The following is a 72,089-nucleotide window of genomic DNA, read 5'->3' as shown; positions in this document are numbered from 1 at the left end:
CTTGTCTATCATACATATCTTCCGTGGCTAGAGCCTAAGCACTCCATAAAACTAGGGGTAGTGGTACAGTGTCTGTAATTCCAGAAGATGGAAAGGAGAGAATCTGGAGTTAATGTCATCACTACATAGGCAGTCTGGCTTCCATGAAATATCATTTCAAACCAACAAAGATGAAAATCAAAAAACCTTTTAAGGAGCCTAGGATGGTTCTCAGTGGTAGAACACTTGCTTAGTGAGTGTAAAGTCCTGGGTCCAATCCATGAAAATAAACAAATAAAACAAACAAACAAAGGAAAATCTAAACCTAAACCAAATCAAACCAAACCAAAATTAGTATCAAAAATCTCATCCTGCAAGTTCTAGACCACTTTCTGTCAAACTCACTTGTTCCAGTCAGAAGGAAGTATTTCATCTCTGCACCACAGAATGGAGACTGTGCTTAAAATTGTAACCTATTCCTTCACAAAATAATGTTCCCAGAATTCCCTCTATGTGTGTGTGTGTGTGTGTGTGTGTGTGTGTGTGTGAGAGAGAGAGAGAGAGAGAGAGAGAGAGAGAGAGAGAGAGAGAGAGAAAGGGTGAGAGCACATACTTATTAGCTTCAAGGAGGTTGAGTGAAGGTGTCATCAGGTGTCCTGCTCTTACTTTCCAAATTCCTCACTTGAGATAGGGCCTCTTACAGTACTTCGAGCTAAGTCACAGCTAGTCAGATCCTATCTCCATTCTAACAACACTGGGATTACAGATGTACCCTTGACCAAGACCAAGCTCTGCTTTTTGTATGGGTTCCAGGTCTTCATTATTCTTCTGCATGTGCTCTTACCCTGCAGGCAATTTTCCTGTTCAACCACTGTCTAACACCAGATGCCTATATAATACCTTAAAATGCCCTATCCCATTCCCACTCTCCCTCCCTCTATGAGGGTGCTCTTCTACCCACCTGAGCACTCCCTTCTTCCTGCTCTGGCATTTCCTTACACCAGAGCAATGAACACCCTCAGGCCCAAAGACCTCTCATCCTTCTCTGCCTCATATGTGACCAGCAACATGGGTTCCTCCATGTGTATTCTTTGCTTGGTGGTCTACTTCCCGTTAGCTATGGGGGTGGGGGTGGTGGAGTCTGGCCTGTTGACACTGTTACTCCCTCCATGGGGCTGCAAAACCCCCTCAGCTCCTTGAATCACTTCTCCAACTCCTCCATCATGGAACCCCAAACTCAGACCAATGGCTGGCTGTGAGCATCTACCCTACCTCTGTATCTGTCAGGCGCTGGCACAGCCTTTCTGGAGACAGCCATTTCAAGTTAACATCAGCAAACACTTCCCAGCATCCAAGCTGCCTTGGATGCAAGCTGCTTTTCCAGGTGGTTGGCTGTGCTGAGGATAAAACTCAGTACTTTGTGCATGCTCATCAAGCACTCTGCAAACTAAGCTGCACCCTACTTCTGAACAAACACAGTTTACAAATGCAGGCCTTTGACTGTTCTCCTGTTTTTATTTTATTTTATTTTTATTATTCCTTTTATGCATTTACGTTTCAAATAACATCCCCTTCCCTGTTACCCCTCCACAAACTCCACCTCCCCATTCTCCCCACTCTCCTTTGACTTGATGAGTGTGCTCCTCCACATACTCACCCACTCCCACCTCACAGATCTAGCTTCCCACTACACTGGGACATCAAGCCTCCACAGGACCAATGGCCTCCCTTCCCATTGATATCAGATAAGCCCACCCTCTGCTACATATGTACCTAGTGTCATGGATCCTACAACTGCTGTCCCCAAATCACCATAGCCACAGCATCCAAAGGAGCACAGATTAGGATTGGCAAAATGTTTTACAAGCAATACTACGGTCATTTAAAAAGAAAATCAAAAGCAAAACCAAAGAACCCTGTTTTTTAAAATGTATGTTTTGCACATCGTTGAGACCAGGTATCACTTTGCGGTTCAGATTTTACTCAAAATTATATAAACCTGTTTCACCTGCCCCAGTCTTCTGACAGGGTGAGCCTCCACGTCCAGTCTTTTATGAAGAGCCTGAAAACAATCTGTCTGTGGACCTGGAGTAGGAAACTGAGGGTCTTGTGAATACAACATTCAGATCTACATCCACTATGCTCCATTACTGGAGGGGGATTATAAGCATGTACCATTATATTGAATGCAGGTATTTATCTGTGTTAGGCATGTAAAGTACAAGGTTAACTACATTTCCAGGTGTGTGCTCTCCATTTTTATACAGGAATGATCCCATACAACATTTATTAAAAACTCAAGCAAAGAAATTTTAGACTGAGGACCCTCGTTACCTTGTAAATTCTATTAATACTTTTATCTGGAGCATTAATTTTGTGAGAGCATTATTCAATAATTACAAAATATTAATACAAGACAAGTTTTCTACACACTGAATCACAACTGAGAAAGTACTTCATACAGTGGACACTCTAAAGAATGTGACAGAGGAGATGGGGGAAAATTCATGAGTCTCTGCTCCAGTACATGGGAGACCCTGGGTTTCATCACCTATGATGGGTGGAGACAAGTTAAGTGACAGGTTTCTCTCACTCTCTGAGATTCATGCTATACTTATTTCCAGAAGCCTGAAAAATGGGGATTGTACAGATTTCCTTAGTGGCTTTCTTAACTAGATAATTGGAAATTTAAGAAGAGAGCATTGCTCATTGCTCACATATTAGAGTGCCAAGTGTTAAATTAATAGTGTACACTCCATAAATATTTTTGTGACTATAGTTGAGGACATCTGTTATACTGTCTTGTTAATGCAAGAGAATACCACAGAACTCTGAAACAGGACTTTTTTGTTTTACTGTTCAAAAGATACACTTGGTAAACAGAGAGCCACAATTTTAGGCATTTGTTTGCCTTTAAATCCAATTCTGGTATATTTAACACCTTTTACCTTAAGTAACATTTATAATGTACTTTGGGATATTACTAATAATGGCAAGTATAAGAATGACATCTTGGACCTTTTATATATTTATTTTGTAAGTATTTGTATGTGCATATCTATGTGGCCATGTACTTGCATGTGTGTTCTGGAAAGCATTGTATGGATTTTGATACCAGGGACCTGTAGTTAAATAGCCATGTTTTGGATCTCATGACCCCAGAACCCAGTAGCAGAAAAAAAAAGGGGAAACTGGGGTTGAAGAGTGCTCAATAGGCAGTCTGAAAGGAAAGATATTTTCTAAACGAAAAAAAAAAAAACACACACACACAAAAAAACAAAAAAACAAAACAACAACAACAAAAAAAAACAGTTACTACCTCTTCGTCTATCCATACCCTCCCAAAGGCCCAACTTTAGACTCTCATATTGGCTTGGTACACCGCAAAGAATATAAGACTGAAAGTTCTGCCATTAGTTAAGGAAATTAATACGCTAATATGGCAGACCAGAAAGTGACCCTTTATTCTCTTCCTCCTCAAACAACTTCTAATAATGTTTCCTAAGAACAATCAAGGAAACCAAGGAAATTAATGCTCACTTCTTCTGTCACTTGAAATATAAATATTTAAAATTTTACTTTTAGGCACATGGCTTTAGAGACAAGATTACTCTGCTCCCAGGGGGCATTTTCACAAAGTTCAAACGCTGGGCTGGAAAACCTGGAAGAACTTCATCATGCCACAAGCTTTTCTACTAGCTCCTTAAATGTATTCTCTGTTGTATACTAGGGAAATCCTGATCATTACTAACGGGCTCTAAATAATTCTGTTCACACTAATTTCAATTTGTTTTATTTCTTTTCATTTTGATTTCTCAGTTCATCTTTTTGGTTATTTTGCCTCCATTTTGCCTGTGACACAAGTGTGTACCTGATGCCTGTGCAGTCCAGAAGACGGCCATATGAGGGGAATCAATCCATGTTGTTTGAGGAAACAGTCCACCCAATGTTCTTAACTATATGGTGTCAGAGGTGAGAAAAAAATAGGATTGAAAGAAAGATGAAATTTCAAGACCTGTAAGTCATAAAATGTACTCAGAAATTGTTGGTTGTTTGTGAGCCTAGAGGCTGCCTGGGGCTGAGAAAAAGGAAAAACAAACCCAGGTATGCCCTGTAGTTAAAACATTACTGGGAATAGCTTAACCTTAAAGATAAAGAGGAATGTGAGGACATACAGATCTATCTAAACTGAGTCAACAACTCACAGAACTCTGACACCCTGCACATACATGTAATTTTTCTGCTGATGTTTGAATAAGACAATAGTGTGTCACTATGCTCAATTCCACACCCCTAAGCCCCTTACTCCATAAAAACTCCTAGCTTTCGAGCCTCGTGGCTGACATCCTTATCTCCTGTGTGGGATGCATGTGAGTTTGGAGCTCCATAATTAAACTACCTCGTCTAATTACATCAAGATGGCCCTTCGTGATTTTTTGGGTGCACACCATATAGGGTATTGAGTAGGGGATTCCCCACTATGTTCTATCATTTGAAGGTCCCACCGAGATCTGCGTGACACCAAGGAACCCTGAAAGACCCCTTGGAGGTACGTTTGTTTGTGTGCGTCTTGTATGTTGTCTGTTGTCTAAGTGTCTAAGTGTGGCACCACTGAATTTGTGTCTTGGTTTATCAGTTCTGAGATTGTGGGTTTGAGTCCCACCTTGTGTCTTGGTTTTTCAGTTCTGGTATTCTGTATTCTGGCAGCTGCCACTGTGGACTGTGAGGGCCTAGTGGCTGCAGGAGGAAGACATTCTAAGGCTCCTTAGGCTGCATCCTTGGAAGACATTCCAAGGGTGACCCTGGAGGAAGTGCCCAGGGTGAGGGACAGTTAGAAAGGTCTGACTGTCATCTGGCAGAGTAAGAAAAATAAGGTGCTTTTTCTGCCAGAAATGGAGTCGATGTGGAATCTGACCCCCGTCAGGAAGTCAGGTTTGGCTGGTTGTACAAGTCCAGGCATGGACAAGTGTGCTTAGATATATTGGTGTTTTTTCTTTGTTGCTGTTTTGTTTTTGTTTGTGGTTTTTGTCATGGGACATGGACACTGTACATAGGAGGTAAAGTGGAATCCCTTCCTGCCGGTCTGTTTGTATGTTTGTGTTTGTATGTCTGTCTGATTTGTTCACTTGTGTGTCCTCCATTATACCACCTTCTGATTCTGTTTTGCTTTTGTTTTGTCTGGTTTCAAGTCTGGTTTTGGTCCCAAGGGGTTGACTAATTATCTTGGTTTTCTTTTAGGCCAGTCTCAGGTTCTGGGGGCCTTCCCATGGAGAGAGGCCCATTTGGGTTGGTTGCAGTGACAGTGAGACATGCCAAAACGCTGGTGGATGCTCTGGTGTCAAGCTGGGAAGTTGGATCTGAAACAGTCCTTCTCAACCCAGCAGCAGCTAGGGTTCAGTATATGCCTGGAACAGATAGTGTCAGGCTATCTCTGGAAACTGAGTGTGAGACGCCCTGTATTGGTCTTGCTTGTGTTTGTCATTTCTGTGGTACTGTGATTCTATGGTGGTTGCTTGAAAACGGTTTCTGTGTGTGTCTTGTGTGTCTCTTTGTGTTCGGACTTGGACTAACAACTGACGACTCTTTTTGAGTTATGCCCTCTGAAATAAGCCTAAGAATTCTGTCAGATACCTATGCTGACCACTTCCTTTCAGATCCTCAGCTGCCCTGCCTCCCACTCCAACTCCAGGGAGCAGCCAGCAGGTCACTGTGGTCCTGCCCATGGACCTGGAGCCTAGGGAGAAATAAGATCAGGAAACTCGGAGAAAAAGAGGGGTGGTCTCTGAGAAGTCAGTGGCCCTGGATATTGTGGCTGCTGAAGGGGAGATAGAGGAGGCTGTGGGAGTGGCCGGCCAAGTGCGCCACGGGTTCCCTGGCTGCTTCTCATTCCCCTGTCCCCTGTATCCAGTCTCTTGTTAAAAGAAAAAGTGCTTTCACTTTGAGATATTGGTGGCCCGGTACAGCCAGCTGTGAGAGCTGTGCTCCCTTCCCTGCCCTACATGTTTTCTCTTCTAGGGAAGCCCTGAGCTGCTGGCAGTGAGTCTGTTCCAAGCTCCAGTGAGGGAGGAATTTGCCCACTTGGGGTTTCTGTTCAAGGTAAGGAGCACCTGCGAATCTAACTGCCAGGCTCTGATGGGGGTCTCATCTCTATAGGACTAAAACGTGACCCAACAATCTGACCAAACTAATAGGAAGTTACAGAAGTTAAGAGAAGGACAGGGTAAGTCGATAAGAAAGTGCAGAGGAGGAGAAACGAAGGAAGGATAGAGGTCTGCAAAGAAGTGAGCTAAGAGCAAAGCTTCAGCATACTCAGGAGAGATGGATGACAGTGGTAAATAGAGATCTTAACAGTGAAGAAAAGTAAAAATAGAGATGAAGGAGATTAGAGAAGTCTGAGATGAGAGAGAGAGAGATACTCTAAATGAATAAATATTTAGAGGAAGAACCAGTAAATAAGAGTCAGACAGGAAGAAGAGTTAAGGAAACATGAGGCTGACAAAGACAGAGACCAGAGACAGAATCAGAGATGTGCTGTGAGACAGAAAGATTAACCAGGGTAGAAGAGAACTATGAAAGAAGATAAGTGACAGGATAAAGATGTGATAATTAGATAACATCCAAAGGAAACAAAGACAAAGAGGAGGAACAAAAGATATATATATATATATATATATATATATATATATATATATATATATATATAGAGAGAGAGAGAGAGAGAGAGAGAGAGAGAGAAAACATTACATGAGATCTCCGTTACAGTTAGGAAACAGGAGCAAAGAGAGGTAAATGACAAAGACTAGAACCTAGCAAAGTGGCACATGCTAATAATGCTAGCACTTAGAAATGATCTGTAAGAAACAGGAAGCCAGAGAATTAAAAAGAGAAAAGAGAAATGAAATTCTGGCCACAAAAGTCAGGGAAAATAGAAAACTTAGATAGTACCTGGCAAAAAAAGAAAGCTTTTGGCTAAAGATCAATGTGTTTACTGTAAAGAAAATGGCACTGGGTGAGAGACTGCCCCAACAAAAAGAAGAGGAGCCCCCCTCATGTCCAAACCCTTCACCTGTTCGTGGCTAAAAGTAAAGAGATAGCAAAAGGGGTGCTAACACAGAAGCTGAGTCCTTAGAAGAGGCCGGTGGCCTACCTGTGGAAGCAGCTAGAATACAGACTGTGTTTCCTATTCCCCCACCGACCAGTGCAAAACAAGTTAGAAAAGTTCCTGGGCACTGCAGGCTTTTGCAGATTGTGGATTTCAGGTTTTGCTGAATTAAAGAGATAAACAGCCCTTCATATAGAGAAACAAGGAACAACAGGCCTTGGATGCCATTAAGACTGACTTAAAGTTGTTCCCAGCTTTGGGACATCTCAGATGTGACTGAGAACAAAGGTATTGCTAAAGAGGTTCTTACTCAGAGATTGGAACACTGGAAAAGACCTGTGGCATACTTGTAAGAAATTAGACCCGGTGGCTGTAGAATGACCTGCTTGTCTGCACATAGTGGCTTCTGGTCAAAGATGCAGATAAATTGACTCTGAGACAAAACTTGGCACATGCCCTAGAAAGTGTGGTTCAGCCCCCCTGACCGATGGCTGACTAACGCTCTTGAAAACATTATCCAACCGTTCTCCTGAATGACGGACACATTATCAGTGCTTTTTGTTGACTGAACGAGTGACCTTCACTACCCTACTGGCTGAGACTTCACCTACTCATCACTGTGATGACATTCTGGCAAAAGAAACTGATACTCGAAATGATCTGAAGGATCAGATCAGCCTTGGCCTGAGAGTTTGAGCTGGTACATGGATGGCAGTAGCCTCGAGGTTGAAGGTAAGCAGAAGGCGGGGACAACAGCTCAGTGGTAGACAGAAAGCTGAACTTGTGGCTTTGATACAAGCTCTATAAATGGTAAAGGAGGAGTCTACACTGACAGCAGGTATGCTTTTGCCACTGTACAGAGCAATATACAGACAAAGAGGGCTGTTGACATCTGCAGAGAAAGGCCTAAGTTGCTGTGGCTAAAAGAAATCAGATGGCAGATCAAACCACCAAACAGGTATGCCAAAGAGCAATGATCCTGGCAGTCTGAAGACTATCAAGTTATAGACAAATTAAGACTGGTAAAAGAAACCCTGTATAGAATAGTAGAAACTGGAGAAAGAAAACTAGTCCTACCATGGGAAGACAGACCCGACATCTACTGAGAGGTAGACTTTACTGAGAAAAATATGTGTATGAATACCTTCTGGTTTTGTGAACATTCTCAAGATGGAAAGAAGATTTTCCCTGTAAAAATGAGACTGTTCAGATAGTCATCAAGAAGATTATTAAAGAAAAATTTTCCAAGGTTCGGAGTGCCAAAAGCAATAGTGTCAGATAATGGCCCTGTCTTTGTTGCCCAGGTAAGTCAGGATGTGGCCAAGTATTTAGAGGTCAAATAAAAATTACATTGTGTGTGCAGACCTCAGAGCTCAGGACAGATAGAAAGAATAAATAGAACTCTAAAAGAGTTCTTGACAAAATTAATCATGGAGACTGGCACAGACATGGTGCTCCTTCCCCTTGCCCTATTTGGAACTCGAAATACTCCATCTTGATTCAGCCTTACTCTTTTTGAGATCCTTTATGGGACTTCCATGCCCATCACTGTCTTAAATGATGTGTTTAAACCCATGTTGTTATAATAATTATCTGTATGATAACTTAAAAGGTGGTGCAGAAAGTAGTCTGGTCACAACTGGCTACAGCATGTGAGCAGGGTTCCCCAAAGACATCTCACTAGTTCTAGCCAGAGATCTGATCTATGTATATCTACATCATGCACAGACCCTCAAGCCTCGCTAGAAGGGCCCCTGCCAAGTCCTCTTTACTATTCCTTCATATTCTATTTTTGTTACAACTTATGGTCCTCCAGCATCAGTACCAAGCTATAGTTAAGATAGAAAAAGAATATGATTTCTATTCTCCACATAGAGAAATAGACTTCTGAAATTCTAAGATTAGAATTACTTACTAGAAGAAGAGGGGAATGAAAGAAAGATGAAATTTCAAGACCTGTAAGTCATATAAAGTACTCAGAAATTGCTGGTTGTTTGTGAGCCTGGGGCTGAGAAAAAGAAAAAGAAAAACAAACCATACATGTAATTTTTTTGCTGATGTTTGAATAAGGCAATAGTGTGTCCTATGCTGAATTCCACACCCCTAAGCACCTTACCCCATAAAAACCCCTAGCTTTCGAGCCTCATGGCCGACATCCATTATCTCCTGTGTGGGATGCATGTTGGTCCAGAGCTCCATAATTAAACTACCTCATGTAATTACATCAGGTCAGTCTATTCATGATTCTTTGGGTGCACGCCTAATCGGGAATTGTGGGGTTTCCCCACAAGCTTCTATCAGAATATGACTCAGGGGTTCCTAGAGGAGGATAGAATGCAGACTATGGTTTTATAATTGGAAAGGGCAACTAAGCCCAAATCCGAAAGAATTTTTAAACGTATGTACTTCCCATTCAAATTGGAAGGAAATTATACATTTGAAGTACATGTTGTATCTACATTTTTGAAGTATTCCTGTCTGGTCATGAACTTATGCTGTAGCTTAAGAGGCCATGTAAATAACTCTTATCATCTTGACCTACCCTCATTACATTTTCTTACCTACACATATTCGAGGATATTATTAGGTTTCCAGTACATTATCCCGGGCATCAAACTCAGATTCTCATGCTTGCACGCATGCACTATGTCCCAGAACTCAGCCTAGCCAGCAGACATTTAATGTTCCAGTGGATTACATGAGCCTGGTATTGTAGTTTTAAAAAATCAGATTGTCTATTTTGAAGAGTACTCCAGGTAGGACTGTGTATATGTAAAATCCCAGCACTGTTAAAAGCAGAAGTAGGGGGCATTTCCTGTCATCCTCAACCACAATGGGTGTTTCCAGCCAGCAGGCTTTAAAGGAAACATGTTCCTAAAAACCAATCCAAACAAATGAAAATATCACATCCATGAATGAGCATCACCTGCAGATTATATCTACAATTTCATGTCTAAAACTGCAGAAACAGAAGGATTGCATTGGAGGCCAGGCTCAGTAAATACTGGATTTTAGGACAGCCTTTTGACTACAGTATTGTTTCAGGACAGGTTGGCCCTACACTATGAAGTTTCACATAAAAAATCAAGAGGTGAATAAACAAAGTAATGAATACACAAACACATGAACAAATGCAGCACAATTTCAACTGAAAGGTCATTACATTGTAATAGGATAAGTTTTCTTTGCTCTCAAACTCTCACTTTGCCCCTTCTTAGAATTGGGAACAAAACACCCATGATAGGAGTTACAGAGACAAAGTTTGGAGCTGTGATGAAAGGAAAGACCATCTAGACACTGCCACATCTGGGTATCCACCACATAATCAGCCTCCAAACGCTGACACCACTGCATACAGTAGCAAGATTTTGCCGAAAGGACCCAGATATAGCTGTCTCTTGTGAGACTATGCCGCGGCCTAGCAAACACAAAAGTGGATGCTCACAGTCAGCTATTGGATGGATCACAGGGCCCACAATGGTGGAGCTAGAGAAAGTACCCAAGGAGCTAAAGGGATCTGCAACCCTCTAGGTGGAACAACATTATGAACTAACCAGTACCCTGGAACTCTTGACTCTAGCTGCATATGTATCAAAAGATGGCCTAGTTAGCCATCACCGGAAAGAGAGGCTTATTGGACTTGCAAACTTTATATGCCCCAGTACAGGGGAAGGCCAGGGCCAAAAAGTGGGAGTGGGTGAGAAGGGTAGTGGGGGGGGGGCGGGGAGGGTATGGGGGACTTTTGGGACTGCATTGGAAATGTAAATGATTAAAATACCCAATAAAAATATTAAAAAAAGAAAATATCTAATAAAAAATAAATAAATAAAAATCAAAAAATAAAAAAAAATAAAAAAGAGAGACTTTTCCTGAAAGCTCTAGAATAAAAAGAAGCAAAAACATGCAATAGGTTTAGATGGCAAAAAATAGTCAAACTCAGGGTTGAAATAATCAATCAGACACAAAGAGAACAAAACAAAAACTCAGGAAAATCAAGAGCTGGGTTATTTGTTTTTTGTTTGTAATTAATTTATTTTTTTATAAAATCAACATGATAGATAAATCCTTAATCAAACTCACTAAAAGGCACTGAAGCAGTATCCAAATTAACAAAATCAGAAATGAAATGGGAGGCATAACAACAGAAAATGAGGAAATTAAAAATTCATTCAAAAGCATGTACTTGACAAAACTGGAAAATCTGAATGAAATGGCTGGTTTTCTAGACAGATACCATGTACCAAAGTTAAATCAAGATTCAAGATTAGGTAACCCGACTAAGCTACCAAACACAGAAACACATGGAGGGACCCATAGCTCCAGCTGCATATGTAGCAGAGGATGGCCTTCTCAGGCACCAGTGGGAGGAGAGGACCTTGGTCCTGTGAATAGATCCTCCATTATAGGGTAATTTTAGGTCAGGGAGTTAGGAGTGGGTGTAGGAACACCCTCAGAAGTAGGGACAGGGAGGATGGGATAGGGGGTTTCCGGAAAGGGGGGGCACTGAAAGGGGATAACATTTGAAATGTAAATAAAGAAAATATTCTATAATAAAAAGGGTTAGTTAAACCATCTAAACAGTTCCATAATTCCCCAAGGAAATAGAAGCAGTCATTAATAACCTCCCAACCAATAAAAGCCCAGGGCCAGATGGTTTTAGTAGAGAATTCTATAAGACTTTAGCGAAGAGCTCAATGAAATCTTGTTTCTTTTGATTTGCATTTCCCTGATGCTTAATTATGTTGACCATTTTTTCAGGTGCTCTCAGTCCTTCGGTATTCCTCAGTTGAGAATTCTTTGTTTAGCTCTGTACCCCATTTTTAAATGGGGTTATGTGATTTTCTGGAGTCCAGCTTCACAAAAGAGGTCACTTGATATGCACTCAGGAATTGTACAGACTAGTGATTGTTACTCTGTTCTGGGTCTCTGCAGTGGAGTTGGAATGTTCCAGAGAACATCCACTCCTTCATCATGGGTTGTAGAGGGAGAATATATGTGCAGCTCAGTTGAGCAGTGTCCAACTGAGCTGTAGAGTGTGAGCAGTGGAGAAACTTATTGATGTACATGGTACCACTTGTCATTGAAGCTACTCTCTATTGCTCTAAATGGGAAGTCAGGCAGGTCCACTCTTGACGCCTACCACAGACTGAGACTGACACTGGAAAAAACAGTATCTTCATAGTTTGGCTCAAATTTAGGGAGTAAAGATTATCTCAATTTTCTTTTGTCTCTAGCACCTTTAGGGTGTATAGAAAAGACAACAAGATTTGGGGAAATGGCTCAGTTGGCCAAGTACTTGCCAGTAAGTGTAAGGATCCAAGTTGCACCCAGGGCCCCATTAAGATAAGCCATGATGTGTGGCTGTAAGCCTGAAGAGCCCAGGTCCTTTATGGCAGAGGGGTTTTCCATCTTATCTTTTTCCTCCACCCCAACACCTGCCTTGGAAATATGTTTTTTGTTTGTTTGTTTGTTTGTTTGTTTGTTTTTGTTTTTTCTTGATCAGTCATTCTAGCTTTTTCTGCAATTTGAAGTCTGTAATCGATTACTTGAGGACAGAAGATCCTCAAAATCCTCTGGACGTTCTTCTGAACGTTGCTATCATCTAATATCAGTAGTGTCTAATTTCAAATGCTTAATGTGTGTGTGGAGAGATGGCTGACAAACCTGAAGCTTGGTGGTAGATGGGAGAACTTACCTATGTATGATGTGTGAGTCATGTGTTCAGTCACCAGCACCTTTGGTGGGACACACAGGTGTAGCTTTAAAATGTTTGTGGAGTTTCCACTCCACAGGGAGCAGACAGCTAAGCTCAGTAAGAAGATGACATTTCCAAATACAGTTGTATTGCAGATGACACTGCTCCTTCACAGGACGACTTATAATATTCACCTGGTATGTCATTTGATGTAGCTTGCCTTCAGTAAAGGCAATGTAGTCTTTGGAAGAGCAAAGTGGGCCCAGATAAACAATATTGAGGTTCAAAAACAAGTTTTCAAGTACATGTGTTTTTCTTCAGAGCTGGGACCGAATCGAAGACCTCACTGATGGGTAGCAAGCACTCTGCCATCTTACAATATTAGTAACAACAAAAATCAAGCAACATGCACCGCCCCCAGACTCTATTATAATTATCTTAAAAAGCAGTTCATCTAAGTTAGGGCCAGGCTAATTTTTTTTTTTTTGGACGTTGAATGCTGCCTTCTGCTGGCTGTCATGGAGGAGGGCAACCTTTCAGACACAACGAAACCAAACACCCACACAGCCTCAGAGGTGAAAGCCAGATTCAACATAATTTTACCCATAAAATGATTGCTCCTTTTACAATGTAAGTAAAATATGATTCTTTTAAAATGTGTAAAATATAGAAAAAGTGAATATGGAAAAGTATAAATTTCCTATCACCTTAGCCCAACACTTTGGTGATTTTTGTGTTTGCCCATTCCCCTCTTTCATGTTCCCTTTTCCCCTGTGTGTGTGTGTGTGTGTGTGTGTGTGTGTGTGAGTGTGTGTGTGTATGTATTGTTAGCTTATTTGTTTATTTTGATTTAGAGCTTTGTATATAGCTGAGGCTGACCTTGAAACTGACCTTTCCCTGTCTCTGCTTCAGAGTACTGGGTTAACAGGGGGACATTACCACTACCAGCCACCCAGTCTGTAATTTGTATATTGATTCATGTATTGGATTGAAACATGTTTTCCTTTATCCAAGGCTGCCTTAGACCTTTCTAGTTAGCCTTGAACTTCTGACCCTAGAGGTTCTACTTTGAGAATGCTGGGATTTCAGGGGTGTGCCACCATATCCAGTTTACCCAGGCTCACCCATGTGGGCATCCAAGCAATTTAACTCAAATTTGAATCTCCAAACTTTACCTGTTACTCCCATTTTGAGGTGCTGTGCATGAAATTCAGTGGCACAGCATGCTGAGCAAGCACCTTGCCATTGAGCTCCAGCCTCTCTCTCTTGTTTCTATCATACAATATTTGGATTTGTATTCCAAACTCTGTTTTTATGCGAGCATTAGTTGCATTTAACAAACAGTTATTGAAAATTTTCTATATGCTAAGCATTTTATTATGCAACAGGTATAAAACAATGGAAGGCTGGAGATGTGACTCATTTGGTGATGTTAGAGCCCTTTGCCTAGAGGGCACTGGACCCCTTATTAGATTTCCAACCATAAAAATCAAAAATAAGGATGCAGGGATGGTTCAACAGAGGAAAATTTATCAAAGTAACCCACTATATAAACAAACTTAAAAAATCGCATGATCATCTCAGTAGATGCTTACAAGGTACTTCATTCTTAAGCCCAGCATTTTTTCTAGATTTTAGGACCAAACCCCTAACTTTTCTTGCTGATCATGGTATCACATAGCTGTAAGCACTCATGAGGTAGAGGAAGGTGGATTGCCCCAAGTTTCTGATCTCATAGCACGTTTGAAGCCCAGCAGACACACATAGGGAAAAAATGCCTATCAAAGCAAAAGCAAACTCCACTGTGAATGTAGAAATGAGCAGAAGAGCACTTGACACCTTAGCTCACAACTTCCTGCAACTCCAGCTCGAAGGAACTCAACACTCCTCCGTGGCCTCTGTGGCTTTCTGTACCCACATTCTCATATCCACATGCACAAACATAATTCCAAATAAAACCATTCTTTTTCATAGGAATTCAAAGCATTGAGAGAGAGGAAGGACACAGAGCCCCACATAGACTATAACTTCAACCATCTCAGTCAGAAATCTCAGTTGCTAATCATAATCATTACAGTGTATCACCTGAGAGATTAGGGTTTTTTTTTTTAAATGTGGGTTTCTGGGTCCTGTAATTGGAGTCTCTTATTCAAGAGTTATTAAGTGATGCCTGGGATTTTGCAAGTTCCCAGTTGATGCTGCTCTGAGGATCAACCTTGAAACATTAGGTCCAGGTGAGAGAAGCATAGTGAATCAAGTCACTGTTTCTTTGTTCACATTCTAACAAATGGAAGAAAGCTTGGCTCTTTGAAGTGCTTAACACTATAATTTATATTCCCTTGCTTCTGTTATTCAAGGCAAATAAGGAGTGACTTGTGAGTGATGTGGCTGAGGTTTAATCACTCATGGCAAGCAATTCTGCATTCTCAGTCTGTTTACATATGAGAAAATATACACTTTTTAGAAGTAGAGCAGTTTGTTAAACAGTTCAGTCTTCCAGTGCTGCAATTTATTATACTATATAGCATTCTACAGGTGTACCATTTGGTCTAGTTCTCTTCTAGAAAATTACCATATAGAATGAGCTAAGCATATATTGTAAATATATACTACATGGAACTTCTCTATGAACATAATTTAGCAAAATCTCTCTGGAAACTGCTTAGCAGTCCAGCAATGGGAAAGTGCATACATACAATGGAGAAATTGATTGTGACCAGAAAAGAAGGGTGAAAGTAGAGACATCAAGTAAGAGGTATTGTTCTTCTCATCCTTCCTCACTGCTCCCACATCCTGTGTGGCCACAAGGCTCACAAGTTGTGCACTGTACATGGGCGTGTCATTGGGAACAGATTGTAAATTTGTGGCACCCATTTTCTTGCTCAGTGATGCCACTCATGTTTGATGCTCTCTTGCCCCAGGAACAGATTTTATTTGTGGGAAATAGATGCATTGTAATGTGGATCCAAGTACTCTAGGGACCAAAATATAAGAGAACATTATGCCACAAAACTGGAAGAGCTGTACAGATTGCAGATACCAACTATAACCTTACTAGAGAAAATGGAGTCAGTACCAGGCTGGTGTCTGCCAAACTGCTGGAACATAGACATAGGGCAATAGCTATGACATAGTTAAGGAAAAGTTCCCATTACTTCTGGGTTTGCTTAAACACTTAGTTTTATTATCTTTGAATTATGGTTTAAATTCCAAATATGTTAATCCCCTCCCTTTCATAACAGAGCAAACATTTTTGTTTTATAAGTCAGAATGGTAAAGGACAGCTTTTGAAGATGTGTTTTGTGGATGGCTGTTGGATGTCATGATGCAGGTCAACAAGCTTGAGCCATAGCTCCTCCATCTGTAAGCCAGAAATTGCCCAGAAAGGACTCTTTGCCTGCATCCCAAAGATACTATCTTGTCTGAATCCTGGTCTAAAATTTTGATGTTTCCCAGATATGATACTCAAGGTGAGAGAGGATGGAGATTTGAGGCACTTGGTAGATTGTTTTCCTATCACACATAAACCCTGGTTGGATCCCCAGAGTTGCAAAACTGGGTGTGATCTTGTGGACCTGTAATCACAACTCGAGTGGGAGGTAGATGCAAGAGCATCAGAAGGCTCGGTGGGTAAAAGTAATTGGCAGTACAAACTGACATTCTGAGAAGCTGTATTTGATCCCCAAGAGCCTACATTGAAAGGAGAGAACCTGAGCCAGGCATGCCCATGCACCCTCACTCACACTCATCATCTACAACATACAAAAGTATGACAGTATTTTTGAACAGTGAGACGGTGCCAGTGAGATGGCTCGGACTTAAAAGAACTTGCCATGCAAACCTGAAGACTTGAAATCAGTCTTCCAGAGGTCCTGTGCTCAATTCCCAGAGTTCAATTCCCAGCAAACACATGGTGGCTCACAACCATCTGTAATGGAATCCAATGCACTCTTCTGTTGTGTCTGAAGACAACAATAGTGTACTCATATACATAAAGTAAATAACCTTTAAAAAAACTCAATCTTCAGATACCAACTATGGTGGTAGATTAACTGGGTCAGCCAAGCTGTCTTTTGATTTCCACATGTGAGTCCCAGTGGCATTTATACTCTTGAGAATATGTAATCACACACACAAATAATACAATTTTAACAATTTTATAATTGAAAAAAAACCCTTCAGTTTGAAATCTTTGTATTTTGCAGGAGAATGTCCGAAGGACTACATGCATTATTCAATTATCAGTATTAATACAGAAAAGTACCTTATTTCTATTATTCATAATTTAGCAGGCACATGAAGAATAGTTTCCATTATTTAAAAAAGGGCCACTATAAATGTAAGATAGATGCCATACTCTGCATTTTATTTCTTTTTCTTGTTCCTCTTGAATATGAAGGCACTATCAACATTTTTTCCCAGATAATTCCTTGTCATGAAAGATTCTCCTGCACTCAATCATGTTTTAGTATCAGCTCTACAGTCATATTTTAAGCACAACATCATATACCAAATTAGAACAAGGTGCAATATCAATATTGGACTGCTATGATTTATATATTGCCTTTTGGTAGCTTTCTTATTGTGGTCTAGCGAGTTTTTGATTTATTAATTTATTATTAATTTTCTAATTAATATTAATATCGACATAAACAGTAAAGGCAGCTGGTTTCTTTGCCACTTTCACTTAGCATAGAAGTTTCAATTAATCTTAGAGAGTGAGAACATTTTTCAACTCTTAGGAATGTATTGGTAAGTGAAGTTTGCCAATAAGTCACACTATGAGTGGAACGTCTCACTACAGTTGTTGTAGCACTGTGCAGAATTATCTTAAGATTTTTTTAATAGGAACAAATTTGTACTTTTTCTATCATGAGGTTCAACAATGCAATGGCCATATGTGGGTATGTATATTTTTGCATTTTATGCCTTTTCAAATTTCTCCAATGACGATGTATTAATTTTGTACCAGAAGAAATATTTTTGGGCTGAAGATGCAGCTCATTTGGTAGAGGGCTTATTTGGCATACACAAAGACTGTAGCACCTATAACCTCAGCACTTGGAAGATGGAGGCAGGAAGCCCAAAAGTTCAAAGTTATCCTTGGTGTCATAGCAAGCAGGAGGCCAGCCTGGAATACATGAGCCCCACGAAAGGATGGACTATCCAGAGAGTGCCACACCCGGGTATCCATCTCATAATCAGCCACCAGACCCAGACACTATTACATATGCCAGCAAGATTTTGCTGAAGGGTCCCTGATATAGCTGTCTCCTATGAGGCTATGCAATTGCCTGGCAAATATACAGAAGTGGATGCTCACAGTCATCTATAGGATGGAACACAGGGTCCCCAAAGGAGGAGATAGAGAAGGTACACACTGAACTGAAGGGGTCTGCAAACCTATAGGTGTAAGAACAGTATGAACTTAACAGTACCCCAGAGCTCGTGTCTCTAGCTGCATATGTAGCAGATGGCCTAGTAGGCCATCATTGGGAAGAGAGGCCCCTAGGTCTTGGAAACTTTATATACCCCAGTACAGGGGAACACCAGGGTCAAGATGTGGGAGTTGGTGGGTAGGGAAGCAGGGTGGGGGAGGGTGTAGGGAACTGTCTGGATAGCATTTGAAATGTAAATAAAGAAAATATTTAATAAAATAAAACAGAAAGAAAGAAAGAAAGAAAGAAAGAAAGAAAGAAAGAAAGAAAGAAAGAAAGAAAGAAAGAAGGAAGGAAGGAAGGAAGGAAGGAAGGAAGGAAGGAAGGAAGGAAGGAAGAAAGAAAGAAAGAAAGAAAGAAAGAAAGAAAGAAAGAAAGAAAGAAAGAAAGAAAGAAAGAAAGAAAGAAAGGCAATAACCCTATGTTACTCCCTTTTTCAAGAGCTGAACAAATAAAAGGGAACACAATGACAGCAAAAAAAAATTAGAAAATACATACAAATCTTTCACAATTCATAATATTTTTTAAAGGGAGAATACACATTTGCTCTCAAAGTAATTGGCCATATAAATGATATTAGGGCAGGGCAGGGCAAGCCAGAGCCAAGCACATCTACATTCCGTGGATCTTGGAGGCTGAGGCAGGATAACCAAAAACTTGAGGACTGCCTCAATGATCGCTACATTTTTCAGTCCAATAATATAAATAATTTTAAGCCATTGTTAATTTTGTTAAGGAAACAGTGCGAAAGTATAGACTTGAATTGTTCTCATGTCACTACACTGTATCTAATTATCCTCAGAGAAGCCACTCAATGTGAGGATGAGACTTCCTTTGTTATTCTTAAAAGTACTGGCTCCTTATTTATATTCATGTCACTGTGCTAAAAAAAAAAAAAGAAAAAGAAAAAGAAAAAAAAAAAAAACAGAAAAAGCTGCACTTGGTGCTGCATGCCCTTAATCCCAGCACTTGGGAGGCAGAGGCAGGTGGATTTCTGAGTTCGAGACCAGCCTGGTCTATAGAGTGAGTTTCAGGACAGCCACAGCCATTCAGAGAAACTCTGTCTCGAAACAAACAAACAAACAAACAAACAAAAACAAACAAACAAACAACCGGATAAAAGCAACTTATGGAAGAAAGAAAGGGGTATTGTAGTTCACTTTTAAGGTTACAGAGTGTCAGGGTTATGAAATCAGAGCAATGGGAACTTGGGACAGGCATGAAAGCTTGTATTCATGCACTTTATCCTTTTCACACAGTAAAATCACAGCCCAGGGAATGATGTCACCCATACTGAGTGGCTCTTCCTACCTTAATGGACATACACAAGACCATCCTCGAGAAGCACATATGCTCTCCTAATTTACTCTAGAGCTCATCAATAACTGAAATGAACCATCATACACACCTTCAAAAGAAATAAAATTACAGTGTCACTATTTGGAATGTATAGCTGGGAGCTGAGGTCCAAAACTTATTTTGATGATTCATCCATGGCAAGATTATTATTACTTACTCCAAATATTCATAGTCAGGAAAAAAATGGCATTTGTATTTAAATGTTATTTGAGCTGGAGAGAGAGCACAATAGTAAAGAATTACCTGCCATGCTTAAGGCCCTGGTTCTTTATAAATTTTATTTATTTTTTTTTAATTTTTTAATTATATATTTTCTTCATTTACATTTCAAATGCTATTAGCTCATTGGTAGAGTGCTTTTCTAGCAAGAGCAAGGTCCTGGGTTCAGTCCTCAGCTCTGGGGAAAAAAAGACAAAATAACAAAAAGATCCCCCAAAAAAGGTAAATTACATTTTCTTTAGTGTTTATGTTGTGTGCACATATGTGTGTGTGTGTGTGTGTGTGTGTGTGTGTGTGTCTGTGTGTGTGTGTGTGTGTGTACATGAAGGATGTTAGAGGAAAATTTGTAGGAAAGAGTTCTAAGATTTGGGCAGGCTTGGTGTCAGCAGTGTTATCTCACTGACCCTAAGGGCTGCCTGGGCTCCAGTCATAGAACTGAAACAAACAAACAAACAAACAAACAAACAAACAAACACAAAAAAGAAATAACAATGTTCACAACTCTTTATTGAATTTCATGTGTTTGCAAATCCAACAATAAAAAAGTTACATGTAGAATTCTGACAAAAGTAAGAAAAAATTAAGTTGCCTTTCATGTTACAGTAAAATGGAAAAGAAAAAAAAAAGCTTACTAGTGTAATACTCATACAGTTGAAGTCATTCACATGGATTGCTTTTGTGCATAAAACCTTCTTATCACTTGTATGGGTTCCAGAGCTTAAGGATTATGGTAAATTACACAGTTTCTCTAACATTGAAAAAAAAAATCCCATGTATTCTGAAAATAGCTGATTTCTTAAAACAACCCCATTGAAACCAGCATTCATCTTGCTCATCTCCTTGTTCTTTTATGCAAACAGTACTAAACACTTTTTCTTCAAATAGCTTAGTATGAACAGAATCCTGACATTTAATCCTAAGAAAGTACATTAACAAGAACAGTCCAAACTCGAACATTATATGAATGTACGTATGCTCTCAAGTGTGGTTCAGTGCAATTAGCTAGCTGCCAACGCCCGAAGGAAAAGGCAGTTTAGTCTTCAGGTCTTCTCATTCTATTATTGCTCATCCTGGCTTCTCGAAGATTCCTTAGTATAGTGTATCTAGCATGGAGCGACAGGTTAGTCTGTGAAAGAGAGAAAAATTCTTTAAGTTGGGGAGCTTAACAATTTAGCAAAAACTCCTGAAATTTGATTATTAAATATAGACTAGAGAGCACAGTGTAGCCCACAATGAAATCCAGTACTTGGAGTTGGAGGCAGGAGGGCCAGGTATTCAGTCATCCTTGCTACAATACTGAATTAGATAGAGGTCAGCCTGGGCTACCTGTGACTCAAAATTCTAAAAAAGAAAAGAAAAGAAAAAAGAACAATGAACAAAGGAAGCAATTGAGCAGGCAAGGAGGCAGGCAGGCCTGTTGTTATTCACCTATAAATGCAGGTAATGGAAGTTTGAAATCTGATTGGGCTAAAAAGGGTGTTCAAGGTACCAGAAAAAGACAAAAGGAGCATACTGAGATGGTTTGAGAAGATTCTGAGCGGGGCTGATGCCTGTTTAAGTTTGGAGAATGTACACCAGCTCTCCTTGAGACTCCAGAATCACCGGTGGTTTGCCTGGTCCTTGGTCTACCCCTGAGGTCACTATGTACTTCACCCACAATAAACAGCAAAATCCTAGACCTTTAATGGAAGAACATATTACTACAAAGACCAAGCAGTGGTATCTTTCACTGTAGAACAAATGGCAGGCTTAATTCTACATGCTCAAATTAAAATGACTGCCCTATATTCAGGATTTACAATCTATTATGTGAGAGCAATCCTAGATACCAATGTCTTCCTATTGGTCTTACTGTACAGCTGAGGAGAGTACCTCTAAGGCTGCCTTTAGTCATACTTCATTCCAGCTTCATCTTATATACATGACCACAAAGCCAAGGTTTTTCCTCATCATTCAGACATTCCCTTTTCATCTTAAAACCCAAGTTAGAAAGGGTTAGCATTGTTGTGAGATTGAGGTAGTTTGTATGTTTTCTGTTTTCCACTTATGAAACACACACACACACACACACACACACACACACACACTCACACACGTACACACACTTTATTTTTTTCTGTTTTTATAAGAAAGAGCATTTATATAAGAGTTTATGATGTCCTTGGTCTCATGATTCTCTGCACTAGTCTGCCTTACTTATGTGTTACGTACGTCTTCCCCTAATATAATCAGAATCCTGATCGATTAGTATACTTTTCTTATGTCAGCTCATTGCTCAATGAAGAATGTTAGAAAGTTCTTTTAATTTCAATCCCTTTTAAAAGTCTTTTGCCATGTATTAATTTGCTTCTTTGCTCTAGTACATAGTCTACTAAACATGCTTGCTTTCTTTTGTGAGAATCACTCTAAGCCTGTATGCGGCTGAGCATTTAAGTATAAAGGATTATGGGCTAAATTTGTGTTTCAACAGAGGTTTGTTTGAAAATCAGTCTGGAGAGGGGGCTCAGCAGGTAGTTACCTGAGGTTATTTCCAGGCGCTTACATTAGGTAGCTCACATGTGGCTGCAGCTGCAGTTCCAGGGATCAGGAAGACATGTGGACATGCACATGCACACATCCATGCTCACAGTGTGAGAGGGAGGATGATAGTGTAGACAGATGGATAGACGGGTAGCTGGATATATAGACAGACATACTGACTGACTGAGAAAGAAACAGAAACAGACTCAGAGACAGATGCACAAAGACAGAGAGGCAGACAAAGATAATTATAAACACACGTAAAAGAGGTTGGCTTATTTTCCTAACATTTTTGTCCCTCACAAAGGCAGAGAATGGGAAAAGATTCCATGTGTATTAAGGGGGTCTCATGTTTCCTATATGTAAAAGATAACATTATTGATTTCAAGTTGACCTAAAATGAACATGGCTTCTTTAATATCTAATGAGTAAGCAATTCTGCCATTTCATCATAAGTACCCGGTCAGTCTGCACTACAACATCGAAGTTTAGTCTCACTCTTTTTGGGTGACATGTTAGAGTCTTAATTGTGGTGTATGTACCATCAACAAATTCAGCATCAACTTCAGGTCTCCAGCAACTGTCAATTAAGGCACAATAATTAGTAAGTCGCTATAGTGGCCTCCTATCAGATAAGCAACTTTGGGGCCTTCAACTTTGTGTCTGAAGGTCTCAGACACAAAGAGGTCTAAAAGGAGAAGGTGCAGTCAATTAATATCTATGCTCCCTGTAGAACCCATATTCTGAGTCATGGAGTATGTCTTCAGGCTTTTCCCTGCTGTTGAGAAAACTCAGGCCTCTAATGCATTGTGTGCTTTACCACTGAATTATACTCCTATCGCTAGGTATTGTAATCAATTTACTTTACATCTTTAGGTGAGTTTTCACCTGTTAGACAGGAATCCAGTTCTACTCCTTTTTAAGTGTAGTATATTTTGGAACAAAAGTAATCTAAACTTCCATAGGATGAAAATGGATTTGTGAGTGTCTTGGACTAGGATGCAGAGAACATGGGGCAAGAAAGGTCTGCATGAAGAGTGTCTCAGTAGGAGCATGGCAATTTGGAGGCAAACAGTGAAAATGTTCAAAAATTACATCAGGATGAAGACTGCACACCTCATAATCTACTAAAAGCCACAGAACTGTGTAGTCTAACTACATAATATAAAAATTGTAGCTTAGTAAAATTCATCAAAGCTGTGCCTTATAATTTTACTTCTTGGTAGGTAGAGGCAGTGTCTTAGTCAGAGTTTCTATTCCTGCATAAACATCATGAACAAGAAGCAAGCTGAAGTGAAAAAGGTTTATTTGGCTTACACTTCCATACTGCTGTTCATCACCAAGGAAGTCAGGACTGGATCTCAAGCAGGTCAGGAAGCAGAATCTGATGCAGAGGCCATGGAGAAATATTCTTTACTGGCTTGCCTCCTCTGGCTTGCTTAGGCTGCTCTCTTATAGAACCCAAGACTACCAGCCCATAAATTGTCCCACCCAAAATGGGCCTTTCCCCCTTGATCACTAATTGAGAAAATGCCTTACAGTTGGATCTCATGGAGGCATTTCCTCAACTGAAGCTCCTTTCTCTGTGATAACTCCAGCTGTGTCAACTTAACACAACACTAGCCAGTACAGTCAGATTGATCAGGAGCTCATGAATATCCTTGGAAACAGTGTTTGAGGACAGCCTTGTCTATGAAACCCTCTCAAAAAAAAGAACAAAAATAACAACAACAACAACAACAACAACAAAACACCAACCAACCAACCAACCAACCAACCAACCAAACAAACAAACCAAACAACAAAGCAGTTGCTTGCTGTTATGTACAACTATACCTAACTACTTTTCTGAGTCCTAACTTCAAAACTGTTAACGTTTCCTTTCCTCATTTATATTACTTTTTAAATAGTGCTTAAACTCCTAAGCCTGTTCAGACAGTCTGGCCACTCTTATTCTTTCTCCGCATACTTCCCCACACAGCTGATGAGTATGTAGGCTTTCTTGGACCCTATGTTAAAAGTCAGGAGGACTTCCTTTCTTTTGCTTCTCCATCTCCCTCCTCCTGGCAGCTGCTGATTTTTGCAACTCATCTGCCCTGTCTCTATGTCATTTTTCTAACTCATAAAATGATTCTCAAAGTTAAGCAAAAAGGAAGAAAATTACAAAAATGTTAGCTGGAGTGTTGAGAGTGCAGAGAAGTGGTAGAGCACTTGCTAGCTTGAGTGAAACCGGAGTCCCATTCTTAGCATCATAAATACTCCAATGAACATGGGACCAAAAATTGAAAGTAGGATCACATATCTAGAATCCCCTAAACCTGGAGATTGATGCAGAAGGATTTGCATTTAAGGGCAGTCTGATTAGATAGAAGGTTGAAGCCATCCTATAATATCACGACCTTGAGGTCTCTCACCCAATAAAAAGACAATGGAAAAAAATGTGGTAGCACATACCAAGAATCCCTCAAACCAAGATTTGGGGCAGGAGGATCTTGACTTTAAAGGTAGCCTGGTTATACAGGAATTAGTACAAAAGCCAGTCCGGCTTCCTTTGATATTTGTTGCAAAAGGCCTCAGGTATGGCTGCTAATGGGTCTGGTTTATGCTTTGTTGTAATAGGGCTTCATGTCAGTAATCAGTATAGAAAAAAATTGAGACATTGTCTCATGTATCCAAGGCTGGAATTAATATCACTATATACATGAAGATGGCTTTGAACTTTGGATACTATTGCCTCTACCTCCTGAGTCTTGTGGTTGCAGACATAGACCAGTAAACCTGCTATTATGCATTTCTGGGTAACGAACCAAGGGAAACATACATGTTAGACATTAAAAAACTGGACTATTTCCCAGTCTAAGAAGGAAGATTTTACTGGGGAGGTAAATTAATCCCGGGGAAAAGTTTTATCATATACAGTCTCACTTTGCCATAAAACAACAAATGTCCAAAGGCTGTGTTGCTTTTGGGATAGTTATTTTAGTTGTTATAGTCAGTAGTTCTGCATGACCAAGTTACTTTCTGTATTGTTATAAATACTGTTACTTTTAGGCCTTGAGTGGACTAAACAGTGTTTGAGGAGAGGATGAAAGTTCGATGTTAGTTCAATGTTAGTAATATTTATAAATTAGATCAATATTACATTCCTTCCTCCCCTTCCTTTACCTCTCCCTCCATCCTTGCCTCCCTCCCTTCCTTTTGCAGTGCTAGTCATGGAACTCAGCACTAAAAGATTCTACACAGGCACTCTACTGACTACTTTCATATTAGTTTCCTTATAAAAAATTTCCCTCCCTCCCTCCCTCCCTCCCTCCCTCCCTCCCTCCCTCCCTCCTTCCTTCCTTCCTTCCTTCCTCAATATACCACCAAGCTGTAGTGGTAGTACATGCCTTTAACCCAAGCACATGGGAGGTAGAGACAGGCATATCTTTGAATTCATAGCCAGGCTGGCCTACAGAGTGAATTCTAGGACAGTCAAGCCTACATAGAGAAACCCTGCCTCAAAACTAAATAAAAGAAAACAAAACAACAAACCAAAGAAAAAACCCACCGAACCCTTCCCCCAAATCAAAAGCCAAAGGAAAACAATACAACAATATATTCCTGGGTTAGCCTAATGCAATCTATAGGACAAAGATAGAAGTGGAAGCCAGGAAGGACAGTAAGAAGGTTGCAATTTCAGAAGAAATATGTCTTAGTTTTGTTGAAGACAGAACTGGTCTCTTACAGGAGGGAGAGAGAGGTAGTTCAGGTTTTGGTTTTAAAAGAATGGACTCTGACAAGCAGCAAGATTCTGCCAAGAGCTAGAATGATCTAGGAAGTAGATACTTCCCCATAACCTTCTAGCAAGAGGGAACTCAGGGCAAAACTACAATTTCAGGCATGTGTGTCTCTAGCAGACAGCAGCCAACAAACCTGGACATGCAACCTACCAAGCTGGGAGATGATGGATGGGTCCTGTACTAAAGTGTTAAGTGAGGTAATGGTAGATGCCAGGCAGGCATGTTTTGCGGCATACTCCTCATGTGTGGGGGTGGTGAGAGGGCTACTAATGTTTTATCTCGTTAAATAACTCGAGCTTTCAAATCTGGTTGTTGAGCTACTGGTTGAGCTTAAGCCTTTAGAGAAATTTTTAGTCTGTGACTCATTTACTTCAGTTGACCCTGGGAACATTTTTTTTATATTGTACTAAATTCTCCACCTAGCGACATTTTGACAGCATTTTCATTTTGTGTTTTAACATATGATACATCATGATCTTTGATTGAGCATGTTTTCTAATATGCTAGGCTCTTAAAACCGCAGGTCTGAGAATGTTTTTTCTGGAGACCAAGAACATCAGAAGAGATTTATATTTCCTGGTTTCTTAGTATCTCTTAGTCCTGCCTAGAAGCTCTGCAGGAAGAAGTGACTTGAGACTGTGAGGATGTGCCAGACACCTTATATTGGGTGCCCTACTGGACTTACAGGTGTATTTCCCTACTTATACCTCACACCATCTTTTGTCCTAAGTTCTTAAACTAGTCCCCAGACTACCATTTCAATGGTCCTGTGTCGCTGGATGCACACCCTTCCTCTATAGGAACCATGCATTCTTCTAAGCTGGCCACAATAAAATGCTTCATCCTAACCCTCCCCTGCCACCCCAAGGCCCAGGAATTTCATTTTTCAAATCTGCAAGACAAGATCTAGAAATCACCTGTCTTTGGAGGATACTGAGTTTTCTTACCTGTCTAAAGCTGAGTTCACCAAGAACTGAGAAAGGCTGCACTCCCAAAGACACGACAAACATTTCCTCTATAACTTACCTGTCTGAAAAATCAACCCCTTTCCACTCTTTCTCCCTGGTTGTGATTATCCTTTTCCTACTCACCAAGACTAAATCCACTGTCTACAGCTATAGAAACTGTTTAAGCAACAAAATGTACTGAGCATTCTAGTACTGTAAGAATCATACCTTCTCTGTAATTGTAGGTGTGGAAAGGCAATATGGACAGTAAAATACCCATATATATTTGTAGAAACACAAACTGTGTTTGAATATATCTTCAAGCTTTTATTGATTGTATGATTTGGGTGAAGTTAAAAGCCAAAACAACACAAAAGAAAACACCCCCTTCCTCGGCTGGAGTAGAGTTCATGCACAGTTCCGTGATATATCTTTTCACTCAGTGTGTGCACGTGATGCTACAATTCGTTCCCAGTAGTGCCAGAAACAAGCAACAACCAGCACTAGTTCCTCAGTTTCAATGTATCCTTCTGTAATATGGAAATGGTAGTATCTACCCACAAAGGCCATGTGCTGATTTAATATTCAAGGCCCTTTTTAAATATTTTTTCCTCTAAGCACTATACAAAGTCTGTGTAAAGTTACCTGTCAAAACTTTCATCACTCTCTTCAGCACTGCTGTAGCCGTCTTCTAGCTAAATGGAAAACATTGAGATAAACGATTGAAAATACATCCTTACTCAGTACGAGGTGATTTTTAAAAAATTCTCAATAGCAAGTCTTAGCATTTAAACAATATTCCCTTCTTTCCTTGGTTCTTAATATTCTTAACTATGGGCTTGGCCATTTTGTAAAGCTTCTGTATCTTGGTTAACCACAACAATACCCAAATTTCACCCCTATAACTAAAGTAAGTTGCTTTTCTATATTCCTGTCTCTCTTATTATTTCTACTCCCCAGTAATGGCTAGTCAAGTCATAATGATCCTCTGGCATTCTGTAACTTAACATTGACTGGCTAGTCTTGCAATGGCCAAGATCCCATCAAAAGGGAAAATTTTCTGTCCCCTTCTCCCTTTCCCACCCTCTAACTATTCTTGTGTCTAAGAGGGCTTCTGGCTCTCTAATGTCTTGAACTAGAAATCTCCTCACTACACATCCTTTCCCAAACAAAGCCTGTGCTATTATAGAGTCCCTTGCTCCTGTATTTCACTTTTATTCTTACTGATCTTACAAGTGTAACATTCAATTTCTGATATTGTACACACATGCAAGAACATCCAAGGCAGTGTGCCCTTAGAGATAAATCAGTCTAAGACTGCTTAACATGTCAGAAAAATGTAGCCCAGAAGGTGACATCCCCAAGTCACAATCATGAATACAAATAAATACTAAAATTTTGAAGAAGGAAAGAAGATTCAAAAGAAGAGCCTAGTTGAAAGAAAATAATACATGGAACCTCATAGAATTTCGAGGTAGAAAATAGAAAGTATTGTACTTACCGCTACATTCAGTTCAACTGTCTCATTTCTTCGATGTTCCTGTACCCATAAATAGTCAGTCCTTTCTCTTATTGCAGACGATCTGGTATATGTCATAAAGGGTGAAAAATTAGAAAAAAAATTAAAAACGCCTATTACCAACAGATTTCACATATGCAAATGATTTATTTAATTTCATGTATACATCATATCTGTGCTGATGGATATTCCTCTAGATACATGCAGAGTCAAGAAGAGGGCAGCATGTTTCCTCCATTATCACTTTCCAACTTGTAGGTGGGTTTCTCCTTGACAGTATACCTTGCATTTTCTTGGCTAGTTCGGAAGCTAGGAAGGCCCAGTGACTATCCTGTCTTCCCCATTTCAGCAATTGGGCTAGAGGTTTGTGTAGCATCACTGATTCATGGTGTGGATGATGGGACTTGAACTCTAGTCTCCATGCTAGTACATCAAGTGCTCTAACTCCTAAGTTGCCTCTCTAGACCCCTATTTAAAACTTCTGCATTACAAATTATTTATCTTTAGAGTATTAATATGTAATCAGTTAGAGCTGTATGCTACATTTATGAATTGTGCAAGCAAATGGATGAATACACTAAGAAATATTAGTTTGTGGATTATCTGAATCTGTAGATGTGATTGTATAACCTCAGAAACCATGAAAGTACAAGGGAACATAGTGGGAGTAGGAACTCTAGAGAGCAGTGAAATAGGACAAGGGTGCTATGAAGGGATAATAAGAAAACAGGGTTGAGATTTAACTGAAAAGGAGGAAGGAAACACAGATCAAGAAGAAAGGAACCCTAAATAACACCAAGAATGGTTAATAAAAACATCAATTTTGTTTACTTCACATACATATGTTGTGTCTGAACCTGTGCTCTGAGCAGAACATGGACACTAACTCCATACCGAGTCACACAACATCCAAAAGAAGGTCAATTCCCAGGTGTTTTAACACACATAGGATCATAGGAATTCAGGAGCTAGGTCACACCAGGATTTCAGGATCCCAAAGGCAGCTTGACTCCCAGGAGCTCTAACACACGCACAATCAAAGGAACTCAGGAGCTTGGTCACGCCAGGATTTCAGGATCCCTGAAGCACCTTGATTCCTAGGATCTATGACATCCCCAGGATCTCAGGATCTCAGGATCTCAGGATCTCAGGGTCTCAGGGTCTCAGGGTCTCAGGATACAAGGATACCAGGATACTAGAGACAGCAAGAATCTGAGGAGTTCTGACACAACCGGGAACACAGAAGGGACAGGCTCCTGTCCCAGAGAGAGCAAGGGCAGGTAGCACTAGAGATAACCAGAGGCAAGCATAAGATCATAAGCAATAGAAACCAAGGTTACTTGACATCATCAGAACCCAACTCTCCCAACACAGCAAGTCCTGGAAACACTATCATACCAGAAAAGCAAGATTCAGATCTAAAAATCACTTCTCATGATGATGAAAAAGGACTTTAAGAAGGATATAAATTAACAGCCTTAAAGAAACACAGGAGAACACAGGTAATCAGGTAGAAGCCCTTAAAGAGGAAAGACAAAAATCCCATACAGAATTACAGGAAAACACAACCAAACAGGAGAAGGAATTGAACAAGGCCATCCAGGATCTAAAAATGAAAACAGAAACAATAAAGAAACCACAAAGGGAGGAAATGCTGGAGATAGAACACCTAGGAAAGACATTAGGAGTCATAAACACAAGTGTCAGCAAGAGATAGAAGAGAGAATGTCAGTTGCATTAAATACCATAGAAAACATTAACACTGTCAAAGAAAATGCAAAATGCAAAAATCTCCTAACTCCAAACATACAGGAAATCCAGAACACAATGAGAAGACCAAACCTAAGGATAATAGGTATAGAAGAGAGCAAAGATTCCCATCATTGTAAATACCTTCTACAAAACTATAGAAGAAAACTACCCTAACCTAAAGAAAGAGATGGCCATGAACATAAAAGTTGCCTACAGAACTCCAAATAGATTGGACCAGAAAAGAAATTCCTCTGGTCACATAATAATCAAAATACCAAATGCACAAAACAAAGAAAGAATATTACAAGCAGTAAGGGAAAATATCAAGTAACATAAAAGGCAGATGTAATAAGAATTACACCAGACTTCTCGCCAGAGACTATGAAAGCCAGAAGATCCTGGGCAGATGTCATATAGAACCTAAGAGATCACAATGTCAGTCCAGGCTACTATACCCTGCAAAACTCTCAATTACCATAGATGAGGAAATCAAATTATTTAAATGGCAAAAACAAATTTACACAGTATCTTTCCACAAATCTAGCCTTACAAAGGATAATATATGGAAAACTCCAACACAAGGAGGGAAACTACACTCTTAGCCACATAAGCATAATTCCAATTCTAACTACTAAAATGACAGGAAGCAACAATCACTTTTCCTTACTAACTCCTTACATCAATGTACCTAATTCCTCATTAAAAACATAGACTAAGAGACTCCATAAGTAAATAGGTCCCACCATTTTGCTTCATAAAGAAATCACAACTCAGTGACAAAGAAAAACTCTACTCAGAGTTAAAGGCTGAAAAGAAATTTCCAACTAAATGGTCCCAAGAAAAAAGCTGGAGTAGCCATTCTAATACTGAATACAATTGACTTTCAACAAAAAGTTATCAAAAAAGATAAGGACACTTCATACTCATCAAAGGAAAAATCTACCAAGATGAACTCTCAATTCTGAACATCTATGCTTCAAATTCAAGGGCTTCCACATTCATTAAGAAATTTTAGGATCTTGGTTATGGGATTCCACAGAAAGTAGTCTGCACAGGTTAGAGTGTGGAATACAGAAGCTAACAGCTTCTGAGACAGATGAGAGCCACAGAGCTTCTGAGGCAGCACCATTTTCAGGCTCCAGACATCCGGCCAATTCCTGGCCAGAGGACAGGTGTCCGCCAGGCCTGGGAGGCCTTTCCCTCAGGATCCGTGGAAGCCATCTTGGTTCCGGGACTCTGAAGAAAGTAGTCTGTACAGGTGAGAGTGTGGACTACTGAAACTAACAGCTTCTGTGACAGGCCAAAGCAACACAGCTTCTGGGAAAGGTCCTGTTTTGGGCCTTCATCTTCAGCCAAGAGGAGGTCCAAACACCAGATAACAGTGGATTTTCCCTGTAAGAGGAGAGCTTCCCTGCAAAGACTGCTCTGACCACTGAAACTCAGAGGAGAGAGCTAGTCTCCCAGGTCTGCTGATAGAGGGTAACAAAATCACCAGAGGAACAATCTCTAAATGGCAAAAGGTAAACATAAGAATCTTACTAAAAGAAACCAAGACCACTCACCATCATCAGAACCCAGCACTCCCACTTTGCCCAGTCCAGGGCACCCCAACACACCAGAAAAGCTAGACCAAGATTAAAAGCATATCTCATGATGATGGTAGAGGACATCAAGAAGGACTTTAATAACTCACTTAAAGAAATACAGGAGAACACTGCTAAACAGGTAGAAAGACATAAAAGAAGAAGCACAAAAATCCCTTAAAGAATTTCATGAAAACACAACCAAACAGGTGATGGAATTGAATAAAACCAACCAAGACCTAAAAAGGGAAGTAGACACAATAAAGAAAACCCAAAGTGAGGTAACACTGGAGATAGAAACCCTAGGAAAGAAATCTGGAACCATAGATGCGAGCATCAGCAACAGAATACAAGAGTTGGAAGAGAGAATCTCAGGTGCAGAAGATTCCATAGAGAACATCGTCACAACAATCAAAGAAAATGGAAAATGCAAAAAGATCCTAACTCAAAACATCCAGGAAATCCAGGACACAATGAGAAGACCAAACCTACAGATAATAGGAGTGGATGAGAATGAAGATTTTCAACTTAAAGGACCGGCAAATATCTTCAACAAAATTATAGAAGAAAACTTCCCAAATTTAAAGAAATAGATGCCCATGAACATACATGAAGCTTGCAGAACTCCAAATAGACTGGACCAGAAAAGAAATTCCTCCTGACACATAATAATCAGAACAACAAATGCACTAAATAAAGATAGAATACTAAAAGCAGTAAGGGAAAAGGTCAAGTAAAATATAAAGATGGGCCTATCAAAATTAAACCAGATTTTTCACCAGAGACTATGAAAGCCAGAAGAGCCTGGACAGATGTTATACAGACACTAAGAGAACACAAATTCCAGCCCAGGCTACTATGCCCATCCAAATTCTCAATTACCATAGATGGAGAAACCAAAGTATTCCACGACAAAACAAAATTCACACATTACCTTTCCACAAATCCATCCCTTCATTGGATAATAACAGAAAAAAAAAACAATACAAGGAAGGAAACCATGCCCTAGAAAAAGCAAGAAGGTCAACAAACCTAAAAGAAGACAGCCACAAGAACAGAATGCTAACTTTAACAACAAAAATAATAGGAAGCAACAATTACTTTTCCTTAATATCTCTTAATATCAATGGACTCAACTCCCCAATAAAAAGACATAGATTAACAAACTGGCTACACAAACAAAACCCAACATTTTGGTGCTTAGAGGAAAGTCATCTCAGGGAAAAAGATAGACACTACCTCAGAACGAAAGGCTGGAAAAGAATTTTCCAAGCAAAAGGTATGAAGAAACAAGCTGGAGTAGTCATTCTAATATCTAATAAAATCGACTTCCAACAGAAAGTCATCAAAAAAGACAAGGAGGGGCACTTCATTGTCATCAAAGGAAAAATCCTCCAAGAGGAACTATCAATTCTGCATATCTATGCTCCAAATAAAAGGGCAGCCACATTTATTAAAGAAACTTTAGTAAAGCTCAAAGCACACATTGCACCTCACACAGTAATAGTGGGAGATTTCAACACACCACTTTCACCAATGGACAGATCATGGAAACAGAAACTGAACAGGGACACAGTGAAACTAACAGAAGTTATGAAACAAATGGATCTGACAAATATCTACCGAACATTTCATCGTAAAACAAAAGGATATACCTTCTTCTCATCACCTCATGTGACCTTCTCCAAAATTGAACACACAATTGGTCACAAAACAAGTCTCAACATGTACAAAAACATTGAAATTGCCCCATGCATCCTATCAGATCACCATGGACTAAGGCTGATCTTCAATAAAAAAATAAATAATAGAAAGCCAACTTTCACGTGGAAACTGAACAACACTCTTCTCAATGATACCTTGGTCAAGGAAGGAATAAAGAAAGTAATTATGGACTTTTTGGAGTATAATGAAAATGAAGTCACAACATACCCAAACTTATGGAACACAATGAAAGCATTTCTAAGAGGAAAACTTATAGCTCTCCCACAATACCTCTCCTCGGCATATATGCAGAAGATGTTCCAACCGGTAAGAAGGACACATGGTCCACTATGTTGATAGCAGCCTTACTTATAATAGACAGAAGCTGGAAAGAACCTAGATGCCCCTCAACAGAGGAATGGATACAGAAAATGTGGTACATTAACACAATGGAGTAGTACTCCGCTATTAAAAAGAACGAATTTATGAAATTCCTAGGGAAATGGATGGACCTGGAGGGAATCATTGTGAGTGAGGTAACTCAATCGCAAAAGAACTCACATGATATATACTCACTGATAAGTGGATATTAGCCCAGAAACTTAGAATACCCAAGATATAAGATACAATTTGCAAAACACATGAAGCTTGGGGAGAACGAAGACCAAGGTGTGAATACTTTGCCCCTTCTTGGAATTGGGAGCAAGGCACCCATAGAAGTAGCTACAGAGAAAGATTTTGGAGCTGAGACAAAAGGATGCACCATCTAGAGGCTGCCATACCCGGGGATCCATCCCATAATCAGCCTCCAAACGCTGACACCATTGCATACAATAGCAAGATTTTGCTGAAAGGACCCTGATATAGCTGTCTCTTGTGAGAATATTCTGGGGCCTATAAAAACACAGAAGTGGATGCTCACAGTCACCTACTGGATGGATCACAGGGCCCCCAAAGGAGGAGCTGGAGGAAGTACCCAGGAAGCTGGGGGATCTGCAACACTATAGGTGGAACAACATATGAACTAACCAGAACCCCTCAGAGCTCGTGTCTCTAGCTGCATATGTATCAGAAGATGGCCTGGTTGGCCATCCGTGGAAAGAGAGGCCCATTGGTCCTGCAGACTTTATATGCCTCAGTACAGGGGAGTGCCAGGGCCAAGAGGCGGGAGTGTGTGTGTGTGGGAGGGTGTGGGGGACTTTTGGGATAGCATTGGAAATGTAAATGAAATAAATACCCAATAATAAAAAATAAATAAAATAAAATATTATGTATACTGATGAGCTGGAAAAAAATAAATTCCAAAAGTGAAAGTATGACTCTACACAGTGCATGCCAATAGCCATAATATTCCTTATATTTTGAAAGTTTGAAGAAGTATGTAAATACTAGAAACTAACAATTGAAAGTATACTACTCAGTCAGCTTTAAAAATGTGCAACATTAAGGAGGTGAGAGAAAAATCAATAAGGAAGTTGTCTCAGCCCCTAATTCATTCATTGTGTCATTGTAGATAGTCCCTATTTAGACTTCTATGTAAACAAACCATGAAAATATTTTGCTGTTTGTATCAGACACTATCCTCTTATCAAAATGTTTTGAAGATATTTTAATGCTGGTATTCCATGATACCATTATTTAAATAGATTGATATCCATGTTAGTAAAATTTGATAGTACTTTCTTAGGGTCATGGTATATTAGGTTTTGAGTCCTTATTCTAGAGGTAACTGTGAAATTACCATGTGAAAAAGAAAGAAAGAAAGGAAGAAAGAAAGAAAGAAAGAAAGAAAGAAAGAAAGAAAGAAAGAAAGAAAGAAGGAAGGAAGGAAGGAAGGAAGGAAGGAAGGAAGGAAGGAAGGAAGGAAGGAAGGAAAGAAAGAGAGAGAGAAAGAAAGAAAGAAAGAAAAAGAGTCTTAACAACAGAAACTGTAAAAATTGAAAAAATAATCAGATCCTACTACAAAAGCCTATATACAACTAAATTGGAAAATCTGGATGAAATGGAAAATATTCTAAGCAGATACAATTTGACAAATCTAACCCATCTACACAGCCCCATAACCCCTTAAGAAACAGAAGCAGTCATTAAAAGGATGTGGAGAAAGAGGAACTCTCCTCCATTTTTGGTGGGATTGCAAGCTGAGACAACCACGGTGAAAACCAGTCTGGCAGTTCCTTAGAAAAATGGGACATAGTAGTTACTACCTGAGGATCCAGCTATACCACTCCTGGGAATATACCGAAAAGGTGTTCTAACATATAACAAGGACACTTGCTCCACCATATTCTGAGAAGCCATATTTATAATAGCCAGAAGCTGAAAAGAACCCACATGTCCTTCAACAGAGGAATGAATACAGAAATTGTGGCACATTTACACAATACTACTCAGGGTATTAAAAGCAATGACTTCATGAAATTCTTAGGCAAATGTTTGGAACTAGAAAAAAAAATAATCCTGAGTGAGTTAATAACACAACCACTAAAAGAACATATATGGTATACACTTACTGATAATACCCAAGATATAATTCATGTTCTTATTACCCAAGATGTAATTCACAGACTACATGAACCTCAAGAAGCAGGAAGACAAAAGTGTGGATACTTCGCTCCTTAGAAGGTGGAACAAAATACCCATCGGAGGAGTTACATACACAAAGTGTGGAGCTGATGGAAAGGCTATCCAGTGACTGCCCCACCTGGGGATCCATCCCAAATACAGTTACCAAATCTAGACACTATTTCAGGATGCCAAGAAGTGCTTGCTGACAGGATCCAGATATAGCTGTCTCCTGAGAGGCTCTGCCAATGCCTGACAAATACAGAGGGGGATGCTCACAGCCAACCATGGAACTGAGCATAGGTTCCCCAATGGAGGAGATAGATAAAGTACTGAAGGAGTTGAATGGGGTTGCAGCCCCATAGGAGGAACAACAATATGAACCAACCAGATCCTCCAGAGTTCCCGGGGACTAAACCACCAAACAAAGAGTACACATGGTGGGAAGCATGGCTCTAGCTGCATATGTAGCCAAGGATGGCCTTGTTGGACATCAGTGGTAGTCCTTTGGTCCTGTGAAGTCTCGATGCCCCAGTGTAGGGTAATTGGAGGGCAGGTAAGTGGGAGTGGGTGGATGGGTGGGGGAATACTATCATAGAAGCAGGGGAGGGTGGATAGGATGGGGGTTCTGGGGGTGACTGAGAATGGGGACATTTAAAATGTAAATAAAGAAAATATCCAGTAAGAAATTAAAAATATTAATAAAATACTTATGTCATATATGTGCATATTTAAACATATGTATGTATGTAGTTTAAATGAAGTTTTACAATTCTAAGTGCCAGCTCTCAGCACAAGGATTATAGACTACATAACATAAACCCTGTGCTAGGTACAGGAAACCTGCTCTTCAAGTGTTAGACACAGCAATAGAAGAGACTCCCAAAATAATATTGGCTACTGCTGTTGCCCTGTTTGCTTCACATAATTTGAAGGCAAGTTTCTACAGCTAAAGACAGCATACACTTTGGAGAGTGGATTTGGAGAAACTGCTGTAAGATATACTTGTTGGGCTTAGACATAAATCACTTGACTAATGTGTACAGGCTCTATCACAATTTGCACAACAACATACAACCTCACACACATACAAACATGTACTCTCTCTCACACAGATACATACACACACATACATGAAAACACACAAAGAAGGAGAGATAATTTGTCTGATGAAGCCTTTAAGGCTCCTAAGGAAGGAAATAAAGGAAAGAAACAGGTTGATTACCATTAGTTATATCCTATCATATCAATTTCGTACAATTTGTTGGTATATTTTCTTGCTTACTAGCTTGAAAGATGCAAAAGGAGTAGCTACTCTGAGTCGTGCATAGGCCTAGTAAGAAAGGCCAGAAACTGGGAAACAATCTTAGGCCATCGCATATGCATGTGAGTTGATATCATGAGCCACAAAATTGTTCCCATACACTCCTGAATTGTACCAGTGTCTGAAAGACTATCCTTTCAGGGATCATTTCTATAGTTTGTTACCAGACAAGTTTCTCCTACTGTGTGCAGCAGTGTCTGAATTGGGAAAATACTAATTTAGTTATTAAGACACAGAAATTCTTATACTTTTCTATATCATTCCAAACATTGTACTAACATTGATAAAGTACTGATTTTGTTTCTACCTGTCAATTTCTGGCTCAGATCCTGGTGGTGATGCATCCCTTGGTCCATTTCTTCCTCTTGGACCATGGTATCTTTCTCTTTCATGAAGCATCCATGACTGGATGCTACTAGATCTCAATGAGGTGTGATAACGATCTCTCCGTGACCGGATGTTATGAGCTCTCCATGACTGATCATTATGACCTCTCTGTGACTGGTTGTCATGACCTCTCTGTGACTGGTTGTCATGACCTCTACGTGACTGGTTGTCATGACCTCTCTGTGACTGGTTGTCATGACCTCTCTGTGACTGGTTGTTCTGACCTCTCCATGACTGGTTAAGATCTCTCCATGACTGGTTGTTATCAGATCTCCATGACTGGTTGTTATGAGCTCTCCTTGCATGGCCGTGATAAGCTCTCCCTGAGTGGTCATGATGAGATCTGCCATCATGGTTGTGATGAGCTAATCCTGATTGGTTATCATGAGCTCTCCCTCTTTGGACTTGATTATCTCTCTCTGTGTGGCCAGGATGAGCTATCCCTGAGTTGTTAGGAAGAACTCTCTCTGTATGGGTAAGATGATATCTATCTGAGTGGCCATGTTGAAGCCTAACTGCATGATTTTGATGTGGTCTACCTGAGTAGTCATGAAGTGGTCTACCTGAGAGGTCAGGATGTGGTCTCACTGAGAGTTGATTGTGTGGTCTATCTGAGAGGTCATGGTGTGGTCTATCTGTATAGTTATTAGTTCTACCTGAGTAGACATGAGATCTCTCTGACTGAACAGGAGCTCTCCTGAATCGATTACGTGATCTTCTGGAATCGTGGCCATGAGATCTGCCAATGTGGTGGTCATGAGATTGGGAGAGGCCATGTAAACTCCTGAAGAACAATTGGATTCTTTCTTGTTGTAGCTGTCTCTCTTCTGATTGGTTTCCATTCCTCCTTGTTAGACTTTCTAGGTTGACTTGTCTTGTCTGCAAAAGATCCCAGTTATATAATATAAATGAGACAGTCTATGATTAGATTAAGCCATAAGTGTATTTTTAAAGCCCCTCCTTCCTTTCTTCCTTCCTCTATTCCTCCCCTACTTTGCTTTTTGAGAGGTCCTAATTATATTGTTTAGGTTAGCCTGAAACACGTGATTTTCACGAAGTTTGGATTTATAGGCTTGTGCCACCACATCAGCTTCTCAAGACTATTTCTATCAGTGATTTTATCCTAGAATGAATGACAATACTTTTATTTAATAGTTTACGGAGCTATCCTATATACCATGTCACTTTCACAAGGAAAATTACTTGTATGTATCATAAAAATAATGAAAATTAGCTGTCTTGTGTATTTTACCAACTAAACCATTTGACATCGTACTTGAGAGTAAAGAGATATTTTGGGGGGAACTTGCAGAATTTCATGATAGCCAGTAACTTACTACATATACAACTGTGATCTTGAACTTCTAAACTCCTCCATCAACCTCTTCAACACTAGGATTAAAGACACTTGCCACTACAAATGGTACTATATGGCAATGAGGTTTGAACTCAGGGTTTTATGCATGCTAGCTAAGTACCCTACCAACTGAGTTACATCTACATTTAAGAATGTTCTGTAATACAACTCTTTAAGATCAAAGAAAAATATTCCAAATTATTCTACTGAGTATTTCTCTACCCAGTGGTCATTAAAAATTTATATTTGAATGTAAACAAATATTTAATTCTAGGGAGAATAACTAAGTGAGTGGAATACAAATGCTATAAAGCTAGCAAAGAGTTGGCTTGGTACAATTCAAATAAATGGATCTGGTAATAGCTTAGCTTTATTTTCATTCTTTTTATCTCTTTAACCAAAGAGGTATAATAGTGAGTCACTCGAAAGGAGACAGTAAAAACTTTGACAGTGTCTATGATAATCCTTAAGAGTAAGTGAGCAACATTATACAGACAGTACTAAAAAAGGTAGCTTTACACTAGTATATTTTGCTTAGAAAGCAAAAGACCCCTATATTTGGTATTTCCATGTCCTGCTACAACACTTCTGAATGGTCAAAGTAACTGACATTAGGAAGAAGGTGCTACAACAAGGACTATTTAAATGCAAACTTGCATACTATTGTAAAATAATCATTTGTGTAAGGAATATTTTCTGTATTGGGATTGTAGCTCAGTTGTCCAGTACATACTCAGCATGAGCAGGGCTGTGGTTCTCATAAGAAATCATTTACATGAAATTAGGTACTACATGATTTGTAAACTTAAGGAAAGAAATACTAATTTTCTTTTAATAGTGAAAACTATTGTGTATTTTGTCCATGATATGTGTGGGTGTGTATGCTGTGGTGTGCATGCAGAAGTCAGAAGGCAACCTTGCATGAACCTACTTTCTCCATCCACTTCTACAAGCATCCCAGAGATCCAACTTAATTGGCTAGGCTTTTGTGACAAGAATCTCTCAAAATATTTTTATATAGTCAGGGTGTAATATCTCTTGCCTATATTCCCAGTACTTGTCTCAATGCTATCAGAAATTGGTTTGTATGAATGGTCCACTATCCCCACTTTGGTTTTCTTTACTTTTCTCAGTGATTTCTGGTATGAAATTCTTGAATGGTTCAAAACTATTTGCAATGGATAGATGATTTCAATTTCAATATACTTTAAAATATTTTCAGTTGGGAGTATCTTGGACGACAGCAAAAGGGAACATATTTTTTTCATTCTTTCTATATTTATCACTTGTACCCCAAACTTTGGACAGGGGATCTAGTTAAATTGGTAGAGTCCTTGTCTATCATACATATCTCCCTTGACTTAAGCCTATACATTCCATAAAACTAGGTGAAGTGTCTATAATTCCAGAAGATAGAAAGGAGAGAATCTTGAGTTAATGTCATCCCTATATAGGCAACCTGGCTTTCATGAAATATCATTTCAAACAAACAAAGACAAAAATCAAAAACCCTTTAAGGAATCTAGGATATTGCCCTTTGGTTGAATACTTGTTTAGCATGTGCAAACTACTGGGTGCATTCCATGAAAATAAACAAACAAAACAAACAAAGAAAAACCTAAACCTAAACGAAATAAAACCAAACCAGAAGTAGTATCACAAATATCATCCTGCAAGATCTAGACCTCTTTCGGTCAAATTCAATTCTTCAAAACAGAAGGAAGTATTTCATCTCTGCAACACAGAATGGAGACTATGCTAAAAAATGTAACCTATTCCTTCACAAAATAATGTTCCCTGAATTGCCACTGTGTGTGTGAGTGTGTGTGAGTGTGTGTGTGTGTGTGTGACAGAGAGAGAGAGAGAGAGAGAGAGAGAGAGAGAGAGAGAGAGAGAGAGAGAGAGAGAGAGAGAGAAAGTGTGAGTACACATAATTTTGAGCTTCAAGGAGCTTGAGTGAAGTTGTCATCAGGTGTCCTGCTCTTACTTTCCAAATTACTACCTTGAGATAGGGCCTCTTACAGTACTTGGAGCTAAGTCACAGCTAGTCAGATCCTATATCCATTCCAACAACACTGGGATTACAGGTGTACCCTTGACCAAGACCAAGTTCTGCTTTTTGTGTGGGTTCCATGTCCCCATTCTCCTTTGCAAGTGCTCTTACCCTGCAGACAATTTTCCTGTTCAACCACTGTTTAACACCAGATGCTTATGTAACAGCTAAAGAATAACTAGTTCTTACTGTTAAGCTGAACTACTGATACATATCAAAATTCTTGTCCCATGACCCAGTTACCTATGCCAGTTTAGAAGTACAGGGAAGTATAAATTTTTCCTCTGGAAAGTTCCAGAATGTGTTTCATATCCCATTTCACTTAATTTCTATCTTCACATGATTTTTTAATGTGTATAGGTTTGTGTGTGTGTGTGTGTGTGTGTGTGTGTGTGTGTGTGTGTGTGTGTGTTTATGTGTGTGTTTTATGTGAGATTATGCCCCATGTGTGTGGTGCTTACGGAAGCCAGAGGAGGGGTTAAAGCCCTTGAAACTGCATTTAAGTTATAGGACCACTGATGTGGGTGTTGAGAGCTGACCTTGGGTCATCTGGAACACTAGCAAGCACTTTTAAATACTAGGGTATCTCTCTACTCCAGATTTCTGGTTCATACCATTAGTTTTTGAGGGTAGTAAACTATTTTTACACTATAGCTTAAGATAAAAATTTATAAGAGGACAAAATGAGAATAATATTTACAATTAATGACAATCACAAACTATCTATTTTTGTACCTTATAAATTCAAAATTCCCAATGATTAAAATAAAAAATAAAATGTTTCCTGAAATAGTTGAAGGGGCCTTCCTCCTGCTGCAATACACTGCCCACCCCATGATGATCAAGGTTTCTGACCCTCTTCCTTTTGTACACTGCCTTGATCATAGTGTTTTTTTTACAAAGAAAAGTAATTATGATACCTAACATATAACACCTTCTCTTAGTTTCATCACTGGAAGATTGAGACAGGATGAACATCAGAAATTCTTTACCAACCTAGACTACATAGTAAGTAATATAATACCTTGTACTATGGAACTTGTAAGACCTTGTCTTCAAAGAAACAAACACACTCATCTCTAAAAGAACTATGTTACATCTCAGACTCTTGATTTCTGTTAACCCTTAGTGTTCACTTACCAGATGAAGTAGAGGATGATTTGCTGAAAATCTTTGTCTGAAAAAATGGCCATTTCTTCCCCTACTGTCACGTCTGTGTCCTGTGTATTATTTTGAGAAAATTTATTTTCCATATTTTCAGCAGTGAATTCAGTATCTTTTAGAAACAGTTTTTAAAAGATAGGCCTTGTTTTGAAAAATGACTTAGTATTTCAACACTCTAACGTTGTCTGCTTGTCTCACTGAATGCTATACAAGAGTGATTGTCCATTCTATCTATACTCAGCATTTCAAAGTGGCAGTCTTCAGTTTATGTGGAATTCAACATTTGGTTGTATATGGTACCAAACTGGAAACCTATCTAGAAATAATATAAAGACTACGACAACATAAAAATTCTGTTACAATATGTTCCCTACTCCAAACAATACTGTTAGCTTTAAAGAAGACATTCTTCCCATTCAACCTTATTCCATTCACTCAGTGACATTGTTTTCTAACAAAATGTCTTTGTTATGGTGATTAGGCTATTGATCATGCACTTAACACTCCTGTATTGCCTCCCAGTAGTGGATCAACCTGGCAAATTTAAAACAATTACCTCCATTGTTAATTTCTACCCCTGCTCTCCATTAGAAAAGCAGCTCTTATAAATGAAACATATATTTTTTTCATCTGAACTGGAATTAAACTCTTACCAACCTTGTACAAGTCCATGTCTGAAAAATATGAAGCATGTAACATAATATAACATTAGAACAGTGCAAGTTCAAAAATCTGCCTGCTCGTTTTTACCACCTGTGCTGTTCAGTGTACTTTACCTCTCCCTCGCAGATGTCCAGGGAAAAATGCTTGCCCTCTGGAGCTTTCTGACTGTATGTCATTCTCCTCATTGTATTCTTCTTCAGAATTAGCAGCTTCTAGATATCTCAGCTGTCTAATTTCGTCTGTACAAGATATTACAGAAAAATTAAAGAAATGAGAAGTCAAATGACAATAACGTCTTCTTAGCCAGAAATTGACATTATATTTCATCATATTATGGAATATATAGAACTGTTAATCCTTTAAAAATCCTAACACTATAGTAAAAGAAAGAATAATTTGTAACAAACTTGCACAACGATAGCAAGATTAAGAGGTTTTATTGTTTCTCTTTACACCACACACACACACACACACACACACACACACACACACACACACACACACACACATTAGCAGGTGTGTTAGAAAGAAATGTTACGTCTCTTCTCCTGGAGCTGGAGCTAGAGTTAGAGTTGCAGGCAGGCATGAAGCAACCAGCTTATATGTAGGAATTGAACTCTGATCCTCTGAAAGAAAAAATACTCTTGAAAAAAAAGTTAAATGTTTTTTAAAAATTAATTCTTGGAGAATTTCATACAATCTATTTTGATCATAATCACCCTACTCATCCCAGATCTAACTCTTCTTCCTTACCCATTCAACTGTGAATCCACCTATTTTTAAAACTCATTAAGTCCAATCTATGTTGCCTATATACTCTTGGATATGCAGCTATCCACTTGAGTGTGGGTAACATGCTAGCATCACAACGTTAAAGAATACAGACTATCCCCATCTAAGCAGCTAACAGTTGCCAGGAGAAATTTCCCAACTCTCCTCAACATGCCAGGAGCTTGTTTGACTTGAGGTACTGGTTGTTCTAGTACTACAATTTCTCCATCTCCATGAGAGTCAACAAGCTATTTCAAAGTATTTATCAGTTTCCACACTAATCTTAAATTTGAATAAGAGCTGATATTTTATTTGGTCAATTGACAATGATCCTGTGAAAGGCATCCCTACAACACAGAAACCTTTGAGAAACATCAAACATATTTAGCAATAATCAGCAATTCTACATGTTACTGAATCAACTAGGGCAATTCAGTAGCTTTTCTATATACCATCAATAAACATACAGATAATAAATATGTGTTATATGTACATTATGCAATATTATTCAGTTGTAAAGAAAAATGATATCATGGAAACTTTGCAGGCAAATAGATGAAGGTAAAAGAGATCATTGTGAGTAAAGTAACAGACTCAGAAAGATTAATGTTTCATATTCTCACTTTCTGTCTCTTCTGAGGTTCCTAACTATAAATATGCAGATATGAATATATATCCTAGAGTAACTACAGAGACTTAGGAAGGCAAAAGTCATCCCTCCAATAGTAGGAGCATGGAGAAGCTAAAGAGAGGAGGCTGTTAGTATCATAGAAATGATCTGATCAGGGAAATTCAAAACAGATCTCTAATTACTGAAAATGAGTGAGGTAAATATAGAAGGGGTACAATAACATTAGAGATGTTTAGAAGAAGCACGAGGAATAACTTGAAACTATGTAAAGAAACACTTATGACAATATAATTCTCTGATATATATATATATATATATATATATATATATATATATATATATATATACACAGACATACATATATACATATATATAGACATACATATATAAATATATATATACACAGACATACATATATATGTGTGTATATATATATATACATATATATATATATATATATATATATATATATATATATATATATATAATTTAAATGACACATTTTCATCTAGTTGAAAATGCTACTTGTAAGAGCCAAAGACAAGCAAGCAAATTCACTAACTCCCACTGAGAGAACCCCTTTTTTGAGGTCTTTGTCAGGGTTGTTCAAGAAACTCCCAAAATATTTCAAGCTGTTTCTATTGCCCTTGATTGCGATTGGGAGTGTAAGGAAAGTCCATATTGGAGAAGTGAACATGCACATCAGATGCTGGCCCAGAGACCTCTGAGTTGGAACTGACCTGAAAGCCTCCTCCCTGAGAACTTGCACTCATGATACCATAAGGACATACAGGTTTCCAATGGATGGAAGCAACCAACACTCCTACCCACTTATGATACCTAAATTCCAGACCAATCAGCATTGCATAATAGCACTGGCAGTATAGTTTTAGCACCAATCCTTGCAGTAATCAACTGCTCTTTAACTGGACTTAAAGACTCATTCAACAGGTGGGAAATCACGGTTGGTACGTTAAACTAGCCAAGTACCCAGGTCTAATGAAGCCATGGATTGTGAAGAAGAATGTACAAATACTACATTACTTAACCAGACAAATAATTTCTTTTTCAACGTTTTTTATATACCCCCAGAGAAATAGAGTCTGTTGCAAAGAGAGGACAAAAACTTCTCTTTGTACCAGATTGAAACAATTACAGAAAACTAGAAGTAATCCAAGAATTTCTTGATCCCAGTCTAATGCATTAATACACCAATAAAACAAAGTGCCTACTTGAATATTATGCAACTTCAGGCAAGAGAAGGATGAATTGTTTTTAGAGCCAGAGGTATAATGAGTTTGCTCTCATAATGTATCTCCCCGGAATGCCAGAAGTGAAATTCATAGTCTCACCAACCTGACTTATAGGAGACCTGAACAAGAGTGTCGCCAATGGACATGCTAATGTGGACATTGAACACTCAAGAGAGCTTAACACTACCTAAAGAACTTTAGGCAACTGAAGAACACTGAGAGGAAGACAAAGTCTCCTCCCCAGGGAAGAGCACACCAATTGTTTACCACAAAGCAAATGGTCAGCCCTAAAAACATAAACATAGAAGATATATTAAATAGACTTTTCATGTTTCATTTATATTTTAGGAATACACATTAACACATATACATACCTGTGATGGGGTAGGGAAAGAAGGAGTTTAGTGACAACTATTTAATGAATAAAGAGTACAATATACTTGGAAACAGCAAAGAGGAGTAATATGGTAGGTTTGGTAGGAAGAAAGGGAAGGGAGAAATAGTGTAATTATAATGTCGAAAACTGTTAAAATATATGGAAAATATTAATCTGAAGCAAACAAATGTACAATCTAAACTGATGGATGATCCTGGCATTACCAGTGATAAGCACAATCTCAGCACTTAGAAGGGTAAGGCACATGGGCTTCTACACATCAAATTATCTCAAAAATGTGAAAGAAAAATAAATAAATTCAGCAATATTTCAATTGAAATGAAAGGAAAATGATTATTAAAAATGGTATCTACGTTCCCATATTAGAAATGTCTGATGACTAAAAAGAAATATTTAAAATTGATTCTTGAAAATATATCAAGTATTTTAACAGTGACATCCCTTTAATTTTTATAAAATGGTTTATTTATTTTTTAGATCCTGCTAGCTAGACAATAAAATAGAAGGGGACAGAAATACTTCTGTTTTTTTTCTTATAGCTTCTGTTTGATGGCAGGATCCATATGTCACAGTTGGTAAACACTTGCCATGCAAGTTTTAGGACCTGAACTGGAACCTCACAACCTTCCCTTTTGTGAGGACCTGTGAGATGGTTTAGTGTGTAAATACAGTTCTTGCCATGCCTGACCCTTGTGACCTCCATGTTGAAAGGAGAGGAGCAGCTACTCTAAGTCAAACTCTGACTACCACAGGTACACTGTAACATGACACACAAGCCCTGAACACACACAAAGCAAATTAACAGAAAACTTGAAAATGTTTGAACCAAAGGGTATATAAATTATGAACTTTTAGAAGGAAAAAAGACAGGAGAAGCCCTGGGACTTACTGGACAGTCAATCTAGCCTAATCAATAAATTACAAGTCTCAGGGAGAGACTTCTTTCAAAACAACAACAACAACAAAAACAAAAAACAAAACACACAGGAAGATGGCTCCTGGGGAATAAGACTCAAATTTGACCTCTAGGGTATTTTCAATCTTGTACAAGAATTCCTACACATGTAACAGCTACCGTGTACACACAAACATGCTTACACACATGTATATATACACCTGCAAATGAACTTGTCTACACACACACATACAACAATTTGTTAGGAAAAGTGCAAAAGAAAATTTCTCACATTATGCAGTTTGTATTTGATTACTACAGTAAATGAAATTGATATGAAATTGAAATAGTTTTTTTTAACAGAAAACTTTTTTTCTCAAATGTATCCATGTCGCCTGTGAAAATTACTGTATATTATTTGTGACCCAGGAACAGCACACAACTCATTTCATAGGAGATAAAGGTAACACAAAGCACCAACTTCCTGGTTTGGTGGCTTACAGTAACAAATTCTGACACTAGAGGGCAGAAACGAGAAAAGGAAAACAAGGGGCAGCCGGTGCTATGCAGACAGATCCTGTCTAACTAAAAATAGGAGAAGATACAGGATCAGAGATCAAGTCCAAGTAGATCAAGGACCTTCACATGAAACCAGATACACTGATAGAAGAAAAGTTAGGAAAGAGCCTCTAACACATCTGCACAGGGGAAAATTTCCTGAACAGAACACTGATGGCTCAGGCTCTAAGATCAACAATTGAAAATGTGACTTTATAAAATTGAAAAGCTTCTGAAAGGCAAAGGACACTGTTAAAAGGAGAAAACGGGAACCAACAGATTGGCCAAAGATCTTCACCAACCCTACATTCTATAGAGTGCGAATAACCAAAATATACAAAGAATTCAAGAAGTTAGACTCTAGAGAACCAAATAACCTTATTAAAAATGGGGTACAGATCTTCTGTATTCATTTCTTTGTTGAGGGAAATCTGGGCAGTTTCCAGCTTCTGGCTACTATAAATATAGCTGCAATGAACATAGTGGAGCATGTGTCCTTATGACATGTGGCAGCACCTTCTGTGTATATGGCCAGGAGTGGTATAGCTGGATCTTCATTACTATGTCCAATTTTCTGAGGTCCTGCAAGACTGATTTCCATATGGGTTGTACTAGCTTGCAATCCCACCAGCAATGAAGGAGTGTTCTTCTATCTCCACATCCTCACCCACATCTGCTGTTAGCTTAGCGTTTTTATTATTGGATATTTTCTTCATTTACATTTCAAAAGTTTTCTCTTCTCCTGGTTTCCCCTCCAAAAAACACCATCCCCCTACTCAGCAACCCACCCACTCCCAATTTCTGGTCCTGTCATTCCCCCAAACTGGGGCATAGAGCCTTCAAAGGACAAATGGCCTATCCTCCCATTGATGGACATCCTACTAGCCCATCCTCTGCTGCACATGCAGGTCAGCTGAGTTTTTGATCTTAGCAATTCTGACTGGTGTGAGGTGTAATGTCATGGTCTTTTTGATTTGCATTTCCCTGATATCTAAGAATGTTGAGATTTTCTTTAGGTGTTTCTCAGAGCCATTTGAGATTCCTCAGTTGTAAACTCCTTGTTTAGAGCTGTATCCCATTTTTTATTGGATATTTTCTTTATTTACATTTCAAATATTTTCCCCTTTCTGGGTCTGTCTCCCCTTCTGAAATGCTCTATCCCATCTCCACTCTCCCTGCATCTATGAGGGTGCTCACCCACCCACCTGACCACTCCTTTCTTCCTGATCTGGCATTTCCTTACACAAGGGCAATGAACAGCCTCAGGCCCAAAGACCTCTCATCCTTCTCTGCCTCATATGTGACCAGCAACATGGGTTCCTCCATGTGTATTCTTTGCTTGGTGGTCTACTTCCGGGGAGCTTCAGGGGCGGGGGGGGGGAGTCTGGTCTGTTCACACTGTTATTCCCTCTATGGGGCTGAAAACCCCTCAGCTCCTTGAATCACTTCTCCAATTCCTCCATCAGGAAACCCCAAACTTGTCCAATGGCTGGCTGTGAGCATCTACCTCTGTATCAGTCAGGTTCAGGAACAGTCTTTCTGGAGACAGCCATATCAAGTTAACATCAGCAAGCACTTCCCAGCATCCAAGCTGTCTTGGATGCAAGCTGCTTTTCATGGTGGTTGGTTGTGCTGAGGATCAAACTCAGTACTTTGTGCATGCTGGTCAAGCACTCTGCCAACTAAGCTGGACCCTACTTCTTAACAAACACAGTTTACAAATACAGGCCTTTGACAGTTCTCCTGTTTTTATTTTATTTTGTTTCATTTTATTTCATTTTTATTGTCCCTTTCATGCATCCCCCTTCCCTGTTACCCCTCCACAAACTCCACCTCCCCCCTCTCCCCACTCTCCTTTGACTTGATGAGGGTGCTCCTCCACATACTCACCCACTCCCACCTCACAGATCTAGCTTCCCCCTACACTGGGGCACCAAACCTCCACAGGACCAATGGCCTCCCTTCCCATTGATATCAGATAAGCCCACCCTCTGCTACATATGTACCTAGTGTCATGGATCCTACAACTGCTGTGCCCAAATCACCGTAGCCACAGCATCCAAAGGAGCACAGATTTGGATTGGCAAGATGTTGTTTTACAAGCCATACTATGGTCATTTAAAAAGAAAAGCAAAAGCAAAACCAAAGAACCCTGTTTTTAAAAGTGTATGTTTTGTACATCATTGAGACCAGGTATCACTTTGCAGCTCAGACTTTACTCAAAATTATATAAACCTGTTTCACCTGCCCCAGTCTTCTGGCTACAGGGTGAGCCTCCACGTCCAGTCTTTTATGAAGAGCCTGAAAACAATCTGTCTGTGGACCTGGAGTTTGAAACTGAGGGTCTTGTGAATACAACATTCAGACCTACACCCACTAAGTTCCATTACTGGAAGGGGATTATAAGCATGTGCCATTATATTGAATGCAGGTATTTATCTGTGTTAGGCATGTAAAGTACAAGGTTAACTACATCTCCAGGTGTGTGCTCTCCATTTTTATACAGGAATGATCCCATACAACATTTATTAAAAACTCAAGCAAAGAAATTTTAGACTTTGGACCCTCGTTGGCTTGTAAATTGTATTAATATTTTTATCTGAAAGCATTAATTTTGTGAGAGCATTATTCAATAATTACAAAATATTAAAACAAGACAAGTTTTCTACACACTGAATCACAACTGAGAAAGTACTTCATACAGTGGACACTCTAAAGAATGTGACAGAGGAGATGGGGGAAAATTCATGAGTCTCGATCCAGTGCATGGGAGACCCTGGGTGTCATCACCTGTGATGGGTGGAGACAAGTTAAGTAACAGGTTCCTCTCACTCTCTGAGATTCAAGCTATACTTACTTCCAGAAGCCTTTAAAATGGGGATTCTACAGATTTCCTTAGTGTCTTTCTTAACTAGATAATTGTAAATTTAAGAAGACAGCATTGCTCACATATTAGAGTGCCAAGTGTTAAATTAATAGTGTACACTCCATACATCTTTGTGTGACTATAGTTGAGGACATCTGTTAGGCTGTCTTGGAAGTGCAAGAGAATATCACAGAACTCTGAACCAGGCCTTTTTTTTTTTTTTTTTTTGTCTTACTGTCTAAAAGATAGACATGGCGAACAGAGAGCCACAATTTTAGGCATGTGTTTGCTTTTAAATCCAATTCTGGTATATTTAACACCTTTTACCTTAAGTAAGATTTATAATGTAGTTTGGGATATTAATATTAATGACAAGTATAAAAATGACATCTTGGACCTTTTATATATTTATTTTGTAATTATTTGTATGTGCTTATCTATATGGCCATGTACTTGCATGTGTGTTCTGGAAAGCAGAGTATGGACTTGGATACCAGGGACCTGTAGTTAGTCATGTTTTAGATCTCTTGGCCCCAGAACCCAGTACCATAATAAAAGGGGGAAACTGGGGTTGAAGGGTGCTCAATAGGCAGTCTGAAAGGAAAGATCCTTTCTAAACAACAACAACAACAAAAAAAAAAAAACCCAAAAAACAAAAAAACAGAAAAATCAAAAAACCACCCAACTCAGTTACTACCTCTTCATCTATCCATACCATCCCCAAGGCCCAACTTTAGACTTTCATATTGGCTTGGTACACCACAAAGAACATCAGACTGAAAGCTCTGCCATTAGTTAAGGAAATTAATACACTAATATTGCAGGCCAGAAAGTGACCCTTTATTCGCTTCCTCCTCAAACAACTTCTAATAATGATTTCTAAGAACAATCAAGGAAACCAACGAAATTAATGCTCACTCTTTCTCTCACTTCAAATATAGATATTTAAATTTTTACTTTTATGCACATGGCTTTGGAGACAAGATTATCTGCTTTTGGTCACCCCTTATCAGACTTTCTTTTCCTATCTCTGGTCTGGTGCTGTTTTCTGTAATCTGAATCCTCTATACCATATATTTTTAAACTTTGGGTTTTTTGTTTGTTTGTTTGTTTGTTTGTTTTCAGAGACAGGATCTATCTGAGTGACACCTCAGTCTGGGCTCAAATACATAAATATTTAATTGTCTCTACCTCACACGTGATGAGACTTAAGTCATGGGTTATCAGGCCCTGCAACCTCTCCCCATTTCTTTCACTCTTTCTGTGTCTTCCTGTTTCCAACTCTGGGTATAAGTATATTCTCTATTCTGTGCTTCCAGTCAGTTACTCCTTTCTCAACAGTGTGCTGATCCACTTGTTCCTGCAGCCGAAGTTGCTTGTTAAACAGTTTATGCCATATTCAAAAATATACTCTCACAGACAGACTCTCACAGTCACAAAAACACCCAGAAACACAGTTGCACACACTCACAGACACACACAGACTCAGGCAAACAGACACAGAAACTCACACAGACACACACACCCCATACACACACACACACACACACACACACACACACACACACACATTTTTCTGTTACTTTGAAGCCCTTGTTAATGATAACAAAGTGCCTCTTAGTGAGAATGTTCAGGGAGTAAAAGAAGGAAAGGACTGGGCAGGGAGGGGCTGCAGTATTAAGCTGTGGCTTGTGGGATAATTGAAGTCTATATCCAGGCATGGGACAATAGTGATTTATACAAACAGTCAAGGACACCCATCCAACAAATGTTCATGCTCTACTTTTTCTGGCGTTTTAATTTGAGGATCCCTTGAAAGCTAGCCGTACATCCATGAATGAAGCCCATCCCACACTCTCCCAGACTTGCCCTCCTAAAAAAAAATCATGTGCTATGCCCTTCTGGCATTCTAATTCCCAGATTCCTAGAAGGCGATCCCTAGGCTCTAGGTATGTGATCCTGGAGGTGGGAACTCTGCAAGTCCCCTGTCCTCACTCGAAAATAAGGGCCAATTTACTGTCACCCTATCCAAAAACCATCAATCACCAGGTTGTTTATAGTTTCCCTTCCAGAATAGAGGGTTTGATGGGGTAGAGGGGCACTATGCAAGAAAGTCTAAAAGCCCCTCCTCGAATGAGGAAGTCAGGAGAGACAGAGCCTGAGCCCTCTTGGGAAATCTCCACACCTGCAGGCGCCATTTTGAGCAGCCCCTGTTATGCAGAGGTCTCCCAGTCAACATCCTTTTCTGACCAGTGGGAACCCTGAGCAAGGAGAGGGGTCGCGCTGCTACTCTCAAACTAGAGAGAACTGGTTACCTTCATGGTTCTCCATCAGGTTGCCACCTCCTGTGGGAGTCCCAGCCACCTCAAAGACCAGAGATCCACATGCTGAGGTTTGTCTTCCCCTGACTCAACAGTTTCCTAAAGGCGTCCTCCAATCACTGTGCTTCCTGCACTCTGGCAGAGGCTCAGTGGCCAGTGTTCAGCCTATGCAAAATTCCTTGAAATATATAACCTGAAAGTAAGAATGCTTTTCCCCCCAACAGCTGGTCCCTTGATTTTCTGTGTACCCAGCTTGATGACTTGCTGGCTGGATTAGAAATCAAAATGGGAATTATTTTCCTGCTTTTTTTCTCTGTTAAAACAACTGGAGACATATAACAGGTGTTAAACTCTTTCCATGGAGGCCTTAAGACATGAATTAGATGCCCAGATTCCCTGCAGAAACCACACACTCAAGGGCCAGTGAAATGGCTCAGTGAGTCACTGTAGTTGCTGTCTTTTGAACAACCTAAGCTGGATCCCTGGGAATGGCATGGTGAAAATAATGAACCAACTCCTGCACCTTATGCTCTAATTCACACATATATGCACCATAGCATGCCACATGACATCTGACTCCATACCAAAAGAAACAATATATGGAAATAATATGTAGAGCACCATGATTTAAAACAGTAATCCCTCCTGTGTAAAGGCAGAGCTCAGAGAATCCCTAGGATGTTATAGTGGACAACTACCTTGGCCTGACTGCTAAGCCCCAGGTCCCTCTGAGAGACTGATCTCAGCAGACATGAGGAGGATTCCTGATGAACAAGTGTCAGAGGTAACAGTGAGCCTCCACATGGAATTAGACACACCTAACAGCACTACTGTTACATACAGTACATAAAAATGTGTACGTGTTCACATACTAACAGAAGCACACAGAGATGTAGCCACACCTTCACCATCATACACGCACACAAGAGATTCTGGCAGAGAAGAAAAGAAAAAATAGATTATTTGCACAGTGAGCATGTAATTATTCCTCAACCTCTTGCTCAGGAATCATTTTAGACCTCAAAATGTTTGCTCCTGTTTCTCCAAGAGGCCTGTCAAAGGTACGTAGTAACTGATTTTCTCTGTAGCTCTAGAATATAATACAATCCACTTTATGGAAAGACAAACTTAAAGCAAAGTGAACAACGAACCTGTGTGGTGGCTGACACTAAAATCTTGCTCTAGCGGAAGACCACAGCAATGTAAGACAGAGAGGGCCAGCCAGTGTTGTGTATCCAAAATCTACCTATATACATAAAAATCACCCAAGGTCTTAACTTGTTCAGAAGTCCTGAGGATTACTTTATCATAGAGTGCTTGACTAGATTGCACCAAACACTGAATTTGATACCCAGGGCAACATCTGATCCAGACAGACTGTACCAGTCTTGAATCCAGTTTATTGCTTGCTTCATGACTCAATGGAAGATAACCATGTTAAAAATATATAACATGTTAAATAAAAAAAATTAAAATTTTACTTTAGGCACATGGCTTTGGAGACAAGACTACCTGATATTTTACAGACCCTAGTTTTTCAGACCTTCTTTCCCATGCCTGCCCTGGTTCTGTTTTCTCTAATCTGAATCCTCTATATCATTTTTTTTAATCTTTGGTTTTGTTTTAGGAGAAAGTGTCTTTCTGTATGAAAGCTCAGTCTGGGCTCACATCCACAAATATGCCCTTGCCTCTGCCTCACCACTGCTAAGAATCAAGTCATGTGCTACCATGCCCTGCAACCTCTCTTTTCTTTCACTCCTTCTGTGTCTTCCTGTTTCCAGCTCTGGGTCTAACTGTTTTTTTTAATTCTGTGCTTCTAGTCAGTTACTCTCTTCTCACCAATGTGCAGACACTCCTGTAACCTGCACCCTATGTAACTTGTTAAATATTTTATGCCATATTCACATTCATACTCTCACAGACAGACTCACATAGACACAAACACACCCAGAGACAGTCGCACACACTCACAGACACACACACACACAGAATACACAGACCCTCAGACACACAGACACAGGCAATCACACAGACACACACATCCCATACACACACACACACACACACACACATTTTTCTGTTACTTTGAAGCCCTTGTTAATGCCAACAAATTGCTGCTTAGTGGATAGCCAGGGAATGTTCAGGGAGTGAAAGAAGGAAAGGACTGGGCAGGGAGGGGCTGCAGGATTAATCTGTGGTTTGTGGGATAATTGAAGTCTCTATCCAGGCATGGGACAATAGTGATTTATACAAACAATCAAGGAAACCCATCCAACAAATGTTCATGCTCCATTTAATTTGAGGATCCCTGGAAAGCTAGCCTTACATCCATGAATGAAGCCCATCACACATGCTCACAGCCATGCCCCCTAAAAAATCATGTGCTATACCCTTCTGGCATTCTAATTCCCAGTTTCCTAGAAGACTAACACTAGGCTTTAGTTATGTGATACTGTAGGTGGGAACTCACCAAGGCCCTTGTGCTTACTCAAAAATAAGGCCCATTTTACTGTTGCCCCATCCAATAACCATCAATAGCTAGGATAATAAAGTTTCCCTTCTAGAATAGATACATTGATGGGGTAGAGGGGCACTGTGCCAGAACGGCTAAAAGCCCCTCCTCGAATGAGGAAGACAGGAACACAGTGCCCTAGCACTCTCTGGAAATCTCCACACCTCCAAATGCCATTTTGAGGCACCGGGGTTATGCAGAGGTCTCCCAGTCAACATCCTTTTCTGACCAGTGGGAACCCTAAGCAGGGAGAGGGGTCACACTGCTACTCTCAAACTAGAGAGAACTGGTTACCTTCACGGTTCTCCATCAGGTTGACACATCCTGTGGGAGTCCCAGCCACCTCATAGCACAGAGATCCACATCCTGAGGTGTGTCTTCCCTGAACCAACCCAAGGCTCTCAACACTTCTGTAAATATGTTCTCCAATCACTGTCCTTCCTGCACAGTTACAGAGGCTCAGGGGCCAGTGTTCAGCCTATGCCAGGCCACAACATGCCTCCAATCCCAAGTGAGGGGCAGGGAAAGCAGCTATCTTCACATGCGTGCTACTCTGCTCCCGAGGGGCATTTTCACAAAGTTCAACTGCTGTGATGGAAAACCTGGAAGAACTTCATCATGCCACAAGCTTTTCTACCAGCTCCTTAAATGTATTCTCTGTTGTATACTAGGGAAATCCAGATCATTACTAGCGGGTTCTAAATAGTTCTGTTCACACTGCTCTTAACTGGTTTTATTTCTTTTCATTTTGATTTCTCAGTTCATCCTTTTGGTTATTTTGCCTCCATGTTGCCTGTGACTCAAGTGTGAGCATGATGCCTGTGCAGTCCATAAGAGGGCTCAGTTCTCCTGGAATCCATGGTTGTGAGCAATGTGCTGGGAATCAATCCGTGTTGTTTGAAGAAACAGCCCACCCAATATTCTTAACTATATGGTGTCAGAGGTGAGGAAAAAATATGATAGAAAGAAAGATGAAATTTTAAGACCTGTAAGTCATGCAAAGAACTCAGAAATTGCTAGTAGTTTGTGAGTCTAGAGGCTGCCTGGTGGTGAGAAAAAAAAGAAAAACCAACCTGGATATTCCCCTTAGTTAAAACATTCTTGGGAACAGCTCAACCTTAAATATAGAGGAATGTGAGGACATAACAGGGCTATCTAAACTGAGTCAACAAGTCACAGAACTCTGACACCCTGCACGTACATGTAATTTTTCTGCTGATGTTTGAATAAGCCAATAATGTGCCGCTATTTTGAATTCCATACCCCTAAGCCCCTTACCCCATGAAAACCCCGAGCTTTTGAGCCTCGTGGACAACATCCTTTATCTCCTGTGTGGGGATTCATGTTGGTCTAGAACTCTGTAATTAAACTACCTTGTCTAATTACATCAAGATGGTCCTTCGTGATTTTTTGGATGCATGCTGAATGGGGAATTGAGTGAGGGTTTCCCCACTAGGTTCTATCAGGATATGACTCAAGGGTTCCTAAAGGAGTATAGAATGCAGACTATGATTTTTTAATTGGAAAGGGTAATTAAGACCAAATCTTGAAGGATTTTTAAACTTAAATGTACTTCCCATTCAAATTGGAAGGAAATTATACATTTGTAGTACATGTTTTATCTAAATTTCTGATATATTCCTCTCTGGTCCTGAAATTGTGCTGTAGCTGAAGTGTCCATGTAAATAACTCTTATCTTCCTGACCTAGCCTCATTACATTTGATTACCTACAAACATTCTAAGATATTATTATGTTTCTAGTCCATTATTCTTGACATCAAACTCAGATTCTCATGCTTGCAAGCATGTACTATGTCCCAGAACTCAGTCTAGCCAGCAGTCATTTAATGTTACATTGTATTACATGAGCCTGGTATTGAAGTTTTAAAAAAAAACAGTTTGTCTATTTTGAAGAATACTCCAGGTAGGACTGTGTGTATGCAAAATCCCAGCACGGTTAAAAGCAGAAGAATGGGGAATTTACTGTCACCCTCAGTGACAATGGTTGTTTCCAGCCAGCAGGCTTTAAAGGAAACACTTTCTTAAAAACCAAACCAAACAAATGAAATTATCACATCCCTGAAGAAGCATTACCTGACAGATTATATCTACAATTTCATGTCTTAAACTTCAGAAGCAGAAAGATTGTATTGGAATGCCAGTTCAGTGAACACTGGATTTTAGGACAGACCATTGACCACAATATTGTTTCAAGACAGGTTGCCCCTACACTATGAAGTTTCACAGAAAAAAAATCAAGAGGTAAATAAACGAAGTTATGAATACACAAACACATAAACAAATGCAGCATAATATCAACTGAAAGGTCAGAAAATCGTAATAGGATAAGTTTTCTTTGCTTCCAAACTCTAAATGTACCGATGATAAATGCATATGTTATTTGAAAGTAAGAATTTTTCCCCCACGCACCCACCCACAACTGGTTCCTTGATTTTCTGTGTACGCAGCTTAATATCTTGATGGCTGGATTAGAAAATCAGAATGGGAATAATTTTTCTGTCTTTCTTTTTTTTCTGTTAAAAGATCTTGTCTTTTTTTTTTTTTTTTTGTCTGTTAAATAAACTGGAGACATATAGCAGTTGGTAAACTCTTTCCATGGATTCCTTAGGACCTGAATTAGATGCCCAGATTCCCTGAAGAACCACACACTCAAGGGCCAGTGAAATGCCTCAGTGAGTCACTGTAGTTGCTCTTTTTCTGGGCAAAATATGTTGGATCCCTAGGAATGGCATTGTGAAAAGAATGAACAAACTCATGCACCATATGCTCTAATCCACACATATTTGCACCATAACATGCCACATGACACCTGACTCCATACCAAAAGAAACAATATACATAAATAATATGTGGAGCACCATGATTTATAACAGTAATCCCTAGTGTGTAAAGGCCGAGCTCAGAGAATCCCTAGGATGTTGTAGTGGACAACTACCCTGGCCTGACTCCTAAGCCCCAGATACCTATGAGAGTCTGGTCAGAAGACAGGAGGAGTATTCCTGATGAACAAGAGTCAGAGGTAACAACCTCCACATGGAAGTAGACACACCTAATAGCACAAATACACAAATATGTGCACCTGTTCACATACCAACAAAAGCACACAAATATGTAACAACGCCTTTACCATCATACACACACAAGCGATTCTGGCAGAGAAGAAAGGAAATATTATGTTAGGTGTGCAGTGAGCATGTAATTATTCCTTAACCTCTTGCTCTGGGATCATTTTAGACCTCAAACCGTTTGCTCCTGTTTCTCCATGAAGCCAGTCAAAGGTACTTCGTAACTGATTTTATCTGTAGCTCAGGAAATGAATACAATCGGTTTTTTGGAAGGACAAACCAAAAGCAGAGTGAACAACAAGCCAGGTGTGGTGGCTGACACTAAAATCTTGCACTGGCAGCAGACCCCAGCAATGTAAGACAAAGAAGGCCAGCCTGTGCTGTGTATCCAGAATCTGCCGACATATATAAAAACCACTCTAGGTCTTAACTTGTTCAGAAGACGGGAAAGTTACTTTTTCATAGAGTGCTTGACTAGATTGCACCAAAGCACTGAATTTGATACCCAGGGCAGCATCTGATTCAGACAGACTGTACCAGCCTTGAATTCAAGTTATCCCATGCTTCAAGACCCAATGGAAGATATCCTGCAGTGAGACCTTGTTAAAAAACAATACCTTGGTAAGTAAAAAATTTAAATTTTACATTAGGCACATGGCTTTGGAGACAAGATTAACTGCTGTTTGTCAGACCCTAGTCAGACCTTTTCTCATGAATGTTCTGGTTCTGATTTCTCTAATCTGAATCTGCTATATAATTTCTTTTTTAATCTTGTTTTGTTTTAGGAGAAAGGGTCTGTCTATATGACAGATCAGTCTGGGCTCACATCCAGAAATATGCACTTGCCTCTGCCTCACCACTGATAAGACTGAAGTCATGGGCTACCATGCCCTGCAACTTCTCCCCACTTCTTTTACTCCTTCTGTGTCTTCCTGTTTCTAGCTCTGGATGTGACTGTATTCTTAATTCTGTGCTTCCAGTCACTTACTCCCTTCTCAACAGTGTGCAGACATTCCTGTAACCTGCAGCCTATGTAACTTGTTAAACATTTTATGCCATATTCACATACATACTCTCATAGACAGACTCACACAGACAGAAACACACCCAGAGACAACCCCCCCACACACACAGAATACAAAGACCCTCAGACACACAGACACTGACAGACAGACAGACAGACACACACACACACACACACACAAACACACACACACACACATTTTCACGGTTACTTTGAAGCCCTTGTTAATGATAACAAAGTGCTGCTTAGTGAGAATATTCAGGGAGTAAAAGAAGGAAAGGACTGGGCAGGGAGGGGCTGCAGTATTAAGCTGTGGCTTCTGGGATAATTGACGTCTATATCCAGGCATGGAACAATAGTGATTTATACAAACAGTCAAGGACACCCATCCAACAAATGTTCATACTCTACTTTTTCTGGCGTTTTAATTTGAGGATCCCTGGAAAGCTAGCCTTACGTCCATGAATGAAGCCCATCCCTCACTCTCCCAGCCACGCCCTCCTAAAAAAATCATGTGCTATGCACTTCTGGCATTCTAATTCCCAGATTCCTAGAAGGCGATCCCTAGGCTCTAGGTATGTGATTCTGGAGGTGGGAACTCTGCAAGCCCCCTGTCCTCACTCAAAATTAAGGGCCGTTTTACTGTAGCCCCATCCAATAACCATCAATCGCCAGGATGATTAAAGTTTCCCTTCTAGAATAGAGGGGTTGATGGGGTAGAGGGGCACTGCGCCAAAACGTCTAAAAGCCCCTCCTCGAATGAGGAAGTCAGGAGAGACAGAGCCTGAGCCCTCTCGGGAATTCTCCACATCTCTAGGCTCCATTTAGAGCCACCAGGATTAAGCAGAGGTCTCTCATTCAACATCCTTTTCTGACCAGTGGGAACCCTGAGCAGGTAGAGGGGTCGCGCTGCTACTCTCAAACTAGAGAGAACTGGTTACCTTCATGGTTCGCCATCACTTTGCCACCTCCTGTGGGAGTCCCAGCCACCTCAAAGCACAGAGATCCACTTGCTGAGGTGTGTCTTTCACGGACCAGCCTGAGGCTCTCAACACTTCCCTAAAGGTGTCCTCCAATCACTATCCTTCCTGCACTGTTGCAGAGACTCAGTGGCCAGATTTCAGCCTATGCCAGGCCACACCACGCCTCCAATCCCAAGTGAGGGGCGGGGAAAGCAGCTATCCTCACATGCCTGCTACTCTGCTCCTGAGGGGCATTTTCACAGAGTTCCACAGCTGGCCTGGATAACTTCGAAGAACTTCATCATGCCACAAGTTTTCCTACCAGCTACTTAAATCTATTCTCTGTTGTATACTAGGGAAATCCTGATCATTATTAACAGGCTCTAAATAATTCTGTTCACACTAATCTCAATGTGTTTTATTTCTTTTCATTATATAAATGTTTGAATAAGCCAATAGTGTGTCGATAAGCTGAATTCCAGACCCCTAAGCCCCTTACCCCATGAAAAACCCTAGCTTTTGAGTATCCTGGTCGACATTCTTTATCTCCTGTGTGGGATGCACGTGGGTCCAGAGCTCTGTAATTAAACTACCTAGTCTAATTACAGCAAGATGGTCCTTCGTGTTTTTTCTGGGGTGCACACCGAATCGGGAATTGAGAGGGGGTATCCCCACTAGGTTCTATCAGGATATGACTCAGGGGTTCTTAAAGGAGTATAGAATGCAGACTATGGTTTTATAATTGGAAAGGGTAATTAAGACCATATCTTAAAGGATTTTTAAACTTAAATGTACTTCCCATTAAAATGGGAAGGAAATTATACATTTGAAGTACATGTTTTAGCTACATTTCTGATATATTCCTGTCTGGTCCTGAAATTGTGCTGTAGCTGAAGAGTCCATGTAAATAACTCTTATCTTCTTGACCTAGCCTTATTACATTTGATTGCCTACACATATTTGAGGATATTATTAGGTTTCCAGTCCATTTTCCTGGGCATCAAACTCAGATTTACATGCTTAGAAGCATACACTATGTCCCAGAACTCAGCCTAGGCAGTAGTCATTTCATGTTCCAGTGGATTACATGAGCCTGGTATTGAAGTTTTTAAAAACAGTTTTTCTCTTTTGAAGAATACTCCAGGTAGGACTGTGTATATGCAAAATCCCAGCACTGTTAAAAGCAGAATAATGGGGCATTTCCTGTCATCCTCAGCCACAATGGGTGTCTCCAGCCAGCAGGCTTTAAAGGAAACACGTTCCTAAAAACCAATCCAAACAAATGAAATTATCACATCCCTGAATGAGCATTAACTGGCAGGTTATATCTACAATTTTATGTCTAAAACTGCAGAAGCAGAAGGATTGCATTGGAATTCAGGCTCAGTGAATACTGGATTTTAGGACAGGCTTTTGACCAAAGTATTTTTTCAAGACATGTTGCCCCTTCACTCTGTAGCTTCATATAAAAAAATTAAGAGGTAAATAAACAAAGCAATGAACACACAAACACATAAACAAATGCAGCACAATTTCAACTGAAAGGTCAGAAAATGGTAATAGGGTAAGTGTTCTTTGCTCCCAAACTCTCAATGTACCAATGAAAGATGCATAAATTACGTGAAATGTGTAACCTGAAAGTAAGAATGCTTTTCCCCCATCAGCTGGCCCCTTGATTTTCTGTGTACCCAGCTTGATGTGTTGTTGGCTGGATTAGAAATCAAAATGGGAATAATTTTCCTGGCTTTGTTTTCTCTGTCAAAAGAACTGGAGACATATAACAGCTGTTAAACTCTTTCCTTAGATGCCTTAGGACCTGAATTAGATGCCCAGATTCCCTGCAGAAACCACCAACTCAAGGACCAGAGAAATGGCTCAGTGAGTCACTGTAGTTGCTCCCTTACTAGGCAACCTATGTTGGATCCCTGGGAATGGCATTTTGAAAATAATGAAGCAACTCCTTCACCTTATGGGCTATTCCACACATATATGCACCATAGCATGCCACATGACATCTGAATCAATCACAAAAGAAACAATATATGGAAATAATATGCGGAGCATGATGATTTATAACAGTATTCCCTCATGTGGGAAGGCAGAGCTCAGAGAATCCCTGGGATATTGTAGTGGACACCTACCCTGGCCTGACTGCTAAGCCCCAGGTCCCTATTAGAGACTGATCTCAGCAAACATGAGGTGGATTCCTGATGAACAAGTGTCAGTGTTAACAGTAAGCGTCCACATGGAAGTAGACAAACATAACAGCACTACAATACACACACATGTGCTCCTGTTCACATACTAACAGAAGCACACAGAGATGTAGTCATACCTTCACCATCATACACACACACACACACAAGAGATACTGGCAGAGAAGAAAAGAAAAATTAGGTTATGTGCACAGTGAGCATGTAATTATTCCTCAACCTCTTGCTCAGGGATCATTTTAGATTCAAAATGTTTGCTCCTGTTTCTCCAAGAGGCCAGTCAAATGTACGTAGTAACTGATTTTCTCTGTGGCTCAGGAATAGACTACAATCCGTTTTATGGGAGGACAAAACAAAAGCATAGTGAACAACAAACCAGGTGTGACGGCTGACACTAAAATCTTGCACTAGCTGCAGACCACAGCAATGTAAGACAAAGAGGGCCAGCCTGTGCTGTGTATCCAGAATCTGCCGACATATATAAAAACCACTCAAGGTCTTAACTTGTTCAGAAGACAGGAGGCTTACTTTTCATAGAGTGCTTGACTAGATTGCACCAAAGCACTGAATTTGATACCCAGGGCAGCACCCAATCCAGACAGACTGTACCAGCCTTGAATTCAGATTATCCCATGCTTCAGGACCCAAAGGAAGATATCCTGCAGTGAGACCTTGTTAAAAAACAATTCCATGGTAAGTAAAAAATTTTAAATTTTACTTTAGACACATGACTTTGGAGACCAGATTACCTGCTGTTTCTCAGACCCTAGTCAGACCTTCTTTTCTCATGCCTGTCCTGGTTCTGTTTTCTCTAATCTGAATCCTCTGTATCATTTCTTTTTTAATCTTTGTTTTCATTTTAGGAGAAAGGGTCTTTCTATATGAAAGCTCAGTCTGGGCTCACATGCACAAAAATGCACTTGCCTCTGCCTCACCACTGCCAAGACTCTAGTCACGTGCAACCATGCCCTGCAACTTCTTGCCATTTCTTTCACTCCTTCTGTGTCTTCCTGTTTCCAGCACTGGGGCTAACTGTAGTCTTAATTCTGTGCTTCCAGTAATTTACTCTCTTCTCATCACTGTGCAAACACCCCTGTTTCTGCAGCCTTTTTAACTTGTTAAATATTTTATGCCCTGTTCTCATTCATACTCTCACAGACAGATTCACCTAAACATGAACACACCCAGATACACAGTTGCACACACTCAAAGGCATACACACACACACACAGAGAGAGAGAGAGAGATAGAGAGAGAGAGAATACACAGACAAACAAGACACACAAGACACACACACACACACCCATTTTCTCTGTTACTGAAGCTCTTGTTAGTGCTAACAAATTGCTGCTTAGTGGATAGCCAGGGAATGTTCAGGGAGTGAAAGAAGGAAAGGCCTGGGCAGGAAGCAGCAGCAGGATTAAGCTGTGGCTTGTGGGATAATTGAAGTCTATATCCAGGCATGGGACAATAGTGATTCATACAAACAATCAAGGAAACCCATCCAACAAATGTTTATGCTCTACATTTTCTGGCGTTTTAATTTGAGGATCCCTGGAAAGCTAGCCTTACATCCATGAATGATGCCCATCCCACACCCTCCCAGCCACACCCTCCTTAAAAAGATCCTCTGTTATACCCTTCTGGCATTCTAATTCCCAGATTCCTAGAAGGCGATCCCTAGGCTCTAGGTATGTGATGGTGGAGGTGGGAACTCTGCAAGCCCTCTGTCCTCACTCAAAAATAAGTGCCGTTTTACTGTCGCCTCATCCAATAACCATCAATAGCCAGGATGTTTAAAGTTTCCCTTCTAGAATAGAGAGGTTGATGGGGTAGAGAAGCACTGTGCCAGAACAGCTAAAAGCCCCTCGTCCAATGAGGAAGACAGGAGAAACAGAGCCCTAGCCCTCTCTGGACATCTCCACACCTCCAGGCACGACTTTGAGCCGCCTGGGTTATGCAGAGGTCTCCCATTCAACATCCTTTTCTGACCAGTGGGAACCCTGAGCAGGAAGAGGGGTCCCACTGCTACTTTCAAACTAGAGAGAAATGGTTACCTTCATGGTTCACCATCAGGTTGCCACCTCCTGTGGGTGTCCCAGCCACCTCAAAGCACAGAGATCCACATGCTGAGATGTGTCTTCCCCGGACCAGCCTGAGGCTCTCAACACTTTCCTAAATGCGTCCGCCAATCACTGTCCTTCGTGAACTGTTGCAGAGGCTCAGTGGCCAGAGTTCAGCCTATGCCAGGCCACACCACGCCTCCAATCCCAAGTGAGGGGCGGGGAAAGCAGCTATCTTCACATGCCTGCTACTCTGCTCCCGCGGGGCATTTTCACAAAGTTCAACCGCTGGGATGGAAAACCTGGAAGAACTTCATCATGCCACAAGCTTTTCTACTGGCTCCTTAAATGTATTCTCTGTTGTATACTAGGGAAATCCTGATCATTACTAACGGGCTCTAAATAATTTTGTTCACACTAATCTCAATTTGTTTTATTTAATTTCATTTTGTTTTCTCAGTTCATCTTTTTGGTTATTTTGCCTCCGTGTTACCTGTGACTCAAGTGTGTGCCTGATGGAAGTGCAGACCAGAAGAGGGCTCAATTCTCCTGGAATCGATTGTTGTGAGACATGTGCTGGGAATCAATGCATGTTGTTTGAGGAAACAGCCCACCCAATGTTCTTAACTTTATGGTGTCAGAGGTGAGAAAAAAAATAGGATTGAAAGAAAGATGAAATTCCAAGACCTGTAAGTCACATAATACAAAGCACTCAGAAATTGCTAGTAGTTTGTGAGGCTAGAGGCTGCCTGGGGCTGAGGAAAAAGAAAACCAAACCCAGGTGTGCCCCATAGTTAAAACAATCCTGGGAACAGCTTAACCTTAAAGATAAAGAGGAATGTGAGGACATAACAGGGCTATCTAAACTGAGTCAACTACTCACAAAACTCTGACACCCTGCACGTACATGTAATTCTTCTGCTGATGTGTGAATAAGCCAATACTGTGTTGCTATGCTGAATTCCAGACCCCTAAGGCCCTTACCCCATGAAAAACCCTAGCTTTTGAGCATCCTGGTCGACATCCTTTATCTCCTGTGTGGGATGCATGTGGGTCCAGAGCTCTGTAATTAAACTACCTAGTCTAATTTCAGCAAGATGGTCCTTCGTGATTTTTTTGGGGTGCACACCGATTAGGGAATTGAGTGGGGGTATTCCCAATAGGTTCTATCAGGATATGACTCAGGGGTTCTTAAAGGAGTATAGAATGCAGACTATGGTTTTATAATTGGAAAGGGTAATTAAGACCAAATCCTAAAGGATTTTTAAACTTATATGTACTTCCCATTCAAATGGGAAGGAAATTATACATTTGAAGTACATATTTTATCTACATTTCTGATATATTCCTCTCTGGTCCTGAAATTGTGCTGTAGCTGAAGAGTCCATGTAAATAACTCTTATCTTCTTGACCTAGCCTTATTACATTTGATTACCTACACATATTTGAGGATATTATTAGGTTTCCAGTCCATTTTCCTGGGCATCAAACTCAGATTCTCATGTTTACAAGCATATACTATTTCCCAGAACTCAACCTAGCCAGCAGTCATTTAATGTTCCAGTGGATTACATGAGCCTGGTATTGAAGATTTGAAAAAATAGTTTGTCTATTTTGAAGAATACTTCAGGTAAAACTGTGTATATGCAAAATCCCAGCACTGTTAAAAGCAGAATAATGGGGCATTTCCTGTCATCCTGAGCCCCAATTGGTGTCTCCAGCCAGCAGGCTTTAAAGGAAACACGTTCCTAAAAACCAATCCAAACAAATGAAATTATCACATCCCTGAATGAGCATTACCTGGCAGGTTATATCTACAATTTCATGTCTAAAACTGCAGAAGCAGAAGGATTGCATTGGAATTCAGGCTCAGTGAATACTGGATTTTAGGACAGGCTTTTGACCAAAGTATTGTTTCAGGACAGGTTGCCCCTTCACTCTCTAGCTTCATATAAAAAATTAAGAGGTAAATAAATGAAGCAATGAACACACAAACACATAAACAAATGCAGCACAATTTCAACTGAAAGGTCAGAAAATGGTAATAGGGTAAGTGTTCTTTGCTCCCAAACTCTCAATGTACCAATGAAAGATGCATAAATTACGTGAAATGTGTAACCTGAAAGTAAGAATGCTTTTCCCCCATCAGCTGGCCCCTTGATTTTCTGTGTACCCAGCTTGATGTCTTGTTGGCTGGATTAGAAATAAAAATGGGAATAATTTTCCTGGCTTTTTTTTTCTCTGTCAAAAGAACTGGAGACATATAACAGCTGTTAAACTCTTTCCTTAGATGACTTAGGATCTGAATTAGATGACCAGATTCCCTGCAGAAACGACACACTCAAGGGCCAGTGAAAAGGCTCAGTGAGTCACTGTAGTTGCTGTCTTTCTGAACAACCTAAGTCGGATCCCTGGGAAGGGCATGGTGAAAATAATGAATCAACTCCTGTACTTTATACTCTAATCCACACTTATATGCACCATAGCATGCCATATAACAACTGACCCAATACCAAAAGAATCAATATATAGAAAAATATGTAGACCACCATAATTTATAACAGTAATCCCTCGTGTGTGAAGGCAGAGCTCAGAGAATCCCTAGGATGTTGTAGTGGACAACTACCTTGGCCTGACTGCTAAGCCCCAAGTCCCTATGAGAGACTGATCTCAGCAGACATGAGGATGATTCCTGACGAAGAACTGCCAGAGGTACCAGTCAGCCTCCACATGGAAGTAGACAATCCTAACAGAACTACTACAAAACATGTGCAACTGTTCACATACTAACAGAAGCACACAGAGATGTAGCCACACCTTTACCATCAGACACACACACAAGTGATTCTGGAGGAGAAGAAAAGAAAAATTAAGTTATTTGCACGGTGAACATGTAATTATTCCTTAACCTCTTGATCTGGGATCATTTTAGACCTCAAACTGTTTGCTCCTGTTTCTGCATGAGGCCAGTCAAAGGAACTTAGCAACTGATAACTGATTTTCTCTTTAGCTCTGGAATAGAATACAATCCACTTTATGGAAGGACAAACCAAAAGCAAATTGAACAACAAACCTGGTGTGGTGACTGACACTAAAATCTTGCACTAGCAGCAGAACACATCAATTTATGACAAATAGGGCCAGCCTGTGCTGTGTATCCAGAATCTGCTGACATACATAAAAACTACCCAAGGTCTTAACTTGTTCAGAAGTCCAGAGGGTTACTTTTTCATAGAGTGCTTGACTAGATTGCACCAAAGCACTGAATTTGAAACCCAGGGCAGCATCTGATGCAGACAGACTGTACCAGCCTTGAATTCAGGTTATCCCATGCTTCATGACCCAATGGAAGATATCCTGCAGTGAGACCTTGTTAAAATACGATACCATGGTAAGTAAAAAAATTAAAATTTTACTTTACGCACGTGGCTTTGGAGACAAGATTACCTGCTGTTTGGCAGACCCTGGACAGACTTTATTTCTCATGCCTGTCCTGGTTCTGTTTTCCCTAATATGAATCCTCTATACCATTTCTTTTTTAATATATATTTTTCTTTTAGGAGAAAGTGTTTGTCTCTTTGATAGATCAGTCTGGGCTCACATCCACAAATATGCCCTTGCCTCTGCCTCACCACTGCTAAGACTCAAGTCATGGGCTACCATGCCTTGCATCTTCTCCCCATTTCTTTCCCTCCTTCTGTGTCTTTCTGTTTCCAGCTCTGGGTCTAACTGTATTCTTAATTCTGTGCTTCCAGTCACTTGCTCTCTTCTTACTAGTGTGCAGACACTCCTGTACCTGTAGCCTATGTAACTTGTTAAATATTTTATGCAATATTCACATTCATACTAAAAAAAAAAGACTCACACAGAGCCAAACACACCCAGATACAAAGTCGCGCGCGCACACACACACACACACACACACACACACACACACACACACACACACAGAATGCACAGACCCTCAGACACAAACACACAAACACACACACACACACACACACACACACACACACACACACACTTTCACTGATACTTTGGAGCCCTTGTTAATGCTAACAAAGTGCTGCTTAGTGGATAGCCAGGGAATGTTCAGGGAGTGAAAGTATGAAAGGACTGGGCAGGAAGGGGCAGCAGGATTAAGCTATGGCATGTGTAATAATTGAAATCTATATCCAGCCATGGGACAAGAGTGATTTATATAAACAATCAAGGAAACCCATCCAACAAATGTTCATGCTCTATTTAATTTGAGGATCCCTGGAAAGCTAGCCTTACATCCACGAATGAAGCCCATCACACATGCTCACAGCCACGTCCCCTAAAAAATTTTGTGCTATACCCTTCTGGCATTCTAATTCCCAGATTCCTAGAAGACTAACACTGGGCTTTAGATATGTGATCCTGGAGGTGGGAACTCAACAAGCCCCTTGTGCTTACTCAAAAATAAGGGCAGTTTTACTGTTGTCCCATCCAATAACCATCAATAGCTAGGATATTAAAGTTTCCCTTCTAGAATAGATGCTTTGATGGGGTAGAGGGGCACTATGCCAGAACAGCTAAAAGCCCCTCCTCGAATGAGGAAGACAGGAGAGACAGTGCCCGAACCCTCTCTGGAAACCTCCACAACTCCAGATGTCATTTTGAGCTGCCTGGTTTATGCAGAGGTCTCCCAGTCAACATCCTTTTCTGACCAGTGAGAACCCTGAGCAGGGAGAGGGGTCGCGCTGCTACTCTCAAACTAAAGAGAATTGGTTACCTTCACGGTTCGCCATCAGGTTGACACACCCTGTGGGAGTCCCAGCCACCTCAAAGCACAGAGATCCACTTGCTGAGGTGTGTCTTCCCCGACCAGTCAGAGGCTCTCAACACTTCCCTAAAGGCGTCCTCCAATCACTGTGCTTTCTGCACTGTTGCAGAGGCTCATTGGCCAGACTTCTGCCTATGCCAGGCCACACCATGCCTCCAATCCCAAGTGAGGGGCGGGGAAAGCAGCTATCTTCACATGCCTGCTACTCTGCTCCCGAGGGGCATTTTCACAAAGTTCAACCGCTGGGATGGAAAACCTGGAAGAACTTCATCATGCCACATGCTTTTCACCCAGCTCCTTAAATGTATTCTCTGTTGTATACTAGGGAAATCCTGATCATTACTAACGGGCTCTAAATAATTCTGTTCACACTAATCTCAATTTGTTTTATTTCTTTTCATTTTGATTTCTCAGTTCATCTTTTTGGTTATTTTACCTCCCTGTTTCCTGTGACTCAAGTGTGTGCCTGATGCCTGTGCAATCCAGAAGAGGGCTCAGTTCTCCTGGAATTCATGGTTGTGAGCAATGTGCTGGGAATCAATCCTTGTTGTTTGAAATAATGTTCTTAACTATATGGTGTCAGAGGTGAGAAAAAAATAGGATTGAAAGAAAGATGAAATTTTAAGACCTGTAAGTCATGCAAAGAACTCAGAAATTGCTAGTAGTTTGTGAGCCTAGAGGCTGCCTGGTGGTGAGAAAAAAAGTAAAACCAACCCGGATATGCCCCTTAGTTAAACCATTCCTGGGAACAGCTTAACCTTAAATATAAAGAGGAATATGAGGACATAACAGGTCTATCTAAACTGAGTCAATAAGTCACAGATCTCTGAGACCCTGCACGTACATGTAATTTTTCTGCTCATGTTTGAATAAGCCAATAGTGTGCTGCTATGCTGAATTCCAAACCCTTACCCCGTGAAAACCCCGAGCTTTTGAGCCTCCTGGACAACATCCTTTATCTTCTGTGGGGATTCATGTTGGTCCAGAATTTTGTAATTAAACTACCTTGTCTAATTACATCAAGATGGTCCTTCCTGATTTTTTGGATGCATGCTGAATGGGGAATTGAGTAAGGGTTTCCCCAATAGGTTCTATCAGGATATGACTCAAGGATTCCTAAATAAGTATAGAATGCAGACTCTGGTTTTATAATTGGAAAGGGTAATTAAGACCAAATCCTAAGGATTTTTAAACTTAAATGTACTTCCCATTCAAATTGGAAGGAAATTATACATTTGAAGTACATGGTTTATCTACATTTCTGATATATTCCTGTCTGGTCCTGATCTTGTGCTGTAGCTGAAGAGTCCATGTATATAAATAACCCTTATCTTCTTGACCTAGCCTCATTACATTTGCTTACCTACACATATTCAAGGATATTATTAGGTGACCAGTCCATTATTCTGGGCATCAAACTCAGATTCTCATGCTTGCAAGCATTCTCTATGTCCCAGAACTCAGCCTAGCCAGCAGTCATTTAATGTTCCAGTGTATTACATGAGCCTGGTATTGAAGTTTTTTAAAAAAAAAAGTTTGTCTATTTTGAAGAATACTCCAGGTAGGACTGTGTATATGCAAAATCCCAGCACTGTTAAAAGCAGAAGAATGGGGAATTTACTGTCACCCTCAGTGACAATGGTTGTTTCCAGCCAGCAGGCTTTAAAGGAAACACTTTCTTAAAAACCAAACCAAACAAAGGAAATTATCACATCCCTGAATGAGCATTACCTGACAGATTATATCTACAATTTCATGTCTTAAACTTCAGAAGCAGAAAGATTGCATTGGAATGCCAGTTCAGTGAACACTGGATTTTAGGACAGACCATTGACCACAATATTGTTTCAAGACAGGTTGCCCCTACACTATGAAGTTTCACAGAAAAAAATCAAGAGGTAAATAAATGAAGTTATGAATACACAAACACATAAACAAATGCAGCATAATATCAACTTAAAGGTCAGAAAATCGTGATAGGATAAGTTTTCTTTGCTTCCAAATTCTAAATGCACCGAAGATAAATGCATATTTTATTTGAAAGTAAGAATGCTTCCCCCCCACACACACACACATACAACTGGTTCCTTGATTTTCTGTGTACGCAGCTTAATATCTTGATGGCTGGATTAGAAATCAGAATGGGAATAATTTTTCTGTCTTTCTTTTTTTTCTGTTAAAAGATCTTGTCTTTTTTTTTTTTGTCTGTTATACAAACTGGAGACATATAACAGTTGCTTAACTCTTTCCATGGATTCCTTAGGACCTGAATTAGATGCCCAAATTCCCTGAAGAACCACACACTCAAGGGCCAGTGAAATGCCTCAGTGAGTCACTGTAGTTGCTCTTTTTCTGGGCGAACTATATTGGATCCCTAGGAATGGCATTGTGAAAAGAATGAACAAACTCCTGCACCATATGCTCTAATCCACACATATTTGCACCATAGCATGCCACATGACATCTGACTCCATACCAAAAGAAACAATATATAGAAATAATATGTGGAGCACCATGATTTATAACAGTAATCCCTAGTGTGTAAAGGCAGAGCTCAGAGAATCCCTAGGATGTTGTAGTGGACAACTACCTTGGCCTGACTGATAAGCCCCTA

The 72,089-nt window shown here is 40.0% G+C and overlaps 1 protein-coding gene across 1 annotated transcript; it reads right to left on the bottom strand.

Moving 5' to 3' along the window:
* Positions 1-20,278: 20,278 nt before the first annotated feature.
* On the bottom strand, positions 20,279-60,460 carry Gm15080 (predicted gene 15080). The gene is made up of 7 exons (NM_001198988.1): positions 60,369-60,460; positions 43,226-43,351; positions 42,426-42,505; positions 37,796-38,754; positions 28,543-28,624; positions 27,687-27,736; positions 20,279-20,918 (listed from the first exon to the last, which is right to left on the bottom strand). Exons 1-7 carry the CDS (start codon positions 60,382-60,384, stop codon positions 20,882-20,884), a joined length of 1,350 nt encoding a protein of 449 aa, NP_001185917.1. The 5' UTR covers positions 60,385-60,460; the 3' UTR covers positions 20,279-20,881.
* Positions 60,461-72,089: the final 11,629 nt, after the last annotated feature.

This window comes from Mus musculus, chromosome X, assembly GCF_000001635.26.
Source record: "Mus musculus strain C57BL/6J chromosome X, GRCm38.p6 C57BL/6J".
NCBI lineage: Eukaryota > Metazoa > Chordata > Mammalia > Rodentia > Muridae > Mus > Mus musculus.
Note: the sequence above shows the minus strand (reverse complement) of the source record. Positions and strands in the feature narration are given on the sequence as shown.

What these genes read in the sequence shown, in the direction of transcription:
- Gm15080 (NM_001198988.1), bottom strand. An exon ending in TCTGAGCCAGAAATTGACAG is followed by an intron (nt 28,625 to 37,795) that starts GTAGAAACAAAA and finishes GACATATACCAG; the next exon opens with ATCGTCTGCAATAAGAGAAA. An exon ending in CAGTTGAACTGAATGTAGCG is followed by an intron (nt 27,737 to 28,542) that starts GTAAGTACAATA and finishes TTTTCCATTTAG; the next exon opens with CTAGAAGACGGCTACAGCAG.